Below are 72,089 nucleotides of genomic sequence, written 5' to 3'. Positions count from 1 at the left end.
TGGTTAGTTAGAGAGGGAAAGAAGGACAAGGGAAACTCAGATGTCCCTTCATGGCCCCTGGAGTTAGAGGACTTACCCCTTTGCACCTGGGATCAGGAGACCTCATTTCCTCGAGGACACGCACACTCAGACGTTAATCTTGAGTGTGGGTTCCTTTCTGGGGTCCAGGGCTGTTGTTAGCCACCAGGAATGACAGTGCTCTCCATGCTGAGTGGAGCCATTTTTGCCAGGAAAGAGAGCCCATGGTCATGCCTTGTGCAAAGCATCCCACGCCAGGGGCTCCCATGCCTACATTCCTGTCCTGAAAGGAAGCCACTCAGAGGCAAGGTGGGTCCAACCACCTCCCATGTGTTCACTCATCACTGTGTTCCAGCAGTCACCCCAGTGAACAGTCCTGATGGGATTGGATGTGGCTCAGAATGTCACCCTCATGAGCTCTACCCTGCCACAGCTGCAGTTCTGCAGTGGGAGAAACTCAAAACCTCAAAACACATGCACATGAAAGAAAAGAGCAAGAGCCAGAGCCCAAACAGGCCAGGTGTGGCAAAGACAGCTGGAGTGCCTAGGTTGGGACTCAGAATTATGTCAGTGGGGTGGCATTGCTGCTGGCACCAGCATGATAACCGAGAGCCAGCCCTGCTCATTTTGGGGAGCAGTGTGTTGGGGAAGGCAGCAGAAATTGAGAGGCAGGATTGAGTTTGGCCCTAGGAGGAGGTTGGGTAAGAGGCCAGTGTGGGTTGGAGAGCCTGGGCAGATAGACAGAGGCCAGGGCACACCCAAAAGCCTGGAGACTGCACTTGATGTCCAGGGTTGTGAAACACCACTTCCCCTCTTACTCACAACTGAGAGCAAGGGGCATTGATGAGTTCAGTTTGTGTGCGGCTGCATCCAAGGTGGCTCGGCTAGGAACCTCTGTTTCCTTGACTCAGGAGGCTGGGAGTCCAGGCTCCACTGAGGCTCGGCTGGGAGGATCGGAGTCTGAGTTTATGCCTGTGTTCCCTGTAGGATCCATGTTGGCTGAGCCTCAGTGTTTTTGTAATGAGAGGATGGGTGACCGTCATGTCTTTATCACAGGACACACTTGCTAAATGGATTTGTTTGCTCTGAGGAGGAAAGAGAGAGGGGGGAGTGGTGCTGGAGACAGGGATGCAGACAGGGGTCATGGACTTGGCATAACTCAGTCTTGGAGGTGATATCCCATCACCTGTACCCACTTCAATTCCCATGAATCCAGAGGCTGAGCCCCCTTGAGGTGAGGGGTGAACCGGTTCTGGGCAGCAGGATGCTGTGGTACCTCGGAGTCTCTGTGAGACCCCAACACTAGACACACTTGGCCCTTTTGAAATCTTAGGAGAAGCCTTGGGAAGTTGTATGGCAGAGGGGAGCAGCCTCTGCATCTCAGTCCCCTCCAACTTGCCATGGTGTAGAGAGGGAACTGCAGCCACGATGGGACGGACATTGGCCATGTCCCTGTGTGGGACACAGGCCTGATTGAGTTAGGGTGCATTCTTTGTCTCTCCCTTTCTTGTGATTATCCCATCTCTACATTTGTGCTTTAGCCACCTGTGAGTCCCATCTCTGGTTTCAGAGAGAACAGAGGGTGTTATGGGCCAATAGACACAATAAACCCTAGAGATTAGATGCTACCCTACTTTCCAGAAAAGACTGGGCACACCATGAGTTGCACAATGATGGGACCAGGGTCCAAAAGCTGCTGAGAGGGAAGGACTGGTTGTGAATGCATTTTTGAAGGCTCCAAGCTGGAACTCTAGTGGCACCAAGCAGGGCAGATGCTGGTGGGGATGTTTGGGTAGTTGTTGGTGAACACCTGCGCACCTGAGATGGGTAGGCATGGAGGAGAAATCGGCAGCCCATAGGGCTGTTGAAAGTGGTCTTATGTGAAAAGAGGCTCAGGTATGGGCACAGGAAATGACATCATTGCCTTGACAATGGATCAAACAGAACATGGAACCCTGGTATCCAGGCACCCACTTCACTGACCAAGCCATCCGAGCTCACTTGGTTGGAGCCACTGGAGGGAGAAGGATGTTCTCCTGTGGTTGCAGACAATGCCGAGCCTCAGGCTCCCAGGAATCTCAGGGGGGCCAACTAGCCCTTTTGTGGATACACTGGGTGAGGCTTCATCTTAGACGCCACAGCCTCTGGCGATTGTCGCAGAGGAGCTCAAGAGTAACAGTGAGTAGCACAGGGCAGGCGAGCCCAGCAGGCCCTCTAGTCTGATCCCTGATGAATGGCCCAGGACTCCTATTCTGACTCTGTGTGTGTGTGTGTGTGTGTGTGTGTGTGTGTGTGTGTGTGTGTTTGTACTGATGGGAACTGTCCCATTGTGCTTTGACTCTAGTGTATTGGCACAAGTCATTTTTCTGTTTGTCACCATTTCCATTTTGAACCCACCATTCTTGGTCCCAACCCAGGGTGAAAATGATCAGAACACGGAGGAGCCCTTCAGGGTTCAGAGCCTTGAACCTTACAGGCAGGACCAGCTTAGGAATGAGCTCCTGCCTGTCATTTGTGGGAGGAACCTACATTTCAGCAGCAACATGGGGTTAATCTCCTGGGATTTCATCCCCACCCAGCAGGTGCTGGATCTCTTGTTCCCAAAACAGCCACCTTCTTCAGTCTTTACTCCTGGTGCCACTCCACATCCTCCAAGGGGACAAGAACCTCAGGTTCTGGATGGATGTTGTAGAATGCCCACAGAGCCAACTGCCAGGCTGGGTGGGGTGCAGTTGCTGGGCTTTGCTGATGTTGTCATCCCCCACAGTTCTTGGAACCTTCTGTGGCAGTGGCATCCAGGACCCCAGCAGCTGTGAGTAGCAGCTCCTCACTGCTTCACTCCAGCGAGCAGGTGGAAGACAGCCGCGTTGTTCACGTCCTCCTAGAGGGACAGAGCCTGAGGGAGACAAAGCGCATCCCGGTAAGCCCGACAGCAGGGCTGCCTCCTGGGTGTCCACACAGTGGAAGGCAGGAGACACAGCCAACCCCAGGGCTATGGTGGGAAATAAAGAAGAGAGAGGTCCGTCTTAAGGGCTTGACCTGAGGAGGGAGAGCATCAGCATGCCCAGCTTCAGTGGTGAGTGGGCCTGTGCATTGTGGGTTTTGCAGGCCAGAAGTGCAGACGGAAGTGCTGTGGACAGATGAAGGCAGAGATATGTCCAAGGTGCAGGCTGCAGTGCCTAGAACTTGGTATTCTCAATGAGTGAAATTGGAGCAGAGGAGGTGGCAGTGACTTGTCACATGTGTAGGAGGGGATGTGTTCCTGGTGGCAGGGAAGAGATCCTCCTTAGCATGACTAGGAGTAGGAATTTGGGGTCGGGATCACCTGAGGGGTCATGCCAAAGCTTCGGAATGTTAGGCTTTGCATGTATGTAAATACGGAGCTAAAGGGGTTCTTGGCAGAATTTCTATGGATGTGCAGTAGACACGCTAATGCTGCAGGTGTCCAGCTGCAGAGGAGACATGTTCAGTGACTGCCAGTGCTGAGTCAAGTACATCATTACAACCAGACCCGCACCGAGCTTCCAGAGGCCAGGGCCTCTCAAAGCTATCATGAAGCACTCAAGTGCACACTCTTGTATCTGAGTCTGTTTTGTGTCGTGGCAGTCAGGACCCAAATTTTCAGTGCATCTGCCTCTTGCACCCACAAAGGCAGCCTGCATCCCAGATCACACTTGGTGCGCAGATCCCTGGCCCATTGCTCTCATCTCAGTGAGATGAGAGTGTGTCTGTGCATAGGCAGTTTGGTCCTTTGACATGAGTGGAATGTGGCTCCCCAGGGGGAGGGGAGATGGCAGGTACAGGCAGATATTTGTACCAGGATTGTTCTAGTAGCACATTGCAAGAACCCAGGTGGTATATGGAGGACACACTCAGGTAGCAGGATAACAAGATTGTGCCCTTGTATATGTAGCTGAGATTTCTCCTGAATGTTTGACCACAGTCTTCTGGGTAGCTCTTCTAAAAGCCATTCTCTGATGACATTTGTCCCACCCTGATCCAGGTGACCTTTCAGGAGACGGTGACAAGCCTCATCCGCAGGGTCTTGGACCAAAATTTGTTGCAGCATGAGGATGTGGACAACTTTGAGCTGCTGTATATGATGTCTGAGGATGAGAGTAAGTAGGACAATCAGACAGTGGGGAGACATGATCCACAGTGGGCTCAGGATAACTGACAGCCAAGAGAAAGTGGGCCTTGGCCCCAAAATACCAAAGTGTGATGGGCCTGGTGGAGACTCTCAGGGGTTGTGGGTGTTTTGTGGTATAATCCTTGAGTGCCACCTAACAATTCTCTCCACTTCGCTCTGCAGAAATCAAGGTCTCTGACCACTCACTCGTGTGTCTGTCCATGAATCTGGGAATACAATATTTCATGGTGAGGAAACGCCCCCAGGTCAAGGGAAAGGAGGTAAACACCTACCTTATTCAAGCTGTGCATGTGCTGCCATTCCACTCCGACCTGAGGAAATAAGAAGCCTCAGCACCTGGACATATTTGCTGGAAGCCCATAGAGCCAACTGACAGTCTCGGGTGGCTTTCTGTTTCTGGGTTTGCTGATGTTCCATCCCCCACAGTTCTCAGAATCAACCTGCAAGTCCTCCAGGCCGCTTTCCCACAAGCAGGTGGGAGACACCTGCTTAATTCGTGTCCACTTAGAAACACAAAGTCCAGAGATGGCCAAGAGTGTTCTGGTAAGCCTGGGAGCAGGGGTGTCCCGTGGTGCTTACACCTGGGTGGGGAGCAGACACTGGTCCAATACCATGGACTACTCATGCCCTCTTGAATTTGGAGCTTCTGGATGATCAGGAGGATAGATGGGAATCAAGAAGGGAGAGGTCAGTGTGAAGGGCTGGAGCTGAGATGAGCGAGTGCAGCAGCTTGTCCACTGCCATGTCTGAGGGAGTCTGTGTGTCAGGTGGCAGCATGCAGTCCAGAAGGGCAGGGACAGGTATGGGTGACAGATGAGAATAGGACAGGAACTAGGTTGCAGGTTCCCTTGTATGGGATGCTGACGTCTATGGAGGAGGACAGCAGTGTGAGGTTCTCCATGTTCCTTGAACAAGGAGCTGAGAGAGTCTCTCTGCAGAGTCGATATGGATGTGGAGCAAGCACACTAAATGTCCAGGTAACCCAATGACCACCCTTGCCGGATGAGGTGCCCTCCTACATCCCAGCCAGTACTGAGCCTCTGGAGGCCAGGAGCTCTCGTGGCTATCTTTCAGCTCTCCTGTGTGTGGTCATGTTCCTGGGTCTGTTTTTGGCCCTGGCAATCCAGACCAAAGCCTCTAGGTTTTGTGCCTAGGCCATTCCCAATGCCGCCTGCATCCTCGGGCAGACCTGGGATCTTGGAGGCTATTGTCCCATTCCTCCCAACTTGTGGGATGAGATTGCATCTGTATGCAGGTAGTGGGGTCCTTTCACTCCGAGAGGAGTGCAGCTCCACAAAGAGCAATGGCAGGCCCAGGAAGTCCTATGTACAAGGATTGGGCTAGTAGCCTGTGGGAAGAGCCCACACGATGAGCAGGAGGTCAGCCTCGGGTAGTAGGGTCATGGATGTTGCCCTTGTATTTAGAGTGGAGGTGCCTCCAGAATGCCCCTGCCCACTGTCCTTGAGTAGTCACTTCAAGGCCCATTTCCTGAAGGCCTGTCTCCCATGCTGCTCCAGGTGACCTGCCACGATAGGGCTCCTGTCGTCATCCGCAGCGCCCTCGACCTACACTTCCTTACTGAGGAGAATCCAGAGGATTATGAGCTGGGCCAAATCATCTCTCGCCGTCAGAGTAAGTGAGACAATCAGATAGCAGAGAGCAAGGGTCAGGATGTGGACTCAGGTCAACTCTTAGCAACAAAGAGTAGTCTCTGACCCCCAAGAACACTCCAACAGGTGTGTTGGGTTCGTGCACAAAGCCAACTGCACTTCTGCTGGTGGAAGGTCTTGAGGTCCAATGGTATACCCCGGTGGATATTGCGGCTCCCCACCAGGTGCCCTCCCCTGGACATGAACAGGCATCCAAAGCTGACATCTTTGAGGAGTGAGGAGGAAAGCCTCTCTCCAGGAGCAGTATGTTTTCATGGTCTGGGATAGGAGTGGTTTCAAAGGAACATGGGAATGCATGGGCTAAAGAGGGAACTGGCATTTTGTGGACTGAAGCAGTACTATTGAAAGCCTTCTGTGTGACCAAAAAACCACTGCCTGGGCAGAGCATTGCCAGGATTCTAGCAAGCAGTAACAGGATGAAATTGGGAAGAAAACACAGCCTGGGAGACAGCCTGAATCATCTGTTTTTGCATAAATTCCATGGTCTTACGCACCTGAGTCCACTAGGCAAGGAGTGATCACAATAGCCAGGTTGTGATCCCTAACTAAAGTCAGATGAGGGCTTCCTGAGCACGTAGCCACAGAGCTCATCTGATAATAATGCCAGCGCTTTTTCGTTGGTTGGTTGGTTGGTTTTTGTGAGCCAAACACCACAGCAGCCATTATCCCAGCCTATGTACCCTGAAGACCACCATCCCTATGAGTTCTAGGATCACTTGTCTCCTATCTTAACCTACTGTTAGGTTAGTAGAGTCTATGGAAGACGAAGTCTGTCTGGGGCCTTGGTAGCCTAAGAAATTCATAGCAGAGATCTCCACATCCAACCCAGAAGGGATGGAGAACAGGCTCTAGGTTAGAGGAGGGCGACAGGAAACACATGTTCAGAGGAAGGAGAAGCGGCTGTTGTATTCCCCCACTCGGGGTCATGGCACCACTGGGCCATACACCATGTTAGAGGGAAGCAGTCCCTTTGCTGGTCTTTGGAACCATTGTTCTCAGTAGGGCAGTATTTGGAATGTGGCCTCCATTCTCAGAAGCCTGGTTCACATGGAGGCGGGCTCCACCAACGCAGAAGCATGGCTCTAACGTGGTATCCGTGCTGGTCAGCCTGTCCTCACTGTGGCCATACTTGAGGAAAATAACTCAGAGGAGGAATCCTAGGCCTTTTTTCTCTGGGTTTCATAGCTTTCTCTTTGGTTGTGCACTGAGGCTGTCCATAAAGCTCTAGTGTGTGGCAGTGGAGAGCTCCTCAGCCCTTGCCACAAAGGCATAGACTGGGAGAGAGAGAACGAGGCTGGCAGAGAGGGAGAGAGAGAAAGATGGAGAGGGAGGACCTCTCCTTGGAGAATGAGGATTCAGTGGAGCCAACAGGAACAAGGTACTGTTGCCCAGGGCACAACCCTGTTTAGGTCTTACTCCAACCATGCTCAACCTTTCTTCCAGTCCCTCCCACCCCCCAGTAGTGTATTCATCTTGAATGAGAATTTCATGTTGACATCAGAGCACTCACCATCCAATGCTTCCCTCCAAACCCACCTATGAAGATGGCTCATGTGGGGACTGAATCTTCGGCACAGGAGCCTTTTGTGGGAGATTTCAGATGCAAACCCTAGTGGTGTGCTTTGGCAGATGCAAGAGGACCTGAGATATTCTGGAGTCCAAAGCCTTCGGTAGGAACAGACATTAGGTCTGTTGAAGTGCTCTGCCTAGTTCTTCCTCAGGGAGGACTGTGGAGGCTGTCTTTGTTGGTATTGGTGCTGAATTGGAGAGCTCTCAGGTGTGTGGCTCTGGCCTTTTCTGGCACAGGCTCTCAGATGTTGGCGTGTCCTAGGGAGCACCTCCTGAGTGCCACCTTCTTTTTGTACACCCCTCTCTCCCCAGAGCTGAGGATTCCAGCAGAGGCCAACGTATTTTATGCCAAGAATCCTCACAAAAAATCCAACTTTGTGCTGAGGAAAAGGAGCCTCTCCCAAAAGAATGATGGGTGGATCGAGCCTCAACCTCCCTCTCGTCCTGCAAAGAAGGCTCCAGCCCTCCTGAGGATGCTTGCAAAACCATTCTGGGGCTGTGTGCCTGGGCGGGGCTGAGGCAGCCCAGGAATATTTACATTGATTACTATTTTCTTCAAAGTTTGAATCTATAGTTTGCCATTGTCCTTGACCTTGTTTAGTAACACAGATGTTACTCTACCCTGTATTTGTTGTTTCCATTAATATATTATTATTATTTTAAAATATATATGTTTTTGTTACCTGATCTACTGTGATGATTTGAGTATACTAAATGTAGCAGTGATTCCTAAAGGACACATCCAAACCAACAGGAAGGAATGTTTCATTCTATCAGCAAGAACTTTGGTTTTTAGGAGTTTGGCAGATGGCATTATCTGAGTCAGTTTTCCAATGGGGGCAATGAAGTATCAGCTGTGATGGTACAAACACAAACAAAGACACACAAACACACACAAGAGCACACACACTCACTGAGAGATAGATAGACAGATGGAGTTGGTCTCTGCTGAAATACTTTGGAGACATGGTTCTGATTTCTCCCCTTTTGGAGTATTTTCAATTGCACAAGGTGTCTTGCAAATGAACCCATGTCTGAGGAAGACATGCATGTGTACTTCACATGCCACTTTTCACATAGCAGGAAGGTCATGTAATATTTTACATGCAGCTGTCTTTTGACTGTGAACCATCCCATGAGGTCAGCTGTGGAATTTTCAACTTGTAGCATCACAATGGGGATCCACTCTTTGGATTTGGGGATATTTCCGATTTTCTTGATTCAGATTGGAATGATATATATATTAGTTTTTGATGAAAATTCTGCATTTGATGGTAATGAATGTCGTGCATCTAGGAATCTGTAGAGTGCAGACAATGAATGGATGCCTACTGTTGTCTGGACTGGTCTGAAAAGTCCTGTAGCATCTGAGCATGTGTGAGGGCTGTACAGGTCTTGCCAAAAGCCCAGGTCAGATGATCCTGCACAAAGCTGAACTCCTAGTGGTCTCCACAACAGTGTAAGGGCCAAGGAGAAACACACTTCCACACAGAAGTTGGGAAGCTACCTTATGAAGGTGATCATAGATACGGGATTATTAATATATCCAGGTTGGCATCTATTATTTTTTTAGCTTTTGACTTTCGCAGCTGTGGGCATCTTGACAACCATCAACTCCCTGTAAGCACAGACAACTCTATAAGAACCTGAGGATAAATTTCCCTGTGCATGTCCCCTTGTGAAACTGCTTAAGCACCGCCTGGTTTACACACAGGTGGAATTTCTAGGTCAAAGTGTGCATGTTTACTTCTTTGACTAAGCACTGCCAGGTGGCTCTTCTGCATAGCTCTACCTGTGGCCAGGATTGTATTATCTAGCTTTCTAACTTTTGCATGTTGAGTAGATACATAGTGGGAGCACACTGTTTTTGTTGGTATTTTTCTTGGTATCTATTCTGATGCTTTTCACTGGGGGATTTTTTCCTGTGAAAATGGGCTTCCTCTACTTGACCTTCTTTTCTTCTTTTTAAAATTTTTTCAATGTGACTTTTTAATTTTAGTTTTATTAAAGACATTGCCCCTTGCTTGCATAGTCTATATCTAAAGCACTAGTCCTTGCTCCAAGGCCCAGCTTGCTCTCAGCTGCCCCAGGAGGGGAACAGTCTTTGGCGGTAGACAAGAGACGCCCCTGCAGGGGGCACAAGTGCTTTGGCCCTCTGGTGTCTTGCCAGCAGTGCTTCCCATGCTCACAGAGGGTTTCAGACACTGAGTCAATGGTCCAGGTGGTCTTTTGTTCAGTCTGATCTCAAATTGAGCTCCTCTGAGAGGTCATATTGAAGTCCTTGTGTGTACCTGATCCATCATTTTAAACAATATTCCAAGTTCACTTTTTGTGTGTACGTGGGTTCTGGGGATTGAACCCAGGGCCTTGAGCCTGTGAGGCAAGTGACCTACCTGAGCTACACCCTCAGAGACCCCTGTAAAAGTATTTCCCCTTTGCCTTGGGGTCTAAGTTGCCAAGGCTGACCTCAAACGTTCCTCTTGCCTCAGCCTCCCTGGTGGCTGGCATGACAGGCATGCACCTGGGACTGTCACACTCGAGCCTGTGATGGGAACTCATGTGCATCTGTCCAGGGCTGAGCATGGTTAGGCAGAGCTGTGCTCCAGGCTCCCTGCAGGGCTGTGGAGGCTTCTGCTGCCCAGCAGCCCTGGTGCCATGGCCAGGGCTCCTCCCAGCCGAGGGCAGGCAAATGCCCATTGCTGTAGGCTGACCTTATTTTCTTCTTATGGCACTCGTCCGTTCTCTGGAGTATGTTGTATGGTTTGTCCATTAGGAGTCTAACAGGTCCTCTAGAACCTTCAAACAATTAGTAAAATTCCTGAACAGTAAGTGAGCGCGCGCAGAAATTGGGCTAATATTTTGGGAAGAACAATGTTGGATGATATATTCATGGCTTGAATATATCATCCAACATGAAGTTTTATTTTATTACTTACAAAATAATAAAATAATGAAGCAATACCATGGGCTGAGCTAAAATAGATCCTTAGGATCTTAGGCATTCTGTAATAAATCTGTGTCACTTGAAGTATAGAGTTGATCGACTCTGAGTAATGAAACAGAAGTAAAGGTATCAAAGCCAATGATCATCTGTTTCCAATTTTCTGTGATTTGGTTCAAGTGGTAAAGTGGTGATATTTATTAATAATGGATCGAATAGGTTCATAATTGTTTTAGAGTACAATTAGATGCCTTCAAACTTTAGGCTACATGGGCACATTTGAGAACGGTTCCAGCCATTCTCTCATCCTTTGGGTCATTCCCCTCCTATGTCCTGTGAGACATTTTCTATGTGAGGCTTTAAGAAGAAGAAGAGAATATTCTGTAAAGAAAACCTTGTGATCTGTGCAGTATGAAGTTGAATGGATTCATTCAGAAATCAGAAATTCTATTGAAAGATATTTATTGGCATGAGCCAAATTAAAGCTATTTTTAGGCATCCTGGTGAAGACAAGGTTTTATCTTTATGTCTCATTTTCTATGTTTTGTTGTTGTTGTTGTTGTTAGAATGAAATTCATATGTTGCCAGACCATTCTATCAGATGTGTAACTAGATGCCATTTAAATTACCCACTTTTACATGGTAGACAGTTTTTAATGAACACTGCCTGTCTGCACCTTTTTTAAAAACAGGACTGGGATCAGAAGCCCAAATACCAATGGTTAGCTGGAGCATATTTTTCATTTGGCCTATCTGTCAGTATTCCCTGAGGTCATCTGTGCAATCAGCTTCGTTACTCCTGCTCCCTCACTGGATTTCATAGAAACCATATGCTATGTATGAATCAGGGACACCAATCCCACAACATAGCATTCTTGGAATATCCAAAGTCCCACTTTTCACTTCGCCATGCCTGAGATCAGCAGTAATATTTATCAGCAAATGTGAGATTTTCAAAGATCCAATTCTATGTGCTCCTTTCTCATAGAGCCTTAGGCAGGGATATAGCATACATAAATATTAAGTAAAGTCCATAGTTTTTAAAATGTCATCCATTGAATAGTTGACACATGTCTGAGATACTTTTTATTTTGGAGGAGGTATTATTTAATAGGGAATTCCAACAGCTACCTAATAGTGAAATGAGAAGTCTTGCATCCATTTTATTTTGTTTCTGATGATTTTTATGAGTAAGGGTAAGATACTTCCTTGTTCTGATGCAGATGTTGCCCACTTTTGTGAATGGATGCGGGGTGTCACCTACTACTTGCATATCTGCATATTGGGCTTGACACTGCTATCGTACTTGGTAGTTGGCAAAAAGTCAATACTGAAGTTAAGCTCTTGTGTTCTAGCAGCAGAGCTGAAGATCCTTGATGTGCCACCTTCTGCAATCCATGCTGCTCTCTTCATGTTCCTTATTGACTTCCTGGTGATGAGCATCATGGTCTCCTGGTCTTGAGAATGGCCAAGCATTGCTCTGTGAATGTGGAAGATGGGCATGTGGAAGGCTCCAGGGAGGAGGGATCATTGAACATGTACTCGAATCCATGTGCCTGTTGAATGACCTGTTTTTTTATTTTTTGGGTTTTAAGGGAGACACTGCCCTAAAACACTTCTGTGCAGCTGGGGATGCAGGCTTCTGCTTCACCTTGCAGGAAGCATTAACGAATCCTTTCCAGAAGACATGAGAAGAGAGAAGTGAGCCTCTGGTATCATGCAGGTTCCTTGCATTGCCCATGGGCTAGAAGAGAGAAGAGTTGCTTCATGAGATTTGATCCCCTTTTTCCTGAAAAGTTCCACACAGAGGTGAGTCCCCAGCATGTTTAGAAATCATTTCAGACACCTTTCTGGACGGAATTGAATCAGAGCCCCTGATGATGTGGAAGAGCTAAAGATGGGTTTGCTATGAATTTTCTATTTCATTCATCAGGGCCTGAGTCAAGTCAGTCATTGTGCTGTCAACACATGAGCTGCTGGTCAAATGTGAGGAAGTGGTCTTGCTATATGAAAACACCACCCTGATTCAGTGAGCCAGAGGCAGCCTGCAGTCCCTGTTTTCCTGTAAAGGCAGATTGCTGTGGATGGCCTCTGGCCTCGTCATGCAGCCCTGCTCAGAGTAGGGGATTGAGGGACCAGGCAGATCCCTAGTTCCTTTTGACCTTTATTGCCACTGGGCCACCCCAGGGTCCTTGGACTCTACCTGGTCTTCTGGCCTGGGTCAGGGGATGTGAGGTTTGGAATCCCCCTCTGTGGCAGGATCCCAGCCCCCCAGCCACTTGAGGTCAGCACATCCTTCCCTAATTGTGTTAGAGTTGGAGACTTCTCCCACCCATCCTCATCCATGCTCATCCCACATTTTGTAGCTTGGCACCTGAGGACCTTTATTCATTGACTTAGTTGTTAGTGATGATGGTTACTAAGACTAAGTGACTCTTTCAAGTCACATCACTTGCATGGTAGGGCTAGAGCATGAATCTTCCTAATTGATTTCATGGGACTCTCTCATGGAAACTGTGACTGCTTCCTAAACACACACTCTACATTTGGAGTGTCAAAATTCTTGCCACTGCCTCCTTGGCAAGTGTATCTTGTCTTCTACGTGGGAATTTCACAAATATTTTCCTTTGGTTTGTGGAGGTCATGCAGAAGGGATTTCATTTGAAATAGCCCAAACAAGAAATACCAGTTGTCTTTTTCGCACATGGATGTGTGTAGTGAACACCCCTTTCTGTGTGCTTGCATGAGTTACTCCTTTGAATTTGTTGAAGAATGGTTGGCTGGGGAGCAAGTTAACGAGAGATGGATATCAATGGTTGTCAAGTATTCTGACGTGAAGAATGTATTGAGGATGTGAAGGCTTTTCTAGCCAGTTCCTATGGCTCAGTCAGGGATCAGTCAGAGGATTCTGTCTGGTAGACTCTTTGGCACAGATGTCAAAGTGGCCTGGTCTTACCCTGTCCAGGACTGAATGCTGAGCTTGAGTGGGAGCTTCTTGTCATTTCAAGCATTTCCATGAGTCTGTCCTCTGTTCTCTTGTATCCAAGTGGTTTCTAATAGGAAAGCAGAACAAAAATTGAAAGTATGGTGATTGATTATTTTTACCAATGTTATTTCAATCCACTTTGTTTAATACGAAATTACCTTTATGCTAGTAAGATTTCATATGTGAGGAAATAATGAAAATATTGGGGTTAGGGGATGAGAATATGCAAATCAAACATTTTTGAGCACCAAGACCCGTTTTTTGTTTTTTTGTTTTTTTTTTTTTTTAACTTAAATAATATTAAGTGCCAGAGGACCACCGCTGCCATTCAGCCTCAACAACCTCCAGGTCCAGCCTCCAGGTGGCCCATTTCACCAGGGTGTGTGGGACCACACTGTCCTGGGATGAGAGAACAGTACCCACGGATGTTGACATCTCACAGAGTAGATATTGCCAGTGACAGTAGGGAGCTATTGGCACATGAGGAAGGGAAGAGCTCTCAGGATGGGAAGAGGGGGCCGCTTCGAGACTCATTGGGTATGGCACGAGGCTGCTGGGTGTGGTGTTGGCCTGGGCCCACTGAGTGGGGCAGATCCGTGGTCTGTGTTTCTGTACCCTCCTCTGTAGCCTGTGTTGGCAGCAGATCAGGGAATTGCGATCAGAAGTGCTCCCAGTAACACAGGCACCAGCCCCCAGAGTGTGTGCCTATCCGTTTCCCCACCTGGCCTGACTTAGTGCCTGTCTTGCCTCAGGGCTGAGACCCTACAATCTCTGATGAGGGTGTCTGTGGTCCAGATCCAACCTGCATGGCCAACATGCTCAGACCTTCAGCTGGGTCCTAGGCTGCTGCAACCAAACTCTGTTAACTGGGTGGCCGACAACAGAGGAAGTGTCTTCCGTTGAGCTCCAGAGGCTCAACACAGTAGGTGTTGGGCTGTCCCAGTGCCATAACCCCTCCCAGGTTTCAAGGGGACTGTCTCCCCAACTCTCCCAGCCCTTGCCCACTCTCCTATTGCTGCCCACGATCTGTGGTTCCCATATGGGCATCCCGCCCTGGCTCCAACCTCACATATCCGGTATCCCCCAGTCTCCCTGGTATCTGGGTCCAGACTCTCCTATTCCTACAAGAATATCAGATATTGGATTTGGTCCCAGTTGATGCTGTGTTCCATCATGTGAGCTCTTAGCTTCATCACTGTGCAAAGACTCTTTTCCCACACAAGTTCGCACGGCTTTTGGCTGGCTAAGAATTTTCAGGCGACACTTTTCTAATGAGTACACTTTCCTTCCTTCCGATCTCCCACCAGTGAGCATTCCTCGCACCCTTGTCCTAGTTCCTTTATGGCAGTTTCCCTCCTTATGGCTGAGAGGACCTAGTGACCCCTGAATTCACACGTTCTCCTTAATCACCAACACACTGCAGAATTCTCCAGGGGGCCATATATGCTCCTGGAAGTTGGTGTTGGAAATAGTTCTCCATCCATTAATCACTCCCTCACTCACTAATGTCCTTGTGTCCTTGAGAAAGGCTCTCCCTTTCCTGGTTTTCCTGAATAGAAATCCTCTTGCCTCTTGGGTGAATAGGGTTATGGGTTGTGCAGAGGGTGTTGGTCCACTGAGCATCTTAGAGACTGTCCTTTATGGAGCCTAATGATCCTCACTGGGGAATGAGGCCAGGGTCCTAACTGTGGTTAGTTAGAGAGGGAAAGAAGGACAAGGGAAACTCAGATGTCCCTTCATGGCCCCTGGAGTTAGAGGACTTACCCCTTTGCACCTGGGATCAGGAGACCTCATTTCCTCGAGGACACGCACACTCAGACGTTAATCTTGAGTGTGGGTTCCTTTCTGGGGTCCAGGGCTGTTGTTAGCCACCAGGAATGACAGTGCTCTCCATGCTGAGTGGAGCCATTTTTGCCAGGAAAGAGAGCCCATGGTCACGCCTTGTGCAAAGCATCCCACGCCAGGGGCTCCCATGCCTACATTCCTGTCCTGAAAGGAAGCCACTCAGAGGCAAGGTGGGTCCAACCACCTCCCATGTGTTCACTCATCACTGTGTTCCAGCAGTCACCCCAGTGAACAGTCCTGATGGGATTGGATGTGGCTCAGAATGTCACCCTCATGAGCTCTACCCTGCCACAGCTGCAGTTCTGCAGTGGGAGAAACTCAAAACCTCAAAACACATGCACATGAAAGAAAAGAGCAAGAGCCAGAGCCCAAACAGGCCAGGTGTGGCAAAGACAGCTGGAGTGCCTAGGTTGGGACTCAGAATTATGTCAGTGGGGTGGCATTGCTGCTGGCACCAGCATGATAACCGAGAGCGAGCCCTGCTCATTTTGGGGAGCAGTGTGTTGGGGAAGGCAGCAGAAATTGAGAGGCAGGATTGAGTTTGGCCCTAGGAGGAAGTTGGGTAAGAGGCCAGTGTGGGTTGGAGAGCCTGGGCAGATAGACAGAGGCCAGGGCACACCCCAAAGCCTGGAGACTGCACTTGATGTCCAGGGTTGTGAAACACCACTTCCCCTCTTACTCACAACTGAGAGCAAGGGGCATTGATGAGTTCAGTTTGTGTGCGGCTGCATCCAAGGTGGCTCGGCTAGGAACCTCTGTTTCCTTGACTCAGGAGGCTGGGAGTCCAGGCTCCACTGAGGCTCGGCTGGGAGGATCGGAGTCTGAGTTTATGCCTGTGTTCCCTGTAGGATCCATGTTGGCTGAGCCTCAGTGTTTTTGTAATGAGAGGATGGGTGACCGTCATGTCTTTATCACAGGACACACTTGCTAAATGGATTTGTTTGCTCTGAGGAGGAAAGAGAGAGGGGGGAGTGGTGCTGGAGACAGGGATGCAGACAGGGGTCATGGACTTGGCATAACTCAGTCTTGGAGGTGATATCCCATCACCTGTACCCACTTCAATTCCCATGAATCCAGAGGCTGAGCCCCCTTGAGGTGAGGGGTGAACCGGTTCTGGGCAGCAGGATGCTGTGGTACCTCGGAGTCTCTGTGAGACCCCAACACTAGACACACTTGGCCCTTTTGAAATCTTAGGAGAAGCCTTGGGAAGTTGTATGGCAGAGGGGAGCAGCCTCTGCATCTCAGTCCCCTCCAACTTGCCATGGTGTAGAGAGGGAACTGCAGCCACGATGGGACGGACATTGGCCATGTCCCTGTGTGGGACACAGGCCTGATTGAGTTAGGGTGCATTCTTTGTCTCTCCCTTTCTTGTGATTATCCCATCTCTACATTTGTGCTTTAGCCACCTGTGAGTCCCATCTCTGGTTTCAGAGAGAACAGAGGGTGTTATGGGCCAATAGACACAATAAACCCTAGAGATTAGATGCTACCCTACTTTCCAGAAAAGACTGGGCACACCATGAGTTGCACAATGATGGGACCAGGGTCCAAAAGCTGCTGAGAGGGAAGGACTGGTTGTGAATGCATTTTTGAAGGCTCCAAGCTGGAACTCTAGTGGCACCAAGCAGGGCAGATGCTGGTGGGGATGTTTGGGTAGTTGTTGGTGAACACCTGCGCACCTGAGATGGGTAGGCATGGAGGAGAAATCGGCAGCCCATAGGGCTGTTGAAAGTGGTCTTATGTGAAAAGAGGCTCAGGTATGGGCACAGGAAATGACATCATTGCCTTGACAATGGATCAAACAGAACATGGAACCCTGGTATCCAGGCACCCACTTCACTGACCAAGCCATCCGAGCTCACTTGGTTGGAGCCACTGGAGGGAGAAGGATGTTCTCCTGTGGTTGCAGACAATGCCGAGCCTCAGGCTCCCAGGAATCTCAGGGGGGCCAACTAGCCCTTTTGTGGATACACTGGGTGAGGCTTCATCTTAGACGCCACAGCCTCTGGCGATTGTCGCAGAGGAGCTCAAGAGTAACAGTGAGTAGCACAGGGCAGGTGAGCCCAGCAGGCCCTCGAGTCTGATCCCTGATGAATGGCCCAGGACTCCTATTCTGACTCTGTGTGTGTGTGTGTGTGTGTGTGTGTGTGTGTGTGTGTGTGTGTTTGTACTGATGGGAACTGTCCCATTGTGCTTTGACTCTAGTGTATTGGCACAAGTCATTTTTCTGTTTGTCACCATTTCCATTTTGAACCCACCATTCTTGGTCCCAACCCAGGGTGAAAATGATCAGAACACGGAGGAGCCCTTCAGGGTTCAGAGCCTTGAACCTTACAGGCAGGACCAGCTTAGGAATGAGCTCCTGCCTGTCATTTGTGCGAGGAACCTACATTTCAGCAGCAACATGGGGTTAATCTCCTGGGATTTCATCCCCACCCAGCAGGTGCTGGATCTCTTGTTCCCAAAACAGCCACCTTCTTCAGTCTTTACTCCTGGTGCCACTCCACATCCTCCAAGGGGACAAGAACCTCAGGTTCTGGAGGGATGTTGTAGAATGCCCACAGAGCCAACTGCCAGGCTCGGTAGGGTGCAGTTGCTGGGCTTTGCTGATGTTGTCATCCCCCACAGTTCTTGGAACCTTCTGTGGCAGTGGCATCCAGGACCCCAGCAGCTGTGAGTAGCAGCTCCTCACTGCTTCACTCCAGCGAGCAGGTGGAAGACAGCCGCATTGTTCACGTCCTCCTAGAGGGACAGAGCCTGAGGGAGACAAAGCGCATCCCGGTAAGCCCGACAGCAGGGCTGCCTCCTGGGTGTCCACACAGTGGAAGGCAGGAGACACAGCCAACCCCAGGGCTATGGTGGGAAATAAAGAAGAGAGAGGTCCGTCTTAAGGGCTTGACCTGAGGAGGGAGAGCATCAGCATGCCCAGCTTCAGTGGTGAGTGGGCCTGTGTATTGTGGGTTTTGCAGGCCAGAAGTGCAGACGGAAGTGCTGTGGACAGATGAAGGCAGAGATATGTCCAGGGTGTAGGCTGCAGTGCCTAGAACTTGGTATTCTCAATGAGTGAAGTTGGAGCAGAGGAGGTGGCAGTGACTTGTCACATGTGTAGGAGGGGATGTGTTCCTGGTGGCAGGGAAGAGAACCTCCTTAGCATGACTAGGTGTAGGAATTTGGGGTCGGGATCACCTGGGGGGTCATGCCAAAGCTTCGGAATGTTAGGCTTTGCATGTATGTAAATACGGAGCTAAAGGGGTTCTTGGCAGAATTTCTATGGATGTGCAGTAGACACGCTAATGCTGCAGGTGTCCAGCTGCAGAGGAGACATGTTCAGTGACTGCCAGTGCTGAGTCAAGTACATCATTACAACCAGACCCGCACCGAGCTTCCAGAGGCCAGGGCCTCTCAAAGCTATCATGAAGCACTCAAGTGCACACTCTTGTATCTGAGTCTGTTTTGTGTCGTGGCAGTCAGGACCCAAGTTTTCAGTGCATCTGCCTCTTGCACCCACAAAGGCAGCCTGCATCCCAGATCACACTTGGTGCGCAGATCCCTGGCCCATTGCTCTCATCTCAGTGAGATGAGAGTGTGTCTGTGCATAGGCAGTTTGGTCCTTTGACATGAGTGGAATGTGGCTCCCCAGGGGGAGGGGAGATGGCAGGTACAGGCAGATATTTGTACCAGGATTGTTCTAGTAGCACATTGCAAGAACCCAGGTGGTATATGGAGGACACACTCAGGTAGCAGGATAACAAGATTGTGCCCTTGTATATGTAGCTGAGATTTCTCCTGAATGTTTGACCACAGTCTTCTGGGTAGCTCTTCTAAAAGCCATTCTCTGATGACATTTGTCCCACCCTGATCCAGGTGACCTTTCAGGAGACGGTGACAAGCCTCATCCGCAGGGCCTTGGACCAAAATTTGTTGCAGCATGAGGATGTGGACAACTTTGAGCTGCTGTATATGATGTCTGAGGATGAGAGTAAGTAGGACAATCAGACAGTGGGGAGACATGATCCACAGTGGGCTCAGGATAACTGACAGCCAAGAGAAAGTGGGCCTTGGCCCCAAAATACCAAAGTGTGATGGGCCTGGCGGAGACTCTCAGGGGTTGTGGGTGTTTTGTGGTATAATCCTTGAGTGCCACCTAACAATTCTCTCCACTTCGCTCTGCAGAAATCAAGGTCTCTGACCACTCACTCGTGTGTCTGTCCATGAATCTGGGAATACAATATTTCATCGTGAGGAAACGCCCCCAGGTCAAGGGAAAGGAGGTAAACACCTACCTTATTCAAGCTGTGCATGTGCTGCCATTCCACTCCGACCTGAGGAAATAAGAAGCCTCAGCACCTGGACATATTTGCTGGAAGCCCATAGAGCCAACTGACAGTCTGGGGTGGCTTTCTGTTTCTGGGTTTGCTGATGTTCCATCCCCCACAGTTCTCAGAATCAACCTGCAAGTCCTCCAGGCCGCTTTCCCACAAGCAGGTGGGAGACAACTGCTTAACTCGTGTCCACTTAGAAACACAAAGTCCAGAGATGGCCAAGAGTGTTCTGGTAAGCCTGGGAGCAGGGGTGTCCCGTGGTGCTTACACCTGGGTGGGGAGCAGACACTGGTCCAATACCATGGACTACTCATGCCCTCTTGAATTTGGAGCTTCTGGATGATCAGGAGGATAGATGGGAATCAAGAAGGGAGAGGTCAGTGTGAAGGGCTGGAGCTGAGATGAGCGAGTGCAGCAGCTTGTCCACTGCCATGTCTGAGGGAGTCTGTGTGTCAGGTGGCAGCATGCAGTCCAGAAGGGCAGGGACAGGTATGGGTGACAGATGAGAATAGGACAGGAAGTAGGTTGCAGGTTCCCTTGTATGGGATGCTGACGTCTATGGAGGAGGACAGCAGTGTGAGGTTCTCCATGTTCCTTGAACAAGGAGCTGAGAGAGTCTCTCTGCAGAGTCGATATGGATGTGGAGCAAGCACACTAAATGTCCAGGTAACCCAATGACCACCCTTGCCGGATGAGGTGCCCTCCTACATCCCAGCCAGTACTGAGCCTCTGGAGGCCAGGAGCTCTCGTGGCTATCTTTCAGCTCTCCTGTGTGTGGTCATGTTCCTGGGTCTGTTTTTGGCCCTGGCAATCCAGACCAAAGCCTCTAGGTTTTGTGCCTAGGCCATTCCCAATGCCGCCTGCATCCTCGGGCAGACCTGGGATCTTGGAGGCTATTGTCCCATTCCTCCCAACTTGTGGGATGAGATTGCATCTGTATGCAGGTAGTGGGGTCCTTTCACTCCAAGAGGAGTGCAGCTCCACAAAGAGCAATGGCAGGCCCAGGAAGTCCTATGTACAAGGATTGGGCTAGTAGCCTGTGGGAAGAGCCCACACGATGAGCAGGAGGTCAGCCTCGGGTAGTAGGGTCATGGATGTTGCCCTTGTATTTAGAGTGGAGGTGCCTCCAGAATGCCCCTGCCCACTGTCCTTGAGTAGTCACTTCAAGGCCCATTTCCTGAAGGCCTGTCTCCCATGCTGCTCCAGGTGACCTGCCACGATAGGGCTCCTGTCGTCATCCGCAGCGCCCTCGACCTACACTTCCTTACTGAGGAGAATCCAGAGGATTATGAGCTGGGCCAAATCATCTCTCGCCGTCAGAGTAAGTGAGACAATCAGATAGCAGAGAGCAAGGGTCAGGATGTGGACTCAGGTCAACTCTTAGCAACAAAGAGTAATCTCTGACCCCCAAGAACACTCCAACAGGTGTGTTGGGTTCGTGCACAAAGCCAACTGCACTTCTGCTGGTGGAAGGTCTTGAGGTCCAATGGTATACCCCGGTGGATATTGCGGCTCCCCACCAGGTGCCCTCCCCTGGACATGAACAGGCATCCAAAGCTGACATCTTTGAGGAGTGAGGAGGAAAGCCTCTCTCCAGGAGCAGTATGTTTTCATGGTCTGGGATAGGAGTGGTTTCAAAGGAACATGGGAATGCATGGGCTAAAGAGGGAACTGGCATTTTGTGGACTGAAGCAGTACTATTGAAAGCCTTCTGTGTGACCAAAAAACCACTGCCTGGGCAGAGCATTGCCAGGATTCTAGCAAGCAGTAACAGGATGAAATTGGGAAGAAAACACAGCCTGGGAGACAGCCTGAATCATCTGTTTTTGCATAAATTCCATGGTCTTACGCACCTGAGTCCACTAGGCAAGGAGTGATCACAATAGCCAGGTTGTGATCCCTAACTAAAGTCAGATGAGGGCTTCCTGAGCACGTAGCCACAGAGCTCATCTGATAATAATGCCAGCGCTTTTTCGTTGGTTGGTTGGTTGGTTTTTGTGAGCCAAACACCACAGCAGCCATTATCCCAGCCTATGTACCCTGAAGACCACCATCCCTATGAGTTCTAGGATCACTTGTCTCCTATCTTAACCTACTGTTAGGTTAGTAGAGTCTATGGAAGAGGAAGTCTGTCTGGGGCCTTGGTAGCCTAAGAAATTCATAGCAGAGATCTCCACATCCAACCCAGAAGGGATGGAGAACAGGCTCTAGGTTAGAGGAGGGCGACAGGAAACACATGTTCAGAGGAAGGAGAAGCGGCTGTTGTATTCCCCCACTCGGGGTCATGGCACCACTGGGCCATACACCATGTTGGAGGGAAGCAGTCCCTTTGCTGGTCTTTGGAACCATTGTTCTCAGTAGGGCAGTATTTGGAATGTGGCCTCCATTCTCAGAAGCCTGGTTCACATGGAGGCGGGCTCCACCAATGCAGAAGCATGGCTCTAACATGGTATCCGTGCTGGTCAGCCTGTCCTCACTGTGGCCATACTTGAGGAAAATAACTCAGAGGAGGAATCCTAGGCCTTTTTTCTCTGGGTTTCATAGCTTTCTCTTTGGTTGTGCACTGAGGCTGTCCATAAAGCTCTAGTGTGTGGCAGTGGAGAGCTCCTCAGCCCTTGCCACAAAGGCATAGACTGGGAGAGAGAGAACGAGGCTGGCAGAGAGGGAGAGAGAGAAAGATGGAGAGGGAGGACCTCTCTTTGGAGAATGAGGATTCAGTGGAGCCAACAGGAACAAGGTACTGTTGCCCAGGGCACAACCCTGTTTAGGTCTTACTCCAACCATGCTCAACCTTTCTTCCAGTCCCTCCCAGCCCCCAGTAGTGTATTCATCTTGAATGAGAATTTCATGTTGACATCAGAGCACTCACCATCCAATGCTTCCCTCCAAACCCACCTATGAAGATGGCTCATGTGGGGACTGAATCTTCAGCACAGGAGCCTTTTGTGGGAGATTTCAGATGCAAACCCTAGTGGTGTGCTTTGGCAGATGCAAGAGGACCTGAGATATTCTGGAGTCCAAAGCCTTCGGCAGGAACAGACATTAGGTCTGTTGAAGTGCTCTGCCTAGTTCTTCCTCAGGGAGGACTGTGGAGGCTGTCTTTGTTGGTATTGGTGCTGAATTGGAGAGCTCTCAGGTGTGTGGCTCTGGCCTTTTCTGGCACAGGCTCTCAGATGTTGGCGTGTCCTAGGGAGCACCTCCTGAGTGCCACCTTCTTTTTGTACACCCCTCTCTCCCCAGAGCTGAGGATTCCAGCAGAGGCCAACGTATTTTATGCCAAGAATCCTCACAAAAAATCCAACTTTGTGCTGAGGAAAAGGAGCCTCTCCCAAAAGAATGATGGGTGGATCAAGCCTCAACCTCCCTCTCGTCCTGCAAAGAAGGCTCCTGCCCTCCTGAGGATGCTTGCAAAACCATTCTGTTGCTGTGTGCCTGGGCGGGGCTGAGGCAGACCAGGAATATTTACATTGATTACTATTTTCTTCAAAGTTTGAATCTATAGTTTACCATTGTCCTTGACCTTGTTTAGTAACACAGTTGTTACTCTATCCTGTATTTGTTGTTTCCATTAATATATTATTATTATTTTAAAATATATATGTTTTTGTTACCTGATCTACTGTGATGATTTGAGTATACTAAATGTAGCAGTGATTCCTAAAGGACACATCCAAACCAACAGGAAGGAATGTTTCATTCTATCAGCAAGAACTTTGGTTTTTAGGAGTTTGGCAGATGGCATTATCTGAGTCAGTTTTCCAATGGGGGCAATGAAGTATCAGCTGTGATGGTACAAACACAAACAAAGACACACAAACACACACAAGAGCACACACACTCACTGAGAGATAGATAGACAGATGGAGTTGGTCTCTGCTGAAATACTTTGGAGACATGGTTCTGATTTCTCCCCTTTTGGAGTATTTTCAATTGCACAAGGTGTCTTGCAAATGATCCCATGTCTGAGGAAGACATGCATGTGTACTTCACATGCCACTTTTCACATAGCAGGAATGTCATGTAATATTTTTCATGCAGCTGTCTTTTGACTGTGAACCATCCCATGAGGTCAGCTGTGGAATTTTCAACTTGTAGCATCACAATGGGGATCCACTCTTTGGATTTGGGGATATTTCCGATTTTCTTGATTCAGATTGGAATGATATATATATATTAGTTTTTGATGAAAATTCTGCATTTGATGGTAATGAATGTCATGCATCTAGGAATCTGTAGAGTGCAGACAATGAATGGATGCCTACTGTTGTCTGGACTGGTCTGAAAAGTCCTGTAGCATCTGAGCATGTGTGAGGGCTGTACAGGTCTTGCCAAAAGCCCAGGTCAGATGATCCTGCACAAAGCTGAACTCCTAGTGGTCTCCACAACAGTGTAAGGGCCAAGGAGAAACACACTTCCACACAGAAGTTGGGAAGCTACCTTATGAAGGTGATCATAGATACGGGATTATTAATATATCCAGGTTGGCATCTATTATTTTTTTAGCTTTTGACTTTCGCAGCTGTGGGCATCTTGACAACCATCAACTCCCTGTAAGCACAGACAACTCTATAAGAACCTGAGGATAAATTTCCCTGTGCATGTCCCCTTGTGAAACTGCTTAAGCACCGCCTGGTTTACACACAGGTGGAATTTCTAGGTCAAAGTGTGCATGTTTACTTCTTTGACTAAGCACTGCCAGGTGGCTCTTCTGCATAGCTCTACCTGTGGCCAGGATTGTATTATCTAGCTTTCTAACTTTTGCATGTTGAGTAGATACATAGTGGGAGCACACTGTTTTTGTTGGTATTTTTCTTGGTATCTATTCTGATGCTTTTCACTGGGGGATTTTTTCCTGTGAAAATGGGCTTCCTCTACTTGACCTTCTTTTCTTCTTTTTAAAATTTTTTCAATGTGACTTTTTAATTTTAGTTTTATTAAAGACATTGCCCCTTGCTTGCATAGTCTATATCTAAAGCACTAGTCCTTGCTCCAAGGCCCAGCTTGCTCTCAGCTGCCCCAGGATGGGAACAGTCTTTGGCGGTAGACAAGAGACGCCCCTGCAGGGGGCACAAGTGCTTTGGCCCTCTGGTGTCTTGCCAGCAGTGCTTCCCATGCTCACAGAGGGTTTCAGACACTGAGTCAATGGTCCAGGTGGTCTTTTGTTCAGTCGGATCTCAAATTGAGCTCCTCTGAGAGGTCATATTGAAGTCCTTGTGTGTACCTGATCCATCATTTTAAACAATATTCCAAGTTCACTTTTTGTGTGTACGTGGGTTCTGGGGATTGAACCCAGGGCCTTGAGCCTGTGAGGCAAGTGACCTACCTGAGCTACACCCTCAGAGACACCTGTAAATGTATTTCCCCTTTGCCTTGGGGTCTAAGTTGCCAAGGCTGACCTCAAACGTTCCTCTTGCCTCAGCCTCCCTGGTGGCTGGCATGACAGGCATGCACCTGGGACTGTCACACTCGAGCCTGTGATGGGAACTCATGTGCATCTGTCCAGGGCTGAGCATGGTTAGGCAGAGCTGTGCTCCAGGCTCCCTGCAGGGCTGTGGAGGCTTCTGCTGCCCAGCATCCCTGGTGCCATGGCCAGGGCTCCTCCCAGCCGAGGGCAGGCAGCTGCCCATTGCTGTAGGCTGACCTTATTTTCTTCTTATGGCACTCGTCCGTTCTCTGGAGTATGTTGTATGGTTTGTCCATTAGGAGTCTAACAGGTCCTCTAGAACCTTCAAACAATTAGTAAAATTCCTGAACAGTAAGTGAGCGCGCGCAGAAATTGGGCTAATATTTTGGGAAGAACAATGTTGGATGATATATTCATGGCTTGAATATATCATCCAACATGAAGTTATATTTTATTACTTACAAAATAATAAAATAATGAAGCAATACCATGGGCTGAGCTAAAATAGATCCTTAGGATCTTAGGCATTCTGTAATAAATCTGTGTCACTTGAAGTATAGAGTTGATCGACTCTGAGTAATGAAACAGAAGTAAAGGTATCAAAGCCAATGATCATCTGTTTCCAATTTTCTGTGATTTGGTTCAAGTGGTAAAGTGGTGATATTTATTAATAATGGATCGAATAGGTTCATAATTGTTTTAGAGTACAATTAGATGCCTTCAAACTTTAGGCTACATGGGCACATTTGAGAACGGTTCCAGCCATTCTCTCATCCTTTGGGTCATTCCCCTCCTATGTCCTGTGAGACATTTTCTATGTGAGGCTTTAAGAAGAAGAAGAGAATATTCTGTAAAGAAAACCTTGTGATCTGTGCAGTATGAAGTTGAATGGATTCATTCAGAAATCAGAAATTCTATTGAAAGATATTTATTGGCATGAGCCAAATAAAACCTATTTTTAGGCATCCTGGTGAAGACAAGGTTTTATCTTTATGTCTCATTTTCTATGTTTTGTTGTTGTTGTTGTTGTTAGAATGAAATTCATATGTTGCCAGACCATTCTATCAGATGTGTAACTAGATGCCATTTAAATTACCCACTTTTACATGGTAGACAGTTTTTAATGAACACTGCCTGTCTGCACCTTTTTTAAAAACAGGACTGGGATCAGAAGCCCAAATACCAATGGTTAGCTGGAGCATATTTTTCATTTGGCCTATCTGTCAGTATTCCCTGAGGTCATCTGTGCAATCAGCTTCGTTACTCCTGCTCCCTCACTGGATTTCATAGAAACCATATGCTATGTATGAATCAGGGACACCAATCCCACAACATAGCATTCTTGGAATATCCAAAGTCCCACTTTTCACTTCGCCATGCCTGAGATCAGCAGTAATATTTATCAGCAAATGTGAGATTTTCAAAGATCCAATTCTATGTGCTCCTTTCTCATAGAGCCTTAGGCAGGGATATAGCATACATAAATATTAAGTAAAGTCCATAGTTTTTAAAATGTCATCCATTGAATAGTTGACACATGTCTGAGATACTTTTTATTTTGGAGGAGGTATTATTTAATAGGGAATTCCAACAGCTACCTAATAGTGAAATGAGAAGTCTTGCATCCATTTTATTTTGTTTCTGATGATTTTTATGAGTAAGGGTAAGATACTTCCTTGTTCTGATGCAGATGTTGCCCACTTTTGTGAATGGATGCGGGGTGTCACCTACTACTTGCATATCTGCATATTGGGCTTGACACTGCTATCGTACTTGGTAGTTGGCAAAAAGTCAATACTGAAGTTAAGCTCTTGTGTTCTAGCAGCAGAGCTGAAGATCCTTGATGTGCCACCTTCTGCAATCCATGCTGCTCTCTTCATGTTCCTTATTGACTTCCTGGTGATGAGCATCATGGTCTCCTGGTCTTGAGAATGGCCAAGCATTGCTCTGTGAATGTGGAAGATGGGCATGTGGAAGGCTCCAGGGAGGAGGGATCATTGAACATGTACTCGAATCCATGTGCCTGTTGAATGACCTGTTTTTTTTATTTTTTGGGTTTTAAGGGAGACACTGCCCTAAAACACTTCTGTGCAGCTGGGGATGCAGGCTTCTGCTTCACCTTGCAGGAAGCATTAACGAATCCTTTCCAGAAGACATGAGAAGAGAGAAGTGAGCCTCTGGTATCATGCAGGTTCCTTGCATTGCCCATGGGCTAGAAGAGAGAAGAGTTGCTTCATGAGATTTGATCCCCTTTTTCCTGAAAAGTTCCACACAGAGGTGAGTCCCCAGCATGTTTAGAAATCATTTCAGACACCTTTCTGGACGGAATTGAATCAGAGCCCCTGATGATGTGGAAGAGCTAAAGATGGGTTTGCTATGAATTTTCTATTTCATTCATCAGGGCCTGAGTCAAGTCAGTCATTGTGCTGTCAACACATGAGCTGCTGGTCAAATGTGAGGAAGTGGTCTTGCTATATGAAAACACCACCCTGATTCAGTGAGCCAGAGGCAGCCTGCAGTCCCTGTTTTCCTGTAAAGGCAGATTGCTGTGGATGGCCTCTGGCCTCGTCATGCAGCCCTGCTCAGAGTAGGGGATTGAGGGACCAGGCAGATCCCTAGTTCCTTTTGACCTTTATTGCCATTGGGCCACCCCAGGGTCCTTGGACTCTACCTGGTCTTCTGGCCTGGGTCAGGGGATGTGAGGTTTGGAATCCCCCTCTGTGGCAGGATCCCAGCCCCCCAGCCACTTGAGGTCAGCACATCCTTCCCTAATTGTGTTAGAGTTGGAGACTTCTCCCACCCATCCTCATCCATGCTCATCCCACATTTTGTAGCTTGGCACCTGAGGACCTTTATTCATTGACTTAGTTGTTAGTGATGATGGTTACTAAGACTAAGTGACTCTTTCAAGTCACATCACTTGCATGGTAGGGCTAGAGCATGGATCTTCCTAATTGATTTCATGGGACTCTCTCATGGAAACTGTGACTGCTTCCTAAACACACACTCTACATTTGGAGTGTCAAAATTCTTGCCACTGCCTCCTTGGCAAGTGTATCTTGTCTTCTACGTGGGAATTTCACAAATATTTTCCTTTGGTTTGTGGAGGTCATGCAGAAGGGATTTCATTTGAAATAGCCCAAACAAGAAATACCAGTTGTCTTTTTCGCACATGGATGTGTGTAGTGAACACCCCTTTCTGTGTGCTTGCATGAGTTACTCCTTTGAATTTGTTGAAGAATGGTTGGCTGGGGAGCAAGTTAACGAGAGATGGATATCAATGGTTGTCAAGTATTCTGACGTGAAGAATGTATTGAGGATGTGAAGGCTTTTCTAGCCAGTTCCTATGGCTCAGTCAGGGATCAGTCAGAGGATTCTGTCTGGTAGACTCTTTGGCACAGATGTCAAAGTGGCCTGGTCTTACCCTGTCCAGGACTGAATGCTGAGCTTGAGTGGGAGCTTCTTGTCATTTCAAGCATTTCCATGAGTCTGTCCTCTGTTCTCTTGTATCCAAGTGGTTTCTAATAGGAAAGCAGAACAAAAATTGAAAGTATGGTGATTGATTATTTTTACCAATGTTATTTCAATCCACTTTGTTTAATACGAAATTACCTTTATGCTAGTAAGATTTCATATGTGAGGAAATAATGAAAATATTGGGGTTAGGGGATGAGAATATGCAAATCAAACATTTTTGAGCACCAAGACCCGTTTTTTGTTTTTGTTTTTGTTTTTTATTAACTTAAATAATATTAAGTGCCAGAGGACCACCGCTGCCATTCAGCCTCAACAACCTCCAGGTCCAGCCTCCAGGTGGCCCATTTCACCAGGGTGTGTGGGACCACACTGTCCTGGGATGAGAGAACAGTACCCACGGATGTTGACATCTCACAGAGTAGATATTGCCAGTGACAGTAGGGAGCTATTGGCACATGAGGAAGGGAAGAGCTCTCAGGATGGGAAGAGGGGGCCGCTTCGAGACTCATTGGGTATGGCACGAGGCTGCTGGGTGTGGTGTTGGCCTGGGCCCACTGAGTGGGGCAGATCCGTGGTCTGTGTTTCTGTACCCTCCTCTGTAGCCTGTGTTGGCAGCAGATCAGGGAATTGCGATCAGAAGTGCTCCCAGTAACACAGGCACCAGCCCCCAGAGTGTGTGCCTATCCGTTTCCCCACCTGGCCTGACTTAGTGCCTGTCTTGCCTCAGGGCTGAGACCCTACAATCTCTGATGAGGGTGTCTGTGGTCCAGATCCAACCTGCATGGCCAACATGCTCAGACCTTCAGCTGGGTCCTAGGCTGCTGCAACCAAACTCTGTTAACTGGGTGGCCGACAACAGAGGAAGTGTCTTCCGTTGAGCTCCAGAGGCTCAACACAGTAGGTGTTGTGCTGTCCCAGTGCCATAACCCCTCCCAGGTTTCAAGGGGACTGTCTCCCCAACTCTCCCAGCCCTTGCCCACTCTCCTATTGCTGCCCACGATCTGTGGTTCCCATATGGGCATCCCGCCCTGGCTCCAACCTCACATATCCGGTATCCCCCAGTCTCCCTGGTATCTGGGTCCAGACTCTCCTCTTCCTACAAGAATATCAGATATTGGATTTGGTCCCAGTTGATGCTGTGTTCCATCATGTGAGCTCTTAGCTTCATCACTGTGCAAAGACTCTTTTCCCACACAAGTTCGCACGACTTTTGGCTGGCTAAGAATTTTCAGGCGACACTTTTCTAATGAGTACACTTTCCTTCCTTCCGATCTCCCACCAGTGAGCATTCCTCGCACCCTTGTCCTAGTTCCTTTATGGCAGTTTCCCTCCTTATGGCTGAGAGGACCTAGTGACCCCTGAATTCACACGTTCTCCTTAATCACCAACACACTGCAGAATTCTCCAGGGGGCCATATATGCTCCTGGAAGTTGGTGTTGGAAATAGTTCTCCATCCATTAATCACTCCCTCACTCACTAATGTCCTTGTGTCCTTGAGAAAGGCTCTCCCTTTCCTGGTTTTCCTGAATAGAAATCCTCTTGCCTCTTGGGTGAATAGGGTTATGGGTTGTGCAGAGGGTGTTGGTCCACTGAGCATCTTAGAGACTGTCCTTTATGGAGCCTAATGATCCTCACTGGGGAATGAGGCCAGGGTCCTAACTGTGGTTAGTTAGAGAGGGAAAGAAGGACAAGGGAAACTCAGATGTCCCTTCATGGCCCCTGGAGTTAGAGGACTTACCCCTTTGCACCTGGGATCAGGAGACCTCATTTCCTCGAGGACACGCACACTCAGACGTTAATCTTGAGTGTGGGTTCCTTTCTGGGGTCCAGGGCTGTTGTTAGCCACCAGGAATGACAGTGCTCTCCATGCTGAGTGGAGCCATTTTTGCCAGGAAAGAGAGCCCATGGTCACGCCTTGTGCAAAGCATCCCACGCCAGGGGCTCCCATGCCTACATTCCTGTCCTGAAAGGAAGCCACTCAGAGGCAAGGTGGGTCCAACCACCTCCCATGTGTTCACTCATCACTGTGTTCCAGCAGTCACCCCAGTGAACAGTCCTGATGGGATTGGATGTGGCTCAGAATGTCACCCTCATGAGCTCTACCCTGCCACAGCTGCAGTTCTGCAGTGGGAGAAACTCAAAACCTCAAAACACATGCACATGAAAGAAAAGAGCAAGAGCCAGAGCCCAAACAGGCCAGGTGTGGCAAAGACAGCTGGAGTGCCTAGGTTGGGACTCAGAATTATGTCAGTGGGGTGGCATTGCTGCTGGCACCAGCATGATAACCGAGAGCCAGCCCTGCTCATTTTGGGGAGCAGTGTGTTGGGGAAGGCAGCAGAAATTGAGAGGCAGGATTGAGTTTGGCCCTAGGAGGAGGTTGGGTAAGAGGCCAGTGTGGGTTGGAGAGCCTGGGCAGATAGACAGAGGCCAGGGCACACCCCAAAGCCTGGAGACTGCACTTGATGTCCAGGGTTGTGAAACACCACTTCCCCTCTTACTCACAACTGAGAGCAAGGGGCATTGATGAGTTCAGTTTGTGTGCGGCTGCATCCAAGGTGGCTCGGCTAGGAACCTCTGTTTCCTTGACTCAGGAGGCTGGGAGTCCAGGCTCCACTGAGGCTCGGCTGGGAGGATCGGAGTCTGAGTTTATGCCTGTGTTCCCTGTAGGATCCATGTTGGCTGAGCCTCAGTGTTTTTGTAATGAGAGGATGGGTGACCGTCATGTCTTTATCACAGGACACACTTGCTAAATGGATTTGTTTGCTCTGAGGAGGAAAGAGAGAGGGGGGAGTGGTGCTGGAGACAGGGATGCAGACAGGGGTCATGGACTTGGCATAACTCAGTCTTGGAGGTGATATCCCATCACCTGTACCCACTTCAATTCCCATGAATCCAGAGGCTGAGCCCCCTTGAGGTGAGGGGTGAACCGGTTCTGGGCAGCAGGATGCTGTGGTACCTCGGAGTCTCTGTGAGACCCCAACACTAGACACACTTGGCCCTTTTGAAATCTTAGGAGAAGCCTTGGGAAGTTGTATGGCAGAGGGGAGCAGCCTCTGCATCTCAGTCCCCTCCAACTTGCCATGGTGTAGAGAGGGAACTGCAGCCACGATGGGACGGACATTGGCCATGTCCCTGTGTGGGACACAGGCCTGATTGAGTTAGGGTGCATTCTTTGTCTCTCCCTTTCTTGTGATTATCCCATCTCTACATTTGTGCTTTAGCCACCTGTGAGTCCCATCTCTGGTTTCAGAGAGAACAGAGGGTGTTATGGGCCAATAGACACAATAAACCCTAGAGATTAGATGCTACCCTACTTTCCAGAAAAGACTGGGCACACCATGAGTTGCACAATGATGGGACCAGGGTCCAAAAGCTGCTGAGAGGGAAGGACTGGTTGTGAATGCATTTTTGAAGGCTCCAAGCTGGAACTCTAGTGGCACCAAGCAGGGCAGATGCTGGTGGGGATGTTTGGGTAGTTGTTGGTGAACACCTGCGCACCTGAGATGGGTAGGCATGGAGGAGAAATCGGCAGCCCATAGGGCTGTTGAAAGTGGTCTTATGTGAAAAGAGGCTCAGGTATGGGCACAGGAAATGACATCATTGCCTTGACAATGGATCAAACAGAACATGGAACCCTGGTATCCAGGCACCCACTTCACTGACCAAGCCATCCGAGCTCACTTGGTTGGAGCCACTGGAGGGAGAAGGATGTTCTCCTGTGGTTGCAGACAATGCCGAGCCTCAGGCTCCCAGGAATCTCAGGGGGGCCAACTAGCCCTTTTGTGGATACACTGGGTGAGGCTTCATCTTAGACGCCACAGCCTCTGGCGATTGTCGCAGAGGAGCTCAAGAGTAACAGTGAGTAGCACAGGGCAGGCGAGCCCAGCAGGCCCTCTAGTCTGATCCCTGATGAATGGCCCAGGACTCCTATTCTGACTCTGTGTGTGTGTGTGTGTGTGTGTGTGTGTGTGTGTGTGTGTTTGTACTGATGGGAACTGTCCCATTGTGCTTTGACTCTAGTGTATTGGCACAAGTCATTTTTCTGTTTGTCACCATTTCCATTTTGAACCCACCATTCTTGGTCCCAACCCAGGGTGAAAATGATCAGAACACGGAGGAGCCCTTCAGGGTTCAGAGCCTTGAACCTTACAGGCAGGACCAGCTTAGGAATGAGCTCCTGCCTGTCATTTGTGGGAGGAACCTACATTTCAGCAGCAACATGGGGTTAATCTCCTGGGATTTCATCCCCACCCAGCAGGTGCTGGATCTCTTGTTCCCAAAACAGCCACCTTCTTCAGTCTTTACTCCTGGTGCCACTCCACATCCTCCAAGGGGACAAGAACCTCAGGTTCTGGATGGATGTTGTAGAATGCCCACAGAGCCAACTGCCAGGCTGGGTGGGGTGCAGTTGCTGGGCTTTGCTGATGTTGTCATCCCCCACAGTTCTTGGAACCTTCTGTGGCAGTGGCATCCAGGACCCCAGCAGCTGTGAGTAGCAGCTCCTCACTGCTTCACTCCAGCGAGCAGGTGGAAGACAGCCGCGTTGTTCACGTCCTCCTAGAGGGACAGAGCCTGAGGGAGACAAAGCGCATCCCGGTAAGCCCGACAGCAGGGCTGCCTCCTGGGTGTCCACACAGTGGAAGGCAGGAGACACAGCCAACCCCAGGGCTATGGTGGGAAATAAAGAAGAGAGAGGTCCGTCTTAAGGGCTTGACCTGAGGAGGGAGAGCATCAGCATGCCCAGCTTCAGTGGTGAGTGGGCCTGTGTATTGTGGGTTTTGCAGGCCAGAAGTGCAGACGGAAGTGCTGTGGACAGATGAAGGCAGAGATATGTCCAGGGTGCAGGCTGCAGTGCCTAGAACTTGGTATTCTCAATGAGTGAAGTTGGAGCAGAGGAGGTGGCAGTGACTTGTCACATGTGTAGGAGGGGATGTGTTCCTGGTGGCAGGGAAGAGAACCTCCTTAGCATGACTAGGTGTAGGAATTTGGGGTCGGGATCACCTGGGGGGTCATGCCAAAGCTTCGGAATGTTAGGCTTTGCATGTATGTAAATACGGAGCTAAAGGGGTTCTTGGCAGAATTTCTATGGATGTGCAGTAGACACGCTAATGCTGCAGGTGTCCAGCTGCAGAGGAGACATGTTCAGTGACTGCCAGTGCTGAGTCAAGTACATCATTACAACCAGACCCGCACCGAGCTTCCAGAGGCCAGGGCCTCTCAAAGCTATCATGAAGCACTCAAGTGCACACTCTTGTATCTGAGTCTGTTTTGTGTCGTGGCAGTCAGGACCCAAATTTTCAGTGCATCTGCCTCTTGCACCCACAAAGGCAGCCTGCATCCCAGATCACACTTGGTGCGCAGATCCCTGGCCCATTGCTCTCATCTCAGTGAGATGAGAGTGTGTCTGTGCATAGGCAGTTTGGTCCTTTGACATGAGTGGAATGTGGCTCCCCAGGGGGAGGGGAGATGGCAGGTACAGGCAGATATTTGTACCAGGATTGTTCTAGTAGCACATTGCAAGAACCCAGGTGGTATATGGAGGACACACTCAGGTAGCAGGATAACAAGATTGTGCCCTTGTATATGTAGCTGAGATTTCTCCTGAATGTTTGACCACAGTCTTCTGGGTAGCTCTTCTAAAAGCCATTCTCTGATGACATTTGTCCCACCCTGATCCAGGTGACCTTTCAGGAGACGGTGACAAGCCTCATCCGCAGGGCCTTGGACCAAAATTTGTTGCAGCATGAGGATGTGGACAACTTTGAGCTGCTGTATATGATGTCTGAGGATGAGAGTAAGTAGGACAATCAGACAGTGGGGAGACATGATCCACAGTGGGCTCAGGATAACTGACAGCCAAGAGAAAGTGGGCCTTGGCCCCAAAATACCAAAGTGTGATGGGCCTGGCGGAGACTCTCAGGGGTTGTGGGTGTTTTGTGGTATAATCCTTGAGTGCCACCTAACAATTCTCTCCACTTCGCTCTGCAGAAATCAAGGTCTCTGACCACTCACTCGTGTGTCTGTCCATGAATCTGGGAATACAATATTTCATGGTGAGGAAACGCCCCCAGGTCAAGGGAAAGGAGGTAAACACCTACCTTATTCAAGCTGTGCATGTGCTGCCATTCCACTCCGACCTGAGGAAATAAGAAGCCTCAGCACCTGGACATATTTGCTGGAAGCCCATAGAGCCAACTGACAGTCTGGGGTGGCTTTCTGTTTCTGGGTTTGCTGATGTTCCATCCCCCACAGTTCTCAGAATCAACCTGCAAGTCCTCCAGGCCGCTTTCCCACAAGCAGGTGGGAGACACCTGCTTAATTCGTGTCCACTTAGAAACACAAAGTCCAGAGATGGCCAAGAGTGTTCTGGTAAGCCAGGGAGCAGGGGTGTCCCGTGGTGCTTACACCTGGGTGGGGAGCAGACACTGGTCCAATACCATGGACTACTCATGCCCTCTTGAATTTGGAGCTTCTGGATGATCAGGAGGATAGATGGGAATCAAGAAGGGAGAGGTCAGTGTGAAGGGCTGGAGCTGAGATGAGCGAGTGCAGCAGCTTGTCCACTGCCATGTCTGAGGGAGTCTGTGTGTCAGGTGGCAGCATGCAGTCCAGAAGGGCAGGGACAGGTATGGGTGACAGATGAGAATAGGACAGGAACTAGGTTGCAGGTTCCCTTGTATGGGATGCTGACGTCTATGGAGGAGGACAGCAGTGTGAGGTTCTCCATGTTCCTTGAACAAGGAGCTGAGAGAGTCTCTCTGCAGAGTCGATATGGATGTGGAGCAAGCACACTAAATGTCCAGGTAACCCAATGACCACCCTTGCCGGATGAGGTGCCCTCCTACATCCCAGCCAGCACTGAGCCTCTGGAGGCCAGGAGCTCTCGTGGCTATCTTTCAGCTCTCCTGTGTGTGGTCATGTTCCTGGGTCTGTTTTTGGCCCTGGCAATCCAGACCAAAGCCTCTAGGTTTTGTGCCTAGGCCATTCCCAATGCCGCCTGCATCCTCGGGCAGACCTGGGATCTTGGAGGCTATTGTCCCATTCCTCCCAACTTGTGGGATGAGATTGCATCTGTATGCAGGTAGTGGGGTCCTTTCACTCCGAGAGGAGTGCAGCTCCACAAAGAGCAATGGCACGCCCAGGAAGTCCTATGTACAAGGATTGGGCTAGTAGCCTGTGGGAAGAGCCCACACGATGAGCAGGAGGTCAGCCTCGGGTAGTAGGGTCATGGATGTTGCCCTTGTATTTAGAGTGGAGGTGCCTCCAGAATGCCCCTGCCCACTGTCCTTGAGTAGTCACTTCAAGGCCCATTTCCTGAAGGCCTGTCTCCCATGCTGCTCCAGGTGACCTGCCACGATAGGGCTCCTGTCGTCATCCGCAGCGCCCTCGACCTACACTTCCTTACTGAGGAGAATCCAGAGGATTATGAGCTGGGCCAAATCATCTCTCGCCGTCAGAGTAAGTGAGACAATCAGATAGCAGAGAGCAAGGGTCAGGATGTGGACTCAGGTCAACTCTTAGCAACAAAGAGTAGTCTCTGACCCCCAAGAACACTCCAACAGGTGTGTTGGGTTCGTGCACAAAGCCAACTGCACTTCTGCTGGTGGAAGGTCTTGAGGTCCAATGGTATACCCTGGTGGATATTGCGGCTCCCCACCAGGTGCCCTCCCCTGGACATGAACAGGCATCCAAAGCTGACATCTTTGAGGAGTGAGGAGGAAAGCCTCTCTCCAGGAGCAGTATGTTTTCATGGTCTGGGATAGGAGTGGTTTCAAAGGAACATGGGAATGCATGGGCTAAAGAGGGAACTGGCATTTTGTGGACTGAAGCAGTACTATTGAAAGCCTTCTGTGTGACCAAAAAAACCACTGCCTGTGCAGAGCATTGCCAGGATTCTAGCAAGCAGTAACAGGATGAAATTGGGAAGAAAACACAGCCTGGGAGACAGCCTGAATCATCTGTTTTTGCATAAATTCCATGGTCTTACGCACCTGAGTCCACTAGGCAAGGAGTGATCACAATAGCCAGGTTGTGATCCCTAACTAAAGTCAGATGAGGGCTTCCTGAGCACGTAGCCACAGAGCTCATCTGATAATAATGCCAGCGCTTTTTCGTTGGTTGGTTGGTTGGTTTTTGTGAGCCAAACACCACAGCAGCCATTATCCCAGCCTATGTACCCTGAAGACCACCATCCCTATGAGTTCTAGGATCACTTGTCTCCTATCTTAACCTACTGTTAGGTTAGTAGAGTCTATGGAAGAGGAAGTCTGTCTGGGGCCTTGGTAGCCTAAGAAATTCATAGCAGAGATCTCCACATCCAACCCAGAAGGGATGGAGAACAGGCTCTAGGTTAGAGGAGGGCGACAGGAAACACATGTTCAGAGGAAGGAGAAGCGGCTGTTGTATTCCCCCACTCGGGGTCATGGCACCACTGGGCCATACACCATGTTGGAGGGAAGCAGTCCCTTTGCTGGTCTTTGGAACCATTGTTCTCAGTAGGGCAGTATTTGGAATGTGGCCTCCATTCTCAGAAGCCTGGTTCACATGGAGGCGGGCTCCACCAATGCAGAAGCATGGCTCTAACGTGGTATCCGTGCTGGTCAGCCTGTCCTCACTGTGGCCATACTTGAGGAAAATAACTCAGAGGAGGAATCCTAGGCCTTTTTTCTCTGGGTTTCATAGCTTTCTCTTTGGTTGTGCACTGAGGCTGTCCATAAAGCTCTAGTGTGTGGCAGTGGAGAGCTCCTCAGCCCTTGCCACAAAGGCATAGACTGGGAGAGAGAGAACGAGGCTGGCAGAGAGGGAGACAGAGAAAGATGGAGAGGGAGGACCTCTCCTTGGAGAATGAGGATTCAGTGGAGCCAACAGGAACAAGGTACTGTTGCCCAGGGCACAACCCTGTTTAGGTCTTACTCCAACCATGCTCAACCTTTCTTCCAGTCCCTCCCACCCCCCAGTAGTGTATTCATCTTGAATGAGAATTTCATGTTGACATCAGAGCACTCACCATCCAATGCTTCCCTCCAAACCCACCTATGAAGATGGCTCATGTGGGGACTGAATCTTCGGCACAGGAGCCTTTTGTGGGAGATTTCAGATGCAAACCCTAGTGGTGTGCTTTGGCAGATGCAAGAGGACCTGAGATATTCTGGAGTCCAAAGCCTTCGGTAGGAACAGACATTAGGTCTGTTGAAGTGCTCTGCCTAGTTCTTCCTCAGGGAGGACTGTGGAGGCTGTCTTTGTTGGTATTGGTGCTGAATTGGAGAGCTCACAGGTGTGTGGCTCTGGCCTTTTCTGGCACAGGCTCTCAGATGTTGGCGTGTCCTAGGGAGCACCTCCTGAGTGCCACCTTCTTTTTGTACACCCCTCTCTCCCCAGAGCTGAGGATTCCAGCAGAGGCCAACGTATTTCATGCCAAGAATCCTCACAAAAAATCCAACTTTGTGCTGAGGAAAAGGAGCCTCTCCCAAAAGAATGATGGGTGGATCGAGCCTCAACCTCCCTCTCGTCCTGCAAAGAAGGCTCCAGCCCTCCTGAGGATGCTTGCAAAACCATTCTGGGGCTGTGTGCCTGGGCGGGGCTGAGGCAGCCCAGGAATATTTACATTGATTACTATTTTCTTCAACGTTTGAATCTATAGTTTGCCATTGTCCTTGACCTTGTTTAGTAACACAGTTGTTACTCTATCCTGTATTTGTTGTTTCCATTAATATATTATTATTATTTTAAAATATATATGTTTTTGTTACCTGATCTACTGTGATGATTTGAGTATACTAAATGTAGCAGTGATTCCTAAAGGACACATCCAAACCAACAGGAAGGAATGTTTCATTCTATCAGCAAGAACTTTGGTTTTTAGGAGTTTGGCAGATGGCATTATCTGAGTCAGTTTTCCAATGGGGGCAATGAAGTATCAGCTGTGATGGTACAAACACAAACAAAGACACACAAACACACACAAGAGCACACACACTCACTGAGAGATAGATAGACAGATGGAGTTGGTCTCTGCTGAAATACTTTGGAGACATGGTTCTGATTTCTCCCCTTTTGGAGTATTTTCAATTGCACAAGGTGTCTTGCAAATGAACCCATGTCTGAGGAAGACATGCATGTGTACTTCACATGCCACTTTTCACATAGCAGGAAGGTCATGTAATATTTTTCATGCAGCTGTCTTTTGACTGTGAACCATCCCATGAGGTCAGCTGTGGAATTTTCAACTTGTAGCATCACAATGGGGATCCACTCTTTGGATTTGGGGATATTTCCGATTTTCTTGATTCAGATTGGAATGATATATATATTAGTTTTTGATGAAAATTCTGCATTTGATGGTAATGAATGTCGTGCATCTAGGAATCTGTAGAGTGCAGACAATGAATGGATGCCTACTGTTGTCTGGACTGGTCTGAAAAGTCCTGTAGCATCTGAGCATGTGTGAGGGCTGTACAGGTCTTGCCAAAAGTCCAGGTCAGATGATCCTGCACAAAGCTGAACTCCTAGTGGTCTCCACAACAGTGTAAGGGCCAAGGAGAAACACACTTCCACACAGAAGTTGGGAAGCTACCTTATGAAGGTGATCATAGATACGGGATTATTAATATATCCAGGTTGGCATCTATTATTTTTTTAGCTTTTGACTTTCGCAGCTGTGGGCATCTTGACAACCATCAACTCCCTGTAAGCACAGACAACTCTATAAGAACCTGAGGATAAATTTCCCTGTGCATGTCCCCTTGTGAAACTGCTTAAGCACCGCCTGGTTTACACACAGGTGGAATTTCTAGGTCAAAGTGTGCATGTTTACTTCTTTGACTAAGCACTGCCAGGTGGCTCTTCTGCATAGCTCTACCTGTGGCCAGGATTGTATTATCTAGCTTTCTAACTTTTGCATGTTGAGTAGATACATAGTGGGAGCACACTGTTTTTGTTGGTATTTTTCTTGGTATCTATTCTGATGCTTTTCACTGGGGGATTTTTTCCTGTGAAAATGGGCTTCCTCTACTTGACCTTATTTTCTTCTTTTTAAAATTTTTTCAATGTGACTTTTTAATTTTAGTTTTATTAAAGACATTGCCCCTTGCTTGCATAGTCTATATCTAAAGCACTAGTCCTTGCTCCAAGGCCCAGCTTGCTCTCAGCTGCCCCAGGAGGGGAACAGTCTTTGGCGGTAGACAAGAGACGCCCCTGCAGGGGGCACAAGTGCTTTGGCCCTCTGGTGTCTTGCCAGCAGTGCTTCCCATGCTCACAGAGGGTTTCAGACACTGAGTCAATGGTCCAGGTGGTCTTTTGTTCAGTCTGATCTCAAATTGAGCTCCTCTGAGAGGTCATATTGAAGTCCTTGTGTGTACCTGACCCATCATTTTAAACAATATTCCAGGTTCACTTTTTGTGTGTACGTGGGTTCTGGGGATTGAACCCAGGGCCTTGAGCCTGTGAGGCAAGTGTCCTACCTGAGCTACACCCTCAGAGACCCCTGTAAAAGTATTTCCCCTTTGCCTCGGGGTCTAAGTTGCCAAGGCTGACCTCAAACGTTCCTGTTGCCTCAGCCTCCCTGGTGGCTGGCATGACAGGCATGCACCTGGGACTGTCACACTCGAGCCTGTGATGGGAACTCATGTGCATCTGTCCAGGGCTGAGCATGGTTAGGCAGAGCTGTGCTCCAGGCTCCCTGCAGGGCTGTGGAGGCTTCTGCTGCCCAGCAGCCCTGGAGCCATGGCCAGGGCTCCTCCCAGCCGAGGGCAGGCAGCTGCCCATTGCTGTAGGCTGACCTTATTTTCTTCTTATGGCACTCGTCCGTTCTCTGGAGTATGTTGTATGGTTTGTCCATTAGGAGTCTAACAGGTCCTCTAGAACCTTCAAACAATTAGTAAAATTCCTGAACAGTAAGTGAGCGCGCACAGAAATTGGGCTAATATTTTGGGAAGAACAATGTTGGATGATATATTCATGGCTTGAATATATCATCCAACATGAAGTTATATTTTATTACTTACAAAATAATAAAATAATGAAACAATACCATGGGCTGAGCTAAAATAGATACTTAGGATCTTAGGCATTCTGTAATAAATCTGTGTCACTTGAAGTATAGAGTTGATCGACTCTGAGTAATGAAACAGAAGTAAAGGTATCAAAGCCAATGATCATCTGTTTCCAATTTTCTGTGATTTGGTTCAAGTGGTAAAGTGGTGATATTTATTAATAATGGATCGAATAGGTTCATAATTGTTTTAGAGTACAATTAGATGCCTTCAAACTTTAGCCCTCCTATGTCCTGTGAGACATTTTCTATGTGAGGCTTTAAGAAGAAGAAGAGAATATTCTGTAAAGAAAACCTTGTGATCTGTGCAGTATGAAGTTGAATGGATTCATTCAGAAATCAGAAATTCTATTGAACTATATTTATTTGCATGAGCCAAATAAAACCTATTTTTAGGCATCCTGGTTAAGACAAGGTTTTATCTTTATGTCTCATTTTCTATGTTTTGTTGTTGTTGTTGTTGTTAGAATGAAATTCATATGTTGCCAGACCATTCTATCAGATGTGTAACTAGATGCCATTTAAATTACCCACTTTTACATGGTAGACAGTTTTTAATGAACACTGCCTGTCTGCACTTTTTTTAAAAACAGGACTGGGATCAGAAGCCCAAATACCAATGGTTAGCTGGAACATATTTTTCATTTGGCCTATCTGTCAGTATTCCCTGAGGTCATCTGTGCAATCAGCTTCGTTACTCCTGCTCCCTCACTGGATTTCATAGAAACCATATGCTATGTATGAATCAGGGACACCAATCCCACAACATAGCATTCTTGGAATATCCAAAGTCCCACTTTTCACTTCGCCATGCCTGAGATCAGCAGTAATATTTATCAGCAAATGTGAGATTTTCAAAGATCCAATTCTATGTGCTCCTTTCTCATAGAGCCTTAGGCAGGGATATAGCATACATAAATATTAAGTAAAGTCCATAGTTTTTAAAATGTCATCCATTGAATAGTTGACACATGTCTGAGATACTTTTTATTTTGGAGGAGGTATTATTTAATAGGGAATTCCAACAGCTACCTAATAGTGAAATGAGAAGTCTTGCATCCATTTTATTTTGTTTCTGATGATTTTTATGAGTAAGGGTAAGATACTTCCTTGTTCTGATGCAGATGTTGCCCACTTTTGTGAATGGATGCGGGGTGTCACCTACTACTTGCATATCTGCATATTGGGCTTGACACTGCTATCGTACTTGGTAGTTGGCAAAAAGTCAATACTGAAGTTAAGCTCTTGTGTTCTAGCAGCAGAGCTGAAGATCCTTGATGTGCCACCTTCTGCAATCCATGCTGCTCTCTTCATGTTCCTTATTGACTTCCTGGTGATGAGCATCATGGTCTCCTGGTCTTGAGAATGGCCAAGCATTGCTCTGTGAATGTGGAAGATGGGCATGTGGAAGGCTCCAGGGAGGAGGGATCATTGAACATGTACTCGAATCCATGTGCCTGTTGAATGACCTGTTTTTTTTATTTTTGGGTTTTAAGGGAGACACTGCCCTAAAACACTTCTGTGCAGCTGGGGATGCAGGCTTCTGCTTCACCTTGCAGGAAGCATTAACGAATCCTTTCCAGAAGACATGAGAAGAGAGAAGTGAGCCTCTGGTATCATGCAGGTTCCTTGCATTGCCCATGGGCTAGAAGAGAGAAGAGTTGCTTCATGAGGTTTGATCCCCTTTTTCCTGAAAAGTTCCACACAGAGGTGAGTCCCCAGCATGTTTAGAAATCATTTCAGACACCTTTCTGGACGGAATTGAATCAGAGCCCCTGATGATGAGGAAGAGCTAAAGATGGGTTTGCTATGAATTTTCTATTTCATTCATCAGGGCCTGAGTCAAGTCAGTCATTGTGCTGTCAACACATGAGCTGCTGGTCAAATGTGAGGAAGTGGTCTTGCTTTATGAAAACACCACCCTGATTCAGTGAGCCAGAGGCAGCCTGCAGTCCCTGTTTTCCTGTAAAGGCAGATTGCTGTGGATGGCCTCTGGCCTCGTCATGCAGCCCTGCTCAGAGTAGGGGATTGAGGGACCAGGCAGATCCCTAGTTCCTTTTGACCTTTATTGCCATTGGGCCACCCCAGGGTCCTTGGACTCTACCTGGTCTTCTGGCCTGGGTCAGGGGATGTGAGGTTTGGAATCCCCCTCTGTGGCAGGATCCCAGCCCCCCAGCCACTTGAGGTCAGCACATCCTTCCCTAATTGTGTTAGAGTTGGAGACTTCTCCCACCCATCCTCATCCATGCTCATCCCACATTTTGTAGCTTGGCACCTGAGGACCTTTATTCATTGACTTAGTTGTTAGTGATGATGGTTACTAAGACTAAGTGACTCTTTCAAGTCACATCACTTGCATGGTAGGGCTAGAGCATGGATCTTCCTAATTGATTTCATGGGACTCTCTCATGGAAACTGTGACTGCTTCCTAAACACACACTCTACATTTGGAGTGTCAAAATTCTTGCCACTGCCTCCTTGGCAAGTGTATCTTGTCTTCTACGTGGGAATTTCACAAATATTTTCCTTTGGTTTGTGGAGGTCATGCAGAAGGGATTTCATTTGAAATAGCCCAAACAAGAAATACCAGTTGTCTTTTTCGCACATGGATGTGTGTAGTGAACACCCCTTTCTGTGTGCTTGCATGAGTTACTCCTTTGAATTTGTTGAAGAATGGTTGGCTGGGGAGCAAGTTAACGAGAGATGGATATCAATGGTTGTCAAGTATTCTGACGTGAAGAATGTATTGAGGATGTGAAGGCTTTTCTAGCCAGTTCCTATGGCTCAGTCAGGGATCAGTCAGAGGATTCTGTCTGGTAGACTCTTTGGCACAGATGTCAAAGTGGCCTGGTCTTACCCTGTCCAGGACTGAATGCTGAGCTTGAGTGGGAGCTTCTTGTCATTTCAAGCATTTCCATGAGTCTGTCCTCTGTTCTCTTGTATCCAAGTGGTTTCTAATAGGAAAGCAGAACAAAAATTGAAAGTATGGTGATTGATTATTTTTACCAATGTTATTTCAATCCACTTTGTTTAATACGAAATTACCTTTATGCTAGTAAGATTTCATATGTGAGGAAATAATGAAAATATTGGGGTTAGGGGATGAGAATATGCAAATCAAACATTTTTGAGCACCAAGACCCGTTTTTTGTTTTTGTTTTTGTTTTTTTTTATTAACTTAAATAATATTAAGTGCCAGAGGACCACCGCTGCCATTCAGCCTCAACAACCTCCAGGTCCAGCCTCCAGGTGGCCCATTTCACCAGGGTGTGTGGGACCACACTGTCCTGGGATGAGAGAACAGTACCCACGGATGTTGACATCTCACAGAGTAGATATTGCCAGTGACAGTAGGGAGCTATTGGCACATGAGGAAGGGAAGAGCTCTCAGGATGGGAAGAGGGGGCCGCTTCGAGACTCATTGGGTATGGCACGAGGCTGCTGGGTGTGGTGTTGGCCTGGGCCCACTGAGTGGGGCAGATCCGTGGTCTGTGTTTCTGTACGCTCCTCTGTAGCCTGTGTTGGCAGCAGATCAGGGAATTGCGATCAGAAGTGCTCCCAGTAACACAGGCACCAGCCCCCAGAGTGTGTGCCTATCCGTTTCCCCACCTGGCCTGACTTAGTGCCTGTCTTGCCTCAGGGCTGAGACCCTACAATCTCTGATGAGGGTGTCTGTGGTCCAGATCCAACCTGCATGGCCAACATGCTCAGACCTTCAGCTGGGTCCTAGGCTGCTGCAACCAAACTCTGTTAACTGGGTGGCCGACAACAGAGGAAGTGTCTTCCGTTGAGCTCCAGAGGCTCAACACAGTAGGTGTTGGGCTGTCCCAGTGCCATAACCCCTCCCAGGTTTCAAGGGGACTGTCTCCCCAACTCTCCCAGCCCTTGCCCACTCTCCTATTGCTGCCCACGATCTGTGGTTCCCATATGGGCATCCCGCCCTCGCTCCAACCTCACATATCCGGTATCCCCCAGTCTCCCGGGTATCTGGGTCCAGACTCTCCTCTTCCTACGAGAATATCAGATATTGGATTTGGTCCCAGTTGATGCTGTGTTCCATCATGTGAGCTCTTAGCTTCATCACTGTGCAAAGACTCTTTTCCCACACAAGTTCGCACGACTTTTGGCTGGCTAAGAATTTTCAGGCGACACTTTTCTAATGAGTACACTTTCCTTCCTTCCGATCTCCCACCAGTGAGCATTCCTCGCACCCTTGTCCTAGTTCCTTTATGGCAGTTTCCCTCCTTATGGCTGAGAGGACCTAGTGACCCCTGAATTCACACGTTCTCCTTAATCACCAACACACTGCAGAATTCTCCAGGGGGCCATATATGCTCCTGGAAGTTGGTGTTGGAAATAGTTCTCCATCCATTAATCACTCCCTCACTCACTAATGTCCTTGTGTCCTTGAGAAAGGCTCTCCCTTTCCTGGTTTTCCTGAATAGAAATCCTCTTGCCTCTTGGGTGAATAGGGTTATGGGTTGTGCAGAGGGTGTTGGTCCACTGAGCCTCTTAGAGACTGTCCTTTATGGAGCCTAATGATCCTCACTGGGGAATGAGGCCAGGGTCCTAACTGTGGTTAGTTAGAGAGGGAAAGAAGGACGAGGGAAACTCAGATGTCCCTTCATGGCCCCTGGAGTTAGAGGACTTACCCCTTTGCACCTGGGATCAGGAGACCTCATTTCCTCGAGGACACGCACACTCAGACGTTAATCTTGAGTGTGGGTTCCTTTCTGGGGTCCAGGGCTGTTGTTAGCCACCAGGAATGACAGTGCTCTCCATGCTGAGTGGAGCCATTTTTGCCAGGAAAGAGAGCCCATGGTCACGCCTTGTGCAAAGCATCCCATGCCAGGGGCTCCCATGCCTACATTCCTGTCCTGAAAGGAAGCCACTCAGAGGCAAGGTGGGTCCAACCACCTCCCATGTGTTCACTCATCACTGTGTTCCAGCAGTCACCCCAGTGAACAGTCCTGATGGGATTGGATGTGGCTCAGAATGTCACCCTCATGAGCTCTACCCTGCCACAGCTGCAGTTCTGCAGTGGGAGAAACTCAAAACCTCAAAACACATGCACATGAAAGAAAAGAGCAAGAGCCAGAGCCCAAACAGGCCAGGTGTGGCAAAGACAGCTGGAGTGCCTAGGTTGGGACTCAGAATTATGTCAGTGGGGTGGCATTGCTGCTGGCACCAGCATGAAAACCGAGAGCCAGCCCTGCTCATTTTGGGGAGCAGTGTGTTGGGGAAGGCAGCAGAAATTGAGAGGCAGGATTGAGTTTGGCCCTAGGAGGAGGTTGGGTAAGAGGCCAGTGTGGGTTGGAGAGCCTGGGCAGATAGACAGAGGCCAGGGCACACCCCAAAGCCTGGAGACTGCACTTGATGTCCAGGGTTGTGAAACACCACTTCCCCTCTTACTCACAACTGAGAGCAAGGGGCATTGATGAGTTCAGTTTGTGTGCGGCTGCATCCAAGGTGGCTCGGCTAGGAACCTCTGTTTCCTTGACTCAGGAGGCTGGGAGTCCAGGCTCCACTGAGGCTCGGCTGGGAGGATCGGAGTCTGAGTTTATGCCTGTGTTCCCTGTAGGATCCATGTTGGCTGAGCCTCAGTGTTTTTGTAATGAGAGGATGGGTGACCGTCATGTCTTTATCACAGGACACACTTGCTAAATGGATTTGTTTGCTCTGAGGAGGAAAGAGAGAGAGGGGAGTGGTGCTGGAGACAGGGATGCAGACAGGGGTCATGGACTTGGCATAACTCAGTCTTGGAGGTGATATCCCATCACCTGTACCCACTTCAATTCCCATGAATCCAGAGGCTGAGCCCCCTTGAGGTGAGGGGTGAACCGGTTCTGGGCAGCAGGATGCTGTGGTACCTCGGAGTCTCTGTGAGACCCCAACACTAGACACACTTGGCCCTTTTGAAATCTTAGGAGAAGCCTTGGGAAGTTGTATGGCAGAGGGGAGCAGCCTCTGCATCTCAGTCCCCTCCAACTTGCCATGGTGTAGAGAGGGAACTGCAGCCACGATGGGACAGACATTGGCCATGTCCCTGTGTGGGACACAGGCCTGATTGAGTTAGGGTGCATTCTTTGTCTCTCCCTTTCTTGTGATTATCCCATCTCTACATTTGTGCTTTAGCCACCTGTGAGTCCCATCTCTGGTTTCAGAGAGAACAGAGGGTGTTATGGGCCAATAGACACAATAAACCCTAGAGATTAGATGCTACCCTACTTTCCAGAAAAGACTGGGCACACCATGAGTTGCACAATGATGGGACCAGGGTCCAAAAGCTGCTGAGAGGGAAGGACTGGTTGTGAATGCATTTTTGAAGGCTCCAAGCTGGAACTCTAGTGGCACCAAGCAGGGCAGATGCTGGTGGGGATGTTTGGGGAGTTGTTGGTGAACACCTGTGCACCTGAGATGGGTAGGCATGGAGGAGAAATCGGCAGCCCATAGGGCTGTTGAAAGTGGTCTTATGTGAAAAGAGGCTCAGGTATGGGCACAGGAAATGACATCATTGCCTTGACAATGGATCAAACAGAACATGGAACCCTGGTATCCAGGCACCCACTTCACTGACCAAGCCATCCGAGCTCACTTGGTTGGAGCCACTGGAGGGAGAAGGATGTTCTCCTGTGGTTGCAGACAATGCCGAGCCTCAGGCTCCCAGGAATCTCAGGGGGGCCAACTAGCCCTTTTGTGGATACACTGTGTGAGGCTTCATCTTAGACGCCAGAGCCTCTGGTGATTGTCGCAGAGGAGCTCAAGAGTAACAGTGAGTAGCACAGGGCAGGTGAGCCCAGCAGGCCCTCTAGTCTGATCCCTGATGAATGGCCCAGGACTCCTATTCTGACTCTGTGTGTGTGTGTGTGTGTGTGTGTGTGTGTGTGTGTGTGTGTGTGTGTTTGTACTGATGGGAACTGTCCCATTGTGCTTTGACTCTAGTGTATTGGCACAAGTCATTTTTCTGTTTGTCACCATTTCCATTTTGAACCCACCATTCTTGGTCCCAACCCAGGGTGAAAATGATCAGAACACGGAGGAGCCCTTCAGGGTTCAGAGCCTTGAACCTTACAGGCAGGACCAGCTTAGGAATGAGCTCCTGCCTGTCATTTGTGGGAGGAACCTACATTTCAGCAGCAACATGGGGTTAATCTCCTGGGATTTCATCCCCACCCAGCAGGTGCTGGATCTCTTGTTCCCAAAACAGCCACCTTCTTCAGTCTTTACTCCTGGTGCCACTCCACATCCTCCAAGGGGACAAGAACCTCAGGTTCTGGATGGATGTTGTAGAATGCCCACAGAGCCAACTGCCAGGCTGGGTGGGGTGCAGTTGCTGGGCTTTGCTGATGTTGTCATCCCCCACAGTTCTTGGAACCTTCTGTGGCAGTGGCATCCAGGACCCCAGCAGCTGTGAGTAGCAGCTCCTCACGGCTTCACTCCAGCGAGCAGGTGGAAGACAGCCGCGTTGTTCACGTCCTCCTAGAGGGACAGAGCCTGAGGGAGACAAAGCGCATCCCGGTAAGCCCGACAGCAGGGCTGCCTCCTGGGTGTCCACACAGTGGAAGGCAGGAGACACAGCCAACCCCAGGGCTATGGTGGGAAATAAAGAAGAGAGAGGTCCGTCTTAAGGGCTTGACCTGAGGAGGGAGAGCATCAGCATGCCCAGCTTCAGTGGTGAGTGGGCCTGTGTATTGTGGGTTTTGCAGGCCAGAAGTGCAGACGGAAGTGCTGTGGACAGATGAAGGCAGAGATATGTCCAGGGTGCAGGCTGCAGTGCCTAGAACTTGGTATTCTCAATGAGTGAAGTTGGAGCAGAGGAGGTGGCAGTGACTTGTCACATGTGTAGGAGGGGATGTGTTCCTGGTGGCAGGGAAGAGAACCTCCTTAGCATGACTAGGTGTAGGAATTTGGGGTCGGGATCACCTGGGGGGTCATGCCAAAGCTTCGGAATGTTAGGCTTTGCATGTATGTAAATACGGAGCTAAAGGGGTTCTTGGCAGAATTTCTATGGATGTGCAGTAGACACGCTAATGCTGCAGGTGTCCAGCTGCAGAGGAGACATGTTCAGTGACTGCCAGTGCTGAGTCAAGTACATCATTACAACCAGACCCGCACCGAGCTTCCAGAGGCCAGGGCCTCTCAAAGCTATCATGAAGCACTCAAGTGCACACTCTTGTATCTGAGTCTGTTTTGTGTCGTGGCAGTCAGGACCCAAATTTTCAGTGCATCTGCCTCTTCCACCCACAAAGGCAGCCTGCATCCCAGATCACACTTGGTGCGCAGATCCCTGGCCCATTGCTCTCATCTCAGTGAGATGAGAGTGTGTCTGTGCATAGGCAGTTTGGTCCTTTGACATGAGTGGAATGTGGCTCCCCAGGGGGAGGGGAGATGGCAGGTACAGGCAGATATTTGTACCAGGATTGTTCTAGTAGCACATTGCAAGAACCCAGGTGGTATATGGAGGACACACTCAGGTAGCAGGATAACAAGATTGTGCCCTTGTATATGTAGCTGAGATTTCTCCTGAATGTTTGACCACAGTCTTCTGGGTAGCTCTTCTAAAAGCCATTCTCTGATGACATTTGTCCCACCCTGATCCAGGTGACCTTTCAGGAGACGGTGACAAGCCTCATCCGCAGGGCCTTGGACCAAAATTTGTTGCAGCATGAGGATGTGGACAACTTTGAGCTGCTGTATATGATGTCTGAGGATGAGAGTAAGTAGGACAATCAGACAGTGGGGAGACATGATCCACAGTGGGCTCAGGATAACTGACAGCCAAGAGAAAGTGGGCCTTGGCCCCAAAATACCAAAGTGTGATGGGCCTGGCGGAGACTCTCAGGGGTTGTGGGTGTTTTGTGGTATAATCCTTGAGTGCCACCTAACAATTCTCTCCACTTCGCTCTGCAGAAATCAAGGTCTCTGACCACTCACTCGTGTGTCTGTCCATGAATCTGGGAATACAATATTTCATGGTGAGGAAACGCCCCCAGGTCAAGGGAAAGGAGGTAAACACCTACCTTATTCAAGCTGTGCATGTGCTGCCATTCCACTCCGACCTGAGGAAATAAGAAGCCTCAGCACCTGGACATATTTGCTGGAAGCCCATAGAGCCAACTGACAGTCTGGGGTGGCTTTCTGTTTCTGGGTTTGCTGATGTTCCATCCCCCACAGTTCTCAGAATCAACCTGCAAGTCCTCCAGGCCGCTTTCCCACAAGCAGGTGGGAGACACCTGCTTAATTCGTGTCCACTTAGAAACACAAAGTCCAGAGATGGCCAAGAGTGTTCTGGTAAGCCTGGGAGCAGGGGTGTCCCGTGGTGCTTACACCTGGGTGGGGAGCAGACACTGGTCCAATACCATGGACTACTCATGCCCTCTTGAATTTGGAGCTTCTGGATGATCAGGAGGATAGATGGGAATCAAGAAGGGAGAGGTCAGTGTGAAGGGCTGGAGCTGAGATGAGCGAGTGCAGCAGCTTGTCCACTGCCATGTCTGAGGGAGTCTGTGTGTCAGGTGGCAGCATGCAGTCCAGAAGGGCAGGGACAGGTATGGGTGACAGATGAGAATAGGACAGGAACTAGGTTGCAGGTTCCCTTGTATGGGATGCTGACGTCTATGGAGGAGGACAGCAGTGTGAGGTTCTCCATGTTCCTTGAACAAGGAGCTGAGAGAGTCTCTCTGCAGAGTCGATATGGATGTGGAGCAAGCACACTAAATGTCCAGGTAACCCAATGACCACCCTTGCCGGATGAGGTGCCCTCCTACATCCCAGCCAGCACTGAGCCTCTGGAGGCCAGGAGCTCTCGTGGCTATCTTTCAGCTCTCCTGTGTGTGGTCATGTTCCTGGGTCTGTTTTTGGCCCTGGCAATCCAGACCAAAGCCTCTAGGTTTTGTGCCTAGGCCATTCCCAATGCCGCCTGCATCCTCGGGCAGACCTGGGATCTTGGAGGCTATTGTCCCATTCCTCCCAACTTGTGGGATGAGATTGCATCTGTATGCAGGTAGTGGGGTCCTTTCACTCCGAGAGGAGTGCAGCTCCACAAAGAGCAATGGCAGGCCCAGGAAGTCCTATGTACAAGGATTGGGCTAGTAGCCTGTGGGAAGAGCCCACACGATGAGCAGGAGGTCAGCCTCGGGTAGTAGGGTCATGGATGTTGCCCTTGTATTTAGAGTGGAGGTGCCTCCAGAATGCCCCTGCCCACTGTCCTTGAGTAGTCACTTCAAGGCCCATTTCCTGAAGGCCTGTCTCCCATGCTGCTCCAGGTGACCTGCCACGATAGGGCTCCTGTCGTCATCCGCAGCGCCCTCGACCTACACTTCCTTACTGAGGAGAATCCAGAGGATTATGAGCTGGGCCAAATCATCTCTCGCCTTCAGAGTAAGTGAGACAATCAGATAGCAGAGAGCAAGGGTCAGGATGTGGACTCAGGTCAACTCTTAGCAACAAAGAGTAGTCTCTGACCCCCAAGAACACTCCAACAGGTGTGTTGGGTTCGTGCACAAAGCCAACTGCACTTCTGCTGGTGGAAGGTCTTGAGGTCCAATGGTATACCCCGGTGGATATTGCGGCTCCCCACCAGGTGCCCTCCCCTGGACATGAACAGGCATCCAAAGCTGACATCTTTGAGGAGTGAGGAGGAAAGCCTCTCTCCAGGAGCAGTGTGTTTTCATGGTCTGGGATAGGAGTGGTTTCAAAGGAACATGGGAATGCATGGGCTAAAGAGGGAACTGGCATTTTGTGGACTGAAGCAGTACTATTGAAAGCCTTCTGTGTGACCAAAAAACCACTGCCTGGGCAGAGCATTGCCAGGATTCTAGCAAGCAGTAACAGGATGAAATTGGGAAGAAAACACAGCCTGGGAGACAGCCTGAAACATCTGTTTTTGCATAAATTCCATGGTCTTACGCACCTGAGTCCACTAGGCAAGGAGTGATCACAATAGCCAGGTTGTGATCCCTAACTAAAGTCAGATGAGGGCTTCCTGAGCACGTAGCCACAGAGCTCATCTGATAATAATGCCAGCGCTTTTTCGTTGGTTGGTTGGTTGGTTTTTGTGAGCCAAACACCACAGCAGCCATTATCCCAGCCTATGTACCCTGAAGACCACCATCCCTATGAGTTCTAGGATCACTTGTCTCCTATCTTAACCTACTGTTAGGTTAGTAGAGTCTATGGAAGAGGAAGTCTGTCTGGGGCCTTGGTAGCCTAAGAAATTCATAGCAGAGATCTCCACATCCAACCCAGAAGGGATGGAGAACAGGCTCTAGGTTAGAGGAGGGCGACAGGAAACACATGTTCAGAGAAAGGAGAAGCGGCTGTTGTATTCCCCCACTCGGGGTCATGGCACCACTGGGCCATACACCATGTTGGAGGGAAGCAGTCCCTTTGCTGGTCTTTGGAACCATTGTTCTCAGTAGGGCAGTATTTGGAATGTGGCCTCCATTCTCAGAAGCCTGGTTCACATGGAGGCGGGCTCCACCAACGCAGAAGCATGGCTCTAACGTGGTATCCGTGCTGGTCAGCCTGTCCTCACTGTGGCCATACTTGAGGAAAATAACTCAGAGGAGGAATCCTAGGCCTTTTTTCTCTGGGTTTCATAGCTTTCTCTTTGGTTGTGCACTGAGGCTGTCCATAAAGCTCTAGTGTGTGGCAGTGGAGAGCTCCTCAGCCCTTGCCACAAAGGCATAGACTGGGAGAGAGAGAACGAGGCTGGCAGAGAGGGAGAGAGAGAAAGATGGAGAGGGAGGACCTCTCCTTGGAGAATGAGGATTCAGTGGAGCCAACAGGAACAAGGTACTGTTGCCCAGGGCACAACCCTGTTTAGGTCTTACTCCAACCATGCTCAACCTTTCTTCCAGTCCCTCCCACCCCCCAGTAGTGTATTCATCTTGAATGAGAATTTCATGTTGACATCAGAGCACTCACCATCCAATGCTTCCCTCCAAACCCACCTATGAAGATGGCTCATGTGGGGACTGAATCTTCGGCACAGGAGCCTTTTGTGGGAGATTTCAGATGCAAACCCTAGTGGTGTGCTTTGGCAGATGCAAGAGGACCTGAGATATTCTGGAGTCCAAAGCCTTCGGTAGGAACAGACATTAGGTCTGTTGAAGTGCTCTGCCTAGTTCTTCCTCAGGGAGGACTGTGGAGGCTGTCTTTGTTGGTATTGGTGCTGAATTGGAGAGCTCTCAGGTGTGTGGCTCTGGCCTTTTCTGGCACAGGCTCTCAGATGTTGGCGTGTCCTAGGGAGCACCTCCTGAGTGCCACCTTCTTTTTGTACACCCCTCTCTCCCCAGAGCTGAGGATTCCAGCAGAGGCCAACGTATTTTATGCCAAGAATCCTCACAAAAAATCCAACTTTGTGCTGAGGAAAAGGAGCCTCTCCCAAAAGAATGATGGGTGGATCGAGCCTCAACCTCCCTCTCGTCCTGCAAAGAAGGCTCCAGCCCTCCTGAGGATGCTTGCAAAACCATTCTGGGGCTGTGTGCCTGGGCGGGGCTGAGGCAGACCAGGAATATTTACATTGATTACTATTTTCTTCAAAGTTTGAATCTATAGTTTGCCATTGTCCTTGACCTTGTTTAGTAACACAGTTGTTACTCTATCCTGTATTTGTTGTTTCCATTAATATATTATTATTATTATTTTAAAATATATATGTTTTTGTTACCTGATCTACTGTGATGATTTGAGTATACTAAATGTAGCAGTGATTCCTAAAGGACACATCCAAACCAACAGGAAGGAATGTTTCATTCTATCAGCAAGAACTTTGGTTTTTAGGAGTTTGGCAGATGGCATTATCTGAGTCAGTTTTCCAATGGGGGCAATGAAGTATCAGCTGTGATGGTACAAACACAAACAAAGACACACAAACACACACAAGAGCACACACACTCACTGAGAGATAGATAGACAGATGGAGTTGGTCTCTGCTGAAATACTTTGGAGACATGGTTCTGATTTCTCCCCTTTTGGAGTATTTTCAATTGCACAAGGTGTCTTGCAAATGAACCCATGTCTGAGGAAGACATGCATGTGTACTTCACATGCCACTTTTCACATAGCAGGAAGGTCATGTAATATTTTTCATGCAGCTGTCTTTTGACTGTGAACCATCCCATGAGGTCAGCTGTGGAATTTTCAACTTGTAGCATCACAATGGGGATCCACTCTTTGGATTTGGGGATATTTCCGATTTTCTTGATTCAGATTGGAATGATATATATATTAGTTTTTGATGAAAATTCTGCATTTGATGGTAATGAATGTCGTGCATCTAGGAATCTGTAGAGTGCAGACAATGAATGGATGCCTACTGTTGTCTGGACTGGTCTGAAAAGTCCTGTAGCATCTGAGCATGTGTGAGGGCTGTACAGGTCTTGCCAAAAGCCCAGGTCAGATGATCCTGCACAAAGCTGAACTCCTAGTGGTCTCCACAACAGTGTAAGGGCCAAGGAGAAACACACTTCCACACAGAAGTTGGGAAGCTACCTTATGAAGGTGATCATAGATACGGGATTATTAATATATCCAGGTTGGCATCTATTATTTTTTTAGCTTTTGACTTTCGCAGCTGTGGGCATCTTGACAACCATCAACTCCCTGTAAGCACAGACAACTCTATAAGAACCTGAGGATAAATTTCCTTGTGCATGTCCCCTTGTGAAACTGCTTAAGCACCGCCTGGTTTACACACAGGTGGAATTTCTAGGTCAAAGTGTGCATGTTTACTTCTTTGACTAAGCACTGCCAGGTGGCTCTTCTGCATAGCTCTACCTGTGGCCAGGATTGTATTATCTAGCTTTCTAACTTTTGCATGTTGAGTAGATACATAGTGGGAGCACACTGTTTTTGTTGGTATTTTTCTTGGTATCTATTCTGATGCTTTTCACTGGGGGATTTTTTCCTGTGAAAATGGGCTTCCTCTACTTGACCTTATTTTCTTCTTTTTAAAATTTTTTCAATGTGACTTTTTAATTTTAGTTTTATTAAAGACATTGCCCCTTGCTTGCATAGTCTATATCTAAAGCACGAGTCCTTGCTCCAAGGCCCAGCTTGCTCTCAGCTGCCCCAGGATGGGAACAGTCTTTGGCGGTAGACAAGAGACGCCCCTGCAGGGGGCACAAGTGCTTTGGCCCTCTGGTGTCTTGCCAGCAGTGCTTCCCATGCTCACAGAGAGTTTCAGACACTGAGTCAATGGTCCAGGTGGTCTTTTGTTCAGTCTGATCTCAAATTGAGCTCCTCTGAGAGGTCATATTGAAGTCCTTGTGTGTACCTGATCCATCATTTTAAACAATATTCCAAGTTCACTTTTTGTGTGTACGTGGGTTCTGGGGATTGAACCCAGGGCCTTGAGACTGTGAGGCAAGTGACCTACCTGAGCTACACCCTCAGAGACCCCTGTAAAAGTATTTCCCCTTTGCCTCGGGGTCTAAGTTGCCAAGGCTGACCTCAAACGTTCCTCTTGCCTCAGCCTCCCTGGTGGCTGGCATGACAGGCATGCACCTGGGACTGTCACACTCGAGCCTGTGATGGGAACTCATGTGCATCTGTCCAGGGCTGAGCATGGTTAGGCAGAGCTGTGCTCCAGGCTCCCTGCAGGGCTGTGGAGGCTTCTGCTGCCCAGCAGCCCTGGTGCCATGGCCAGGGCTCCTCCCAGCCGAGGGCAGGCAGCTGCCCATTGCTGTAGGCTGACCTTATTTTCTTCTTATGGCACTCGTCCATTCTCTGGAGTATGTTGTATGGTTTGTCCATTAGGAGTCTAACAGGTCCTCTAGAACCTTCAAACAATTAGTAAAATTCCTGAACAGTAAGTGAGCGCCCGCAGAAATTGGGCTAATATTTTGGGAAGAACAATGTTGGATGATATATTCATGGCTTGAATATATCATCCAACATGAAGTTATATTTTATTACTTACAAAATAATAAAATAATGAAGCAATACCATGGGCTGAGCTAAAATAGATCCTTAGGATCTTAGGCATTCTGTAATAAATCTGTGTCACTTGAAGTATAGAGTTGATCGACTCTGAGTAATGAAACAGAAGTAAAGGTATCAAAGCCAATGATCATCTGTTTCCAATTTTCTGTGATTTGGTTCAAGTGGTAAAGTGGTGATATTTATTAATAATGGATCGAATAGGTTCATAATTGTTTTAGAGTACAATTAGATGCCTTCAAACTTTAGGATACATGGGCACATTTGAGAACGGTTCCAGCCATTCTCTCATCCTTTGGGTCATTCCCCTCCTATGTCCTGTGAGACATTTTCTATGTGAGGCTTTAAGAAGAAGAAGAGAATATTCTGTAAAGAAAACCTTGTGATCTGTGCAGTATGAAGTTGAATGGATTCATTCAGAAATCAGAAATTCTATTGAAAGATATTTATTGGCATGAGCCAAATAAAACCTATTTTTAGGCATCCTGGTGAAGACAAGGTTTTATCTTTATGTCTCATTTTCTATGTTTTGTTGTTGTTGTTGTTGTTAGAATGAAATTCATATGTTGCCAGACCATTCTATCAGATGTGTAACTAGATGCCATTTAAATTACCCACTTTTACATGGTAGACAGTTTTTAATGAACACTGCCTGTCTGCACCTTTTTTAAAAACAGGACTGGGATCAGAAGCCCAAATACCAATGGTTAGCTGGAGCATATTTTTCATTTGGCCTATCTGTCAGTATTCCCTGAGGTCATCTGTGCAATCAGCTTCGTTACTCCTGCTCCCTCACTGGATTTCATAGAAACCATATGCTATGTATGAATCAGGGACACCAATCCCACAACATAGCATTCTTGGAATATCCAAAGTCCCACTTTTCACTTCGCCATGCCTGAGATCAGCAGTAATATTTATCAGCAAATGTGAGATTTTCAAAGATCCAATTCTATGTGCTCCTTTCTCATAGAGCCTTAGGCAGGGATATAGCATACATAAATATTAAGTAAAGTCCATAGTTTTTAAAATGTCATCCATTGAATAGTTGACACATTCAAAGTCTGAGATACTTTTTATTTTGGAGGAGGTATTATTTAATAGGGAATTCCAACAGCTACCTAATAGTGAAATGAGAAGTCTTGCATCCATTTTATTTTGTTTCTGATGATTTTTATGAGTAAGGGTAAGATACTTCCTTGTTCTGATGCAGATGTTGCCCACTTTTGTGAATGGATGCGGGGTGTCACCTACTACTTGCATATCTGCATATTGGGCTTGACACTGCTATCGTACTTGGTAGTTGGCAAAAAGTCAATACTGAAGTTAAGCTCTTGTGTTCTAGCAGCAGAGCTGAAGATCCTTGATGTGCCACCTTCTGCAATCCATGCTGCTCTCTTCATGTTCCTTATTGACTTCCTGGTGATGAGCATCATGGTCTCCTGGTCTTGAGAATGGCCAAGCATTGCTCTGTGAATGTGGAAGATGGGCATGTGGAAGGCTCCAGGGAGGAGGGATCATTGAACATGTACTCGAATCCATGTGCCTGTTGAATGACCTGTTTTTTTTTATTTTTGGGTTTTAAGGGAGACACTGCCCTAAAACACTTCTGTGCAGCTGGGGATGCAGGCTTCTGCTTCACCTTGCAGGAAGCATTAACGAATCCTTTCCAGAAGACATGAGAAGAGAGAAGTGAGCCTCTGGTATCATGCAGGTTCCTTGCATTGCCCATGGGCTAGAAGAGAGAAGAGTTGCTTCATGAGATTTGATCCCCTTTTTCCTGAAAAGTTCCACACAGAGGTGAGTCCCCAGCATGTTTAGAAATCATTTCAGACACCTTTCTGGACGGAATTGAATCAGAGCCCCTGATGATGTGGAAGAGCTAAAGATGGGTTTGCTATGAATTTTCTATTTCATTCATCAGGGCCTGAGTCAAGTCAGTCATTGTGCTGTCAACACATGAGCTGCTGGTCAAATGTGAGGAAGTGGTCTTGCTTTATGAAAACACCACCCTGATTCAGTGAGCCAGAGGCAGCCTGCAGTCCCTGTTTTCCTGTAAAGGCAGATTGCTGTGGATGGCCTCTGGCCTCGTCATGCAGCCCTGCTCAGAGTAGGGGATTGAGGGACCAGGCAGATCCCTAGTTCCTTTTGACCTTTATTGCCATTGGGCCACCCCAGGGTCCTTGGACTCTACCTGGTCTTCTGGCCTGGGTCAGGGGATGTGAGGTTTGGAATCCCCCTCTGTGGCAGGATCCCAGCCCCCCAGCCACTTGAGGTCAGCACATCCTTCCCTAATTGTGTTAGAGTTGGAGACTTCTCCCACCCATCCTCATCCATGCTCATCCCACATTTTGTAGCTTGGCACCTGAGGACCTTTATTCATTGACTTAGTTGTTAGTGATGATGGTTACTAAGACTAAGTGACTCTTTCAAGTCACATCACTTGCATGGTAGGGCTAGAGCATGGATCTTCCTAATTGATTTCATGGGACTCTCTCATGGAAACTGTGACTGCTTCCTAAACACACACTCTACATTTGGAGTGTCAAAATTCTTGCCACTGCCTCCTTGGCAAGTGTATCTTGTCTTCTATGTGGGAATTTCACAAATATTTTCCTTTGGTTTGTGGAGGTCATGCAGAAGGGATTTCATTTGAAATAGCCCAAACAAGAAATACCAGTTGTCTTTTTCGCACATGGATGTGTGTAGTGAACACCCCTTTCTGTGTGCTTGCATGAGTTACTGCTTTGAATTTGTTGAAGAATGGTTGGCTGGGGAGCAAGTTAACGAGAGATGGATATCAATGGTTGTCAAGTATTCTGACGTGAAGAATGTATTGAGGATGTGAAGGCTTTTCTAGCCAGTTCCTATGGCTCAGTCAGGGATCAGTCAGAGGATTCTGTTGGTAGACTCTTTGGCACAGATGTCAAAGTGGCCTGGTCTTACCCTGTCCAGGACTGAATGCTGAGCTTGAGTGGGAGCTTCTTGTCATTTCAAGCATTTCCATGAGTCTGTCCTCTGTTCTCTTGTATCCAAGTGGTTTCTAATAGGAAAGCAGAACAAAAATTGAAAGTATGGTGATTGATTATTTTTACCAATGTTATTTCAATCCACTTTGTTTAATACGAAATTACCTTTATGCTAGTAAGATTTCATATGTGAGGAAATAATGAAAATATTGGGGTTAGGGGATGAGAATATGCAAATCAAACATTTTTGAGCACCAAGACCCGTTTTTTGTTTTTGTTTTTGTTTTTTTTTTATTAACTTAAATAATATTAAGTGCCAGAGGACCACCGCTGCCATTCAGCCTCAACAACCTCCAGGTCCAGCCTACAGGTGGCCCATTTCACCAGGGTGTGTGGGACCACACTGTCCTGGGATGAGAGAACAGTACCCACGGATGTTGACATCTCACAGAGTAGATATTGCCAGTGACAGTAGGGAGCTATTGGCACATGAGGAAGGGAAGAGCTCTCAGGATGGGAAGAGGGGGCCGCTTCGAGACTCATTGGGTATGGCACGAGGCTGCTGGGTGTGGTGTTGGCCTGGGCCCACTGAGTGGGGCAGATCCGTGGTCTGTGTTTCTGTACCCTCCTCTGTAGCCTGTGTTGGCAGCAGATCAGGGAATTGCGATCAGAAGTGCTCCCAGTAACACAGGCACCAGCCCCCAGAGTGTGTGCCTATCCGTTTCCCCACCTGGCCTGACTTAGTGCCTGTCTTGCCTCAGGGCTGAGACCCTACAATCTCTGATGAGGGTGTCTGTGGTCCAGATCCAACCTGCATGGCCAACATGCTCAGACCTTCAGCTGGGTCCTAGGCTGCTGCAACCAAACTCTGTTAACTGGGTGGCCGACAACAGAGGAAGTGTCTTCCGTTGAGCTCCAGAGGCTCAACACAGTAGGTGTTGGGCTGTCCCAGTGCCATAACCCCTCCCAGGTTTCAAGGGGACTGTCTCCCCAACTCTCCCAGCCCTTGCCCACTCTCCTATTGCTGCCCACGATCTGTGGTTCCCATATGGGCATCCCGCCCTCGCTCCAACCTCACATATCCGGTATCCCCCAGTCTCCCTGGTATCTGGGTCCAGACTCTCCTCTTCCTACAAGAATATCAGATATTGGATTTGGTCCCAGTTGATGCTGTGTTCCATCATGTGAGCTCTTAGCTTCATCACTGTGCAAAGACTCTTTTCCCACGCAAGTTCGCACGACTTTTGGCTGGCTAAGAATTTTCAGGCGACACTTTTCTAATGAGTACACTTTCCTTCCTTCCGATCTCCCACCAGTGAGCATTCCTCGCACCCTTGTCCTAGTTCCTTTATGGCAGTTTCCCTCCTTATGGCTGAGAGGACCTAGTGACCCCTGAATTCACACGTTCTCCTTAATCACCAACACACTGCAGAATTCTCCAGGGGGCCATATATGCTCCTGGAAGTTGGTGTTGGAAATAGTTCTCCATCCATTAATCACTCCCTCACTCACTAATGTCCTTGTGTCCTTGAGAAAGGCTCTCCCTTTCCTGGTTTTCCTGAATAGAAATCCTCTTGCCTCTTGGGTGAATAGGGTTATGGGTTGTGCAGAGGGTGTTGGTCCACTGAGCATCTTAGAGACTGTCCTTTATGGAGCCTAATGATCCTCACTGGGGAATGAGGCCAGGGTCCTAACTGTGGTTAGTTAGAGAGGGAAAGAAGGACTAGGGAAACTCAGATGTCCCTTCATGGCCCCTGGAGTTAGAGGACTTACCCCTTTGCACCTGGGATCAGGAGACCTCATTTCCTCGAGGACACGCACACTCAGACGTTAATCTTGAGTGTGGGTTCCTTTCTGGGGTCCAGGGCTGTTGTTAGCCACCAGGAATGACAGTGCTCTCCATGCTGAGTGGAGCCATTTTTGCCAGGAAAGAGAGCCCATGGTCACGCCTTGTGCAAAGCATCCCACGCCAGGGGCTCCCATGCCTACATTCCTGTCCTGAAAGGAAGCCACTCAGAGGCAAGGTGGGTCCAACCACCTCCCATGTGTTCACTCATCACTGTGTTCCAGCAGTCACCCCAGTGAACAGTCCTGATGGGATTGGATGTGGCTCAGAATGTCACCCTCATGAGCTCTACCCTGCCACAGCTGCAGTTCTGCAGTGGGAGAAACTCAAAACCTCAAAACACATGCACATGAAAGAAAAGAGCAAGAGCCAGAGCCCAAACAGGCCAGGTGTGGCAAAGACAGCTGGAGTGCCTAGGTTGGGACTCAGAATTATGTCAGTGGGGTGGCATTGCTGCTGGCACCAGCATGATAACCGAGAGCCAGCCCTGCTCATTTTGGGGAGCAGTGTGTTGGGGAAGGCAGCAGAAATTGAGAGGCAGGATTGAGTTTGGCCCTAGGAGGAGGTTGGGTAAGAGGCCAGTGTGGGTTGGAGAGCCTGGGCAGATAGACAGAGGCCAGGGCACACCCCAAAGCCTGGAGACTGCACTTGATGTCCAGGGTTGTGAAACACCACTTCCCCTCTTACTCACAACTGAGAGCAAGGGGCATTGATGAGTTCAGTTTGTGTGCGGCTGCATCCAAGGTGGCTCGGCTAGGAACCTCTGTTTCCTTGACTCAGGAGGCTGGGAGTCCAGGCTCCACTGAGGCTCGGCTGGGAGGATCGGAGTCTGAGTTTATGCCTGTGTTCCCTGTAGGATCCATGTTGGCTGAGCCTCAGTGTTTTTGTAATGAGAGGATGGGTGACCGTCATGTCTTTATCACAGGACACACTTGCTAAATGGATTTGTTTGCTCTGAGGAGGAAAGAGAGAGGGGGGAGTGGTGCTGGAGACAGGGATGCAGACAGGGGTCATGGACTTGGCATAACTCAGTCTTGGAGGTGATATCCCATCACCTGTACCCACTTCAATTCCCATGAATCCAGAGGCTGAGCCCCCTTGAGGTGAGGGGTGAACCGGTTCTGGGCAGCAGGATGCTGTGGTACCTCGGAGTCTCTGTGAGACCCCAACACTAGACACACTTGGCCCTTTTGAAATCTTAGGAGAAGCCTTGGGAAGTTGTATGGCAGAGGGGAGCAGCCTCTGCATCTCAGTCCCCTCCAACTTGCCATGGTGTAGAGAGGGAACTGCAGCCACGATGGGACGGACATTGGCCATGTCCCTGTGTGGGACACAGGCCTGATTGAGTTAGGGTGCATTCTTTGTCTCTCCCTTTCTTGTGATTATCCCATCTCTACATTTGTGCTTTAGCCACCTGTGAGTCCCATCTCTGGTTTCAGAGAGAACAGAGGGTGTTATGGGCCAATAGACACAATAAACCCTAGAGATTAGATGCTACCCTACTTTCCAGAAAAGACTGGGCACACCATGAGTTGCACAATGATGGGACCAGGGTCCAAAAGCTGCTGAGAGGGAAGGACTGGTTGTGAATGCATTTTTGAAGGCTCCAAGCTGGAACTCTAGTGGCACCAAGCAGGGCAGATGCTGGTGGGGATGTTTGGGGAGTTGTTGGTGAACACCTGCGCACCTGAGATGGGTAGGCATGGAGGAGAAATCGGCAGCCCATAGGGCTGTTGAAAGTGGTCTTATGTGAAAAGAGGCTCAGGTATGGGCACAGGAAATGACATCATTGCCTTGACAATGGATCAAACAGAACATGGAACCCTGGTATCCAGGCACCCACTTCACTGACCAAGCCATCCGAGCTCACTTGGTTGGAGCCACTGGAGGGAGAAGGATGTTCTCCTGTGGTTGCAGACAATGCCGAGCCTCAGGCTCCCAGGAATCTCAGGGGGGCCAACTAGCCCTTTTGTGGATACACTGTGTGAGGCTTCATCTTAGACGCCAGAGCCTCTGGTGATTGTCGCAGAGGAGCTCAAGAGTAACAGTGAGTAGCACAGGGCAGGTGAGCCCAGCAGGCCCTCTAGTCTGATCCCTGATGAATGGCCCAGGACTCCTATTCTGACTCTGTGTGTGTGTGTGTGTGTGTGTGTGTGTGTGTGTGTGTGTGTTTGTACTGATGGGAACTGTCCCATTGTGCTTTGACTCTAGTGTATTGGCACAAGTCATTTTTCTGTTTGTCACCAATTCCATTTTGAACCCACCATTCTTGGTCCCAACCCAGGGTGAAAATGATCAGAACACGGAGGAGCCCTTCAGGGTTCAGAGCCTTGAACCTTACAGGCAGGACCAGCTTAGGAATGAGCTCCTGCCTGTCATTTGTGGGAGGAACCTACATTTCAGCAGCAACATGGGGTTAATCTCCTGGGATTTCATCCCCACCCAGCAGGTGCTGGATCTCTTGTTCCCAAAACAGCCACCTTCTTCAGTCTTTACTCCTGGTGCCACTCCACATCCTCCAAGGGGACAAGAACCTCAGGTTCTGGATGGATGTTGTAGAATGCCCACAGAGCCAACTGCCAGGCTGGGTGGGGTGCAGTTGCTGGGCTTTGCTGATGTTGTCATCCCCCACAGTTCTTGGAACCTTCTGTGCCAGTGGCATCCAGGACCCCAGCAGCTGTGAGTAGCAGCTCCTCACTGCTTCACTCCAGCGAGCAGGTGGAAGACAGCCGCGTTGTTCACGTCCTCCTAGAGGGACAGAGCCTGAGGGAGACAAAGCGCATCCCGGTAAGCCCGACAGCAGGGCTGCCTCCTGGGTGTCCACACAGTGGAAGGCAGGAGACACAGCCAACCCCAGGGCTATGGTGGGAAATAAAGAAGAGAGAGGTCCGTCTTAAGGGCTTGACCTGAGGAGGGAGAGCATCAGCATGCCCAGCTTCAGTGGTGAGTGGGCCTGTGTATTGTGGGTTTTGCAGGCCAGAAGTGCAGACGGAAGTGCTGTGGACAGATGAAGGCAGAGATATGTCCAGGGTGCAGGCTGCAGTGCCTAGAACTTGGTATTCTCAATGAGTGAAGTTGGAGCAGAGGAGGTGGCAGTGACTTGTCACATGTGTAGGAGGGGATGTGTTCCTGGTGGCAGGGAAGAGAACCTCCTTAGCATGACTATGTGTAGGAATTTGGGGTCGGGATCACCTGGGGGGTCATGCCAAAGCTTCGGAATGTTAGGCTTTGCATGTATGTAAATACGGAGCTAAAGGGGTTCTTGGCAGAATTTCTATGGATGTGCAGTAGACACGCTAATGCTGCAGGTGTCCAGCTGCAGAGGAGACATGTTCAGTGACTGCCAGTGCTGAGTCAAGTACATCATTACAACCAGACCCGCACCGAGCTTCCAGAGGCCAGGGCCTCTCAAAGCTATCATGAAGCACTCAAGTGCACACTCTTGTATCTGAGTCTGTTTTGTGTCGTGGCAGTCAGGACCCAAATTTTCAGTGCATCTGCCTCTTCCACCCACAAAGGCAGCCTGCATCCCAGATCACACTTGGTGCGCAGATCCCTGGCCCATTGCTCTCATCTCAGTGAGATGAGAGTGTGTCTGTGCATAGGCAGTTTGGTCCTTTGACATGAGTGGAATGTGGCTCCCCAGGGGGAGGGGAGATGGCAGGTACAGGCAGATATTTGTACCAGGATTGTTCTAGTAGCACATTGCAAGAACCCAGGTGGTATATGGAGGACACACTCAGGTAGCAGGATAACAAGATTGTGCCCTTGTATATGTAGCTGAGATTTCTCCTGAATGTTTGACCACAGTCTTCTGGGTAGCTCTTCTAAAAGCCATTCTCTGATGACATTTGTCCCACCCTGATCCAGGTGACCTTTCAGGAGACGGTGACAAGCCTCATCCGCAGGGCCTTGGACCAAAATTTGTTGCAGCATGAGGATGTGGACAACTTTGAGCTGCTGTATATGATGTCTGAGGATGAGAGTAAGTAGGACAATCAGACAGTGGGGAGACATGATCCACAGTGGGCTCAGGATAACTGACAGCCAAGAGAAAGTGGGCCTTGGCCCCAAAATACCAAAGTGTGATGGGCCTGGCGGAGACTCTCAGGGGTTGTGGGTGTTTTGTGGTATAATCCTTGAGTGCCACCTAACAATTCTCTCCACTTCGCTCTGCAGAAATCAAGGTCTCTGACCACTCACTCGTGTGTCTGTCCATGAATCTGGGAATACAATATTTCATGGTGAGGAAACGCCCCCAGGTCAAGGGAAAGGAGGTAAACACCTACCTTATTCAAGCTGTGCATGTGCTGCCATTCCACTCCGACCTGAGGAAATAAGAAGCCTCAGCACCTGGACATATTTGCTGGAAGCCCATAGAGCCAACTGACAGTCTGGGGTGGCTTTCTGTTTCTGGGTTTGCTGATGTTCCATCCCCCACAGTTCTCAGAATCAACCTGCAAGTCCTCCAGGCCGCTTTCCCACAAGCAGGTGGGAGACACCTGCTTAATTCGTGTCCACTTAGAAACACAAAGTCCAGAGATGGCCAAGAGTGTTCTGGTAAGCCTGGGAGCAGGGGTGTCCCGTGGTGCTTACACCTGGGTGGGGAGCAGACACTGGTCCAATACCATGGACTACTCATGCCCTCTTGAATTTGGAGCTTCTGGATGATCAGGAGGATAGATGGGAATCAAGAAGGGAGAGGTCAGTGTGAAGGGCTGGAGCTGAGATGAGCGAGTGCAGCAGCTTGTCCACTGCCATGTCTGAGGGAGTCTGTGTGTCAGGTGGCAGCATGCAGTCCAGAAGGGCAGGGACAGGTATGGGTGACAGATGAGAATAGGACAGGAAGTAGGTTGCAGGTTCCCTTGTATGGGATGCTGACGTCTATGGAGGAGGACAGCAGTGTGAGGTTCTCCATGTTCCTTGAACAAGGAGCTGAGAGAGTCTCTCTGCAGAGTCGATATGGATGTGGAGCAAGCACACTAAATGTCCAGGTAACCCAATGACCACCCTTGCCGGATGAGGTGCCCTCCTACATCCCAGCCAGCACTGAGCCTCTGGAGGCCAGGAGCTCTCGTGGCTATCTTTCAGCTCTCCTGTGTGTGGTCATGTTCCTGGGTCTGTTTTTGGCCCTGGCAATCCAGACCGAAGCCTCTAGGTTTTGTGCCTAGGCCATTCCCAATGCCGCCTGCATCCTCGGGCAGACCTGGGATCTTGGAGGCTATTGTCCCATTCCTCCCAACTTGTGGGATGAGATTGCATCTGTATGCAGGGAGTGGGGTCCTTTCACTCCGAGAGGAGTGCAGCTCCACAAAGAGCAATGGCAGGCCCAGGAAGTCCTATGTACAAGGATTGGGCTAGTAGCCTGTGGGAAGAGCCCACACGATGAGCAGGAGGTCAGCCTCGGGTAGTAGGGTCATGGATGTTGCCCTTGTATTTAGAGTGGAGGTGCCTCCAGAATGCCCCTGCCCACTGTCCTTGAGTAGTCACTTCAAGGCCCATTTCCTGAAGGCCTGTCTCCCATGCTGCTCCAGGTGACCTGCCACGATAGGGCTCCTGTCGTCATCCGCAGCGCCCTCGACCTACACTTCCTTACTGAGGAGAATCCAGAGGATTATGAGCTGGGCCAAATCATCTCTCGCCATCAGAGTAAGTGAGACAATCAGATAGCAGAGAGCAAGGGTCAGGATGTGGACTCAGGTCAACTCTTAGCAACAAAGAGTAGTCTCTGACCCCCAAGAACACTCCAACAGGTGTGTTGGGTTCGTGCACAAAGCCAACTGCACTTCTGCTGGTGGAAGGTCTTGAGGTCCAATGGTATACCCCGGTGGATATTGCGGCTCCCCACCAGGTGCCCTCCCCTGGACATGAACAGGCATCCAAAGCTGACATCTTTGAGGAGTGAGGAGGAAAGCCTCTCTCCAGGAGCAGTGTGTTTTCATGGTCTGGGATAGGAGTGGTTTCAAAGGAACATGGGAATGCATGGGCTAAAGAGGGAACTGGCATTTTGTGGACTGAAGCAGTACTATTGAAAGCCTTCTGTGTGACCAAAAAACCACTGCCTGGGCAGAGCATTGCCAGGATTCTAGCAAGCAGTAACAGGATGAAATTGGGAAGAAAACACAGCCTGGGAGACAGCCTGAAACATCTGTTTTTGCATAAATTCCATGGTCTTACGCACCTGAGTCCACTAGGCAAGGAGTGATCACAATAGCCAGGTTGTGATCCCTAACTAAAGTCAGATGAGGGCTTCCTGAGCACGTAGCCACAGAGCTCATCTGATAATAATGCCAGCGCTTTTTCGTTGGTTGGTTGGTTGGTTTTTGTGAGCCAAACACCACAGCAGCCATTATCCCAGCCTATGTACCCTGAAGACCACCATCCCTATGAGTTCTAGGATCACTTGTCTCCTATCTTAACCTACTGTTAGGTTAGTAGAGTCTATGGAAGAGGAAGTCTGTCTGGGGCCTTGGTAGCCTAAGAAATTCATAGCAGAGATCTCCACATCCAACCCAGAAGGGATGGAGAACAGGCTGTAGGTTAGAGGAGGGCGACAGGAAACACATGTTCAGAGGAAGGAGAAGCGGCTGTTGTATTCCCCCACTCGGGGTCATGGCACCACTGGGCCATACACCATGTTGGAGGGAAGCAGTCCCTTTGCTGGTCTTTGGAACCATTGTTCTCAGTAGGGCAGTATTTGGAATGTGGCCTCCATTCTCAGAAGCCTGGTTCACATGGAGGCGGGCTCCACCAATGCAGAAGCATGGCTCTAACGTGGTATCCGTGCTGGTCAGCCTGTCCTCACTGTGGCCATACTTGAGGAAAATAACTCAGAGGAGGAATCCTAGGCCTTTTTTCTCTGGGTTTCATAGCTTTCTCTTTGGTTGTGCACTGAGGCTGTCCATAAAGCTCTAGTGTGTGGCAGTGGAGAGCTCCTCAGCCCTTGCCACAAAGGCATAGACTGGGAGAGAGAGAACGAGGCTGGCAGAGAGGGAGAGAGAGAAAGATGGAGAGGGAGGACCTCTCCTTGGAGAATGAGGATTCAGTGGAGCCAACAGGAACAAGGTACTGTTGCCCACGGCACAACCCTGTTTAGGTCTTACTCCAACCATGCTCAACCTTTCTTCCAGTCCCTCCCACCCCCCAGTAGTGTATTCATCTTGAATGAGAATTTCATGTTGACATCAGAGCACTCACCATCCAATGCTTCCCTCCAAACCCACCTATGAAGATGGCTCATGTGGGGACTGAATCTTCGGCACAGGAGCCTTTTGTGGGAGATTTCAGATGCAAACCCTAGTGGTGTGCTTTGGCAGATGCAAGAGGACCTGAGATATTCTGGAGTCCAAAGCCTTCGGTAGGAACAGACATTAGGTCTGTTGAAGTGCTCTGCCTAGTTCTTCCTCAGGGAGGACTGTGGAGGCTGTCTTTGTTGGTATTGGTGCTGAATTGGAGAGCTCTCAGGTGTGTGGCTCTGGCCTTTTCTGGCACAGGCTCTCAGATGTTGGCATGTCCTAGGGAGCACCTCCTGAGTGCCACCTTCTTTTTGTACACCCCTCTCTCCCCAGAGCTGAGGATTCCAGCAGAGGCCAACGTATTTTATGCCAAGAATCCTCACAAAAAATCCAACTTTGTGCTGAGGAAAAGGAGCCTCTCCCAAAAGAATGATGGGTGGATCGAGCCTCAACCTCCCTCTCGTCCTGCAAAGAAGGCTCCTGCCCTCCTGAGGATGCTTGCAAAACCATTCTGTTGCTGTGTGCCTGGGCGGGGCTGAGGCAGCCCAGGAATATTTACATTGATTACTATTTTCTTCAAAGTTTGAATCTATAGTTTGCCATTGTCCTTGACCTTGTTTTGTAACACAGATGTTACTCTATCCTGTATTTGTTGTTTCCATTAATATATTATTATTATTTTAAAATATATATGTTTTTGTTACCTGATCTACTGTGATGATTTGAGTATACTAAATGTAGCAGTGATTCCTAAAGGACACATCCAAACCAACAGGAAGGAATGCTTCATTCTATCAGCAAGAACTTTGGTTTTTAGGAGTTTGGCAGATGGCATTATCTGAGTCAGTTTTCCAATGGGGGCAATGAAGTATCAGCTATGATGGTACAAACACAAACAAAGACACACAAACACACACAAGAGCACACACACTCACTGAGAGATAGATAGACAGATGGAGTTGGTCTCTGCTGAAATACTTTGGAGACATGGTTCTGATTTCTCCCCTTTTGGAGTATTTTCAATTGCACAAGGTGTCTTGCAAATGAACCCATGTCTGAGGAAGACATGCATGTGTACTTCACATGCCACTTTTCACATAGCAGGAAGGTCATGTAATATTTTTCATGCAGCTGTCTTTTGACTGTGAACCATCCCATGAGGTCAGCTGTGGAATTTTCAACTTGTAGCATCACAATGGGGATCCACTCTTTGGATTTGGGGATATTTCCGATTTTCTTGATTCAGATTGGAATGATATATATATTAGTTTTTGATGAAAATTCTGCATTTGATGGTAATGAATGTTGTGCATCTAGGAATCTGTAGAGTGCAGACAATGAATGGATGCCTACTGTTGTCTGGACTGGTCTGAAAAGTCCTGTAGCATCTGAGCATGTGTGAGGGCTGTACAGGTCTTGCCGAAAGCCCAGGTCAGATGATCCTGCACAAAGCTGAACTCCTAGTGGTCTCCACAACAGTGTAAGGGCCAAGGAGAAACACACTTCCACACAGAAGTTGGGAAGCTACCTTATGAAGGTGATCATAGATACGGCATTATTAATATATCCAGGTTGGCATCTATTATTTTTTTAGCTTTTGACTTTCGCAGCTGTGGGCATCTTGACAACCATCAACTCCCTGTAAGCACAGACAACTCTATAAGAACCTGAGGATAAATTTCCCTGTGCATGTCCCCTTGTGAAACTGCTTAAGCACCGCCTGGTTTACACACAGGTGGAATTTCTAGGTCAAAGTGTGCATGTTTACTTCTTTGACTAAGCACTGCCAGGTGGCTCTTCTGCATAGCTTTACCTGTGGCCAGGATTGTATTATCTAGCTTTCTAACTTTTGCATGTTGAGTAGATACATAGTGGGAGCACACTGTTTTTGTTGGTATTTTTCTTGGTATCTATTCTGATGCTTTTCACTGGGGGATTTTTTCCTGTGAAAATGGGCTTCCTCTACTTGACCTTATTTTCTTCTTTTTAAAATTTTTTCAATGTGACTTTTTAATTTTAGTTTTATTAAAGACATTGCCCCTTGCTTGCATAGTCTATATCTAAAGCACTAGTCCTTGCTCCAAGGCCCAGCTTGCTCTCAGCTGCCCCAGGAGGGGAACAGTCTTTGGCGGTAGACAAGAGACGCCCCTGCAGGGGGCACAAGTGCTTTGGCCCTCTGGTGTCTTGCCAGCAGTGCTTCCCATGCTCACAGAGGGTTTCAGACACTGAGTCAATGGTCCAGGTGGTCTTTTGTTCAGTCTGATCTCAAATTGAGCTCCTCTGAGAGGTCATATTGAAGTCCTTGTGTGTACCTGACCCATCATTTTAAACAATATTCCAAGTTCACTTTTTGTGTGTACGTGGGTTCTGGGGATTGAACCCAGGGCCTTGAGCCTGTGAGGCAAGTGACCTACCTGAGCTACACCCTCAGAGACCCCTGTAAAAGTATTTCCCCTTTGCCTCGGGGTTTAAGTTGCCAAGGCTGACCTCAAACGTTCCTCTTGCCTCAGCCTCCCTGGTGGCTGGCATGACAGGCATGCACCTGGGACTGTCACACTCGAGCCTGTGATGGGAACTCATGTGCATCTGTCCAGGGCTGAGCATGGTTAGGCAGAGCTGTGCTCCAGGCTCCCTGCAGGGCTGTGGAGGCTTCTGCTGCCCAGCAGCCCTGGTGCCATGGCCAGGGCTCCTCCCAGCCGAGGGCAGGCAGCTGCCCATTGCTGTAGGCTGACCTTATTTTCTTCTTATGGCACTCGTCCGTTCTCTGGAGTATGTTGTATGGTTTGTCCATTAGGAGTCTAACAGGTCCTCTAGAACCTTCAAACAATTAGTAAAATTCCTGAACAGTAAGTGAGCGCGCGCAGAAATTGGGCTAATATTTTGGGAAGAACAATGTTGGATGATATATTCATGGCTTGAATATATCATCCAACATGAAGTTATTTTTTATTACTTACAAAATAATAAAATAATGAAGCAATACCATGGGCTGAGCTAAAATAGATCCTTAGGATCTTAGGCATTCTGTAATAAATCTGTGTCACTTGAAGTATAGAGTTGATCGACTCTGAGTAATGAAACAGAAGTAAAGGTATCAAAGCCAATGATCATCTGTTTCCAATTTTCTGTGATTTGGTTCAAGTGGTAAAGTGGTGATATTTATTAATAATGGATCGAATAGGTTCATAATTGTTTTAGAGTACAATTAGATGCCTTCAAACTTTAGGCTACATGGGCACATTTGAGAACGGTTCCAGCCATTCTCTCATCCTTTGGGTCATTCCCCTCCTATGTCCTGTGAGACATTTTCTATGTGAGGCTTTAAGAAGAAGAAGAGAATATTCTGTAAAGAAAACCTTGTGATCTGTGCAGTATGAAGTTGAATGGATTCATTCAGAAATCAGAAATTCTATTGAAAGATATTTATTGGCATGAGCCAAATAAAACCTATTTTTAGGCATCCTGGTGAAGACAAGGTTTTATCTTTATGTCTCATTTTCTATGTTTTGTTGTTGTTGTTGTTGTTAGAATGAAATTCATATGTTGCCAGACCATTCTATCAGATGTGTAACTAGATGCCATTTAAATTACCCACTTTTACATGGTAGACAGTTTTTAATGAACACTGCCTGTCTGCACCTTTTTTAAAAACAGGACTGGGATCAGAAGCCCAAATACCAATGGTTAGCTGGAGCATATTTTTCATTTGGCCTATCTGTCAGTATTCCCTGAGGTCATCTGTGCAATCAGCTTCGTTACTCCTGCTCCCTCACTGGATTTCATAGAAACCATATGCTATGTATGAATCAGGGACACCAATCCCACAACATAGCATTCTTGGAATATCTAAAGTCCCACTTTTCACTTCGCCATGCCTGAGATCAGCAGTAATATTTATCAGCAAATGTGAGATTTTCAAAGATCCAATTCTATGTGCTCCTTTCTCATAGAGCCTTAGGCAGGGATATAGCATACATAAATATTAAGTAAAGTCCATAGTTTTTAAAATGTCATCCATTGAATAGTTGACACATGTCTGAGATACTTTTTATTTTGGAGGAGGTATTATTTAATAGGGAATTCCAACAGCTACCTAATAGTGAAATGAGAAGTCTTGCATCCATTTTATTTTGTTTCTGATGATTTTTATGAGTAAGGGTAAGATACTTCCTTGTTCTGATGCAGATGTTGCCCACTTTTGTGAATGGATGCGGGGTGTCACCTACTACTTGCATATCTGCATATTGGGCTTGACACTGCTATCGTACTTGGTAGTTGGCAAAAAGTCAATACTGAAGTTAAGCTCTTGTGTTCTAGCAGCAGAGCTGAAGATCCTTGATGTGCCACCTTCTGCAATCCATGCTGCTCTCTTCATGTTCCTTATTGACTTCCTGGTGATGAGCATCATGGTCTCCTGGTCTTGAGAATGGCCAAGCATTGCTCTGTGAATGTGGAAGATGGGCATGTGGAAGGCTCCAGGGAGGAGGGATCATTGAACATGTACTCGAATCCATGTGCCTGTTGAATGACCTGTTTTTTTATTTTTGGGTTTTAAGGGAGACACTGCCCTAAAACACTTCTGTGCAGCTGGGGATGCAGGCTTCTGCTTCACCTTGCAGGAAGCATTAACGAATCCTTTCCAGAAGACATGAGAAGAGAGA

The sequence above is a fragment of the Urocitellus parryii genome, chromosome Y (genome assembly GCF_045843805.1).
Source record: "Urocitellus parryii isolate mUroPar1 chromosome Y, mUroPar1.hap1, whole genome shotgun sequence".
NCBI classification, from domain to species: Eukaryota; Metazoa; Chordata; class Mammalia; order Rodentia; family Sciuridae; genus Urocitellus; species Urocitellus parryii.
Note: the sequence above shows the minus strand (reverse complement) of the source record.